This window comes from Miscanthus floridulus, chromosome 12 (genome assembly GCF_019320115.1).
Source record: "Miscanthus floridulus cultivar M001 chromosome 12, ASM1932011v1, whole genome shotgun sequence".
In the NCBI taxonomy this organism is placed as follows: Eukaryota; Viridiplantae; Streptophyta; class Magnoliopsida; order Poales; family Poaceae; genus Miscanthus; species Miscanthus floridulus.
Window position 1 is genome coordinate 6,291,194 of NC_089591.1, and position 72,089 is coordinate 6,363,282.

Sequence of the window (72,089 nt, forward strand, 5' to 3'; positions counted from 1 at the left end):
GTTTTCTGTCCTAGTTGGTGCAGATCTGCTTGTTTGTGTTTTTCAACATTGTTAACCTTTGAATCAGTTCTTGATGTAAATAATAAAGTTGTAGGCAATTTTCTAAGCTTTCTAGAAAGTCTAGGATCACCTTTGTTTGATGCCTATACCTCCAGTTATGGTTGAAACAAGTGGCTATTGTGCTACTGCCCAGAATCTGAGCATGTACCTAAAGTTGTTTGCTTCACTTTGCATTCCTTTGTATGCTTGTTAGTTTTAGCTCATGACCCTACTAGAATTAAATTGATCTACCTGAGGTATCTTTATAAATGTGTTATATAATGTTGGTCAAGCACGTAACTAATAAATGGTCATGTATGCATGTTGCCACAAAATGATCTTGATGCATGTTTTGCTAGAGCTTTAATTATCTTGGTGTCGTTCACTGTAGCCCTAGTTCTTATGCGATGCTAGGCTTAATTAGTTCTTGATTGTTAAATGCTTGTGATAGTTTGACTCGAGTTAACTGGTGTGCCATGCTTGTTATGCTTGCTATCCCTATGCTAGACTTGAGTGTTAGTTAGTTAAATGACTTGCTCTCTAAGTGCATATGTCTTGAGGTATAACCTTATACTTGTATTGAATGCTTTTATATGATGCATCTCATGTTACAATTCTTCGCATTCATGCACTTGCATCTTGCATCTCAATTAGGTATGCTAGATGAACCACGCGGGGAACCGAAGGACATGATGTTGGAGCCAAACCCGAAGATGGTGTTTGGTGGACCTATCCCGAAGATGGAAGGACCCTTGGAGTGCATGCCTAGAGTGGAGATGCCACCAAGACGGTGCAAGCTAATTAAACTAACTTGTGTCGGATCCCAGGCAAGCCCTAGGGCATTCTAAGCCTCCTATGTTTTATAAAAATATCACTTGAGTCCTTTATATTTGATGCATTAGGTTATAAGAGTTGATTTAGAAACCCTTGATGCATAGAACTACCTTATCCAGATATATACACCTTAAAGCATGTGTAGGTCTAGGATCAAATATATACTTAGCCATGCTTAGACCGGTAGAAGTCGGGTGATTTCCTGTCACCTACGAGGTATAGGTGAATACTGGAGCACGGTTGGCTACATTTGTTATCATAGAAAATAACCATAGGATGTTATCTAAGTGGAGACCGGGTGGGATCTTATATGCACATGGTGTGGGTTGGCTATGTTGATCCCGTCTGTGTCGATTAAGGACTGTACTGTTGTTGACGCTTTTATCGAGATTGAACGCATGCCTCTCACTTAGTTGGCCGGATAACTCGTTCCGACCGCGAAGCCGAGTAGCTCAACTCACGCTGTGCCTCCTTCTATTAGAGTGTGCACTTTGGATGGTAGTAAGGATGTGCGGGGAGCCAGACATGAGCCCAAGGGCAGGTTGGGCCTGTACGTCTTGGCAGCTGGTTGTCCCTGGTTGTGCGGCGTTGATCGAACCTGCAAAATGTGGACTTAAGTTGTACCAAAGGTGACCCGATGTGACCCCAATAGGGGAAGTGTGGGTTTGTGTTAGGAATAACTGCCCTGCTGGTTGCAACCGATTCGAATTGTCGTCTCTCCCGGATAGTGAGAAACTCGACTAGTCCTAGCATCATAGTAATTGGACTATGAAATTTGATGGTCATATTGGACATGGGAATGCTACACCGGCTATGGTTATTATTATGATGCTACATAATGATATATCACATGTTTGGCATAGGTTAGATGCTAATCTAGAGATGAATAGCTACAATTAACTTGGAATCAAATTATAAAATGTATTGCTCAACTAGTGGCTTTTTATACAAAATGTTGTCAAGCCAGATCCACTTATAAAGCCTTGTATGATCCTTGGTATCACTTTATTTTTGATTTATGATGGGTAAGTCTAGCTGAGTACATTCGAGTACTAAGAGTTTATCCCACTATGTTGTAGGTGAAGTTCTCGACCTGCTGAAGATGGTGGCTAACCATCGGTGCGCTCAGCGTCTCTATATAGTGTTCTTATGATGAGGACATCACTTCTTCATCACATACAAGTCAAGGAGAGGAGGAGGACCAGTATGGGCGTCCAATTCATCTTTCTCATGGTGGAGGCCCAGTCCAACTGAAGTTGGAGCCCATCTTAGGCTTCAGGACTAGTCTGCCTTAAACTGGTCACCCAAGACGCATCCGGACTCCATTTTCGATGATCCACATATGGTTGGAAAGCTAATTTGATAAGGAAGCCAATCCATGTGGTTTCATGTCAAAAGATCTTCGGAATCAACGGGAATCGTCAAAACAAGTTAGCATCCAGAATCTATCAGGGTGCTGCGACACCGTCTTTTGGTCCGTTGGACCATGTATCGTGTTTGGGCCCATTAGGGGGCTGTCGATGCAGGACCCACAGGATACCCCGCAGGGTAGAAAAAAGATCTAGTCCAGCTAGGATTCTTCCCACATAATCGTAGTAGTAGAACTATTAGGTAATCCTACTAGTAAATCTCATTATAAACCGACTAGGACTCTGGCCTCCTGACTATATAAAGGAGGGCAGGGCTCCTGAGAGAAAAAACAATACACAACACAACGCAACACATTACAATCAATCCAACACAAAGGCTAATGCCGACTGGACGTAAGGTTATTACTCGATCTACGATCGAGGGCCTGAACCAGGATAAATCGACTGTCTCTTGCGTTAACCATCGAGTTCAGCATATGCCGAAGCCCGAACATACTGCCCCGGGTACCCCCATGGCAGGCTATCGGTGGTGAAACATCGACAGCTGGCGCGCCAGGTAGGGGATTTCGGTGACTTTGCTTCCGAGAACTCGATGGACCTCGACAACATGATTTTCTCAATGGGATCAACCTTCATCTTCGGCTCATGGATCTGCGAGGCAGACAACAACGGCAAGCTTCAAAGCCATCTCCTCGAAGATTTAGATCATCTAAAAGAAGTTCCTATTCCAACGACTACAATGGATCAGCTCACCAGAAGATTCACACAGCTCATAGTATCCGAATCAAATCGGATTTCACGACCACTCATATCCGATTCGAATTCAAGCCCCAAAGCGAAGTTTTATCAGAGTGTTTTCCAGAAACCGAGTTCTTTTTTGGCAAGATTCCGGAACATAACCCAAAACAACTCGGATTACCCCTAGAATTCTTTCAAGAAGTCGAGTTCTTCTCCATTTGGGCTCAACAACATGGCAAGATCCTATCAAGGACAGGTCAAAAGATTTTTCAATCCAAGATTCGGGATACCACTGATAGGAGCTCAGGAGGGCCTCGTGCTAACGATAACATCGCGGGACTGTATCATCCACTGGCCGGACTCTGTTCCTGAGGGTAGCGGAACCCAACTAGTCGGCACGACAACAACAGCTATTTTACCTTACCAAGAAGGAGACTCGATCTACGACACCGAGGCATCCACTAAAGTTATCAGCTACTCCGACAGTACGAAAACTAACGCCAATAACAGAATGACTCATGCGCGAGGAGTGTTCATGGTTCGACGACCGCGATCACCATTAAATCCCCCGGAAGCACCTGATGTTAGATCATCAGATGAATCAGAATCCAACATCTCACCCTTTGCCCAAGGCTATGATGGAGAAACAGATAGTCAGAAACAAGCTAGAGAAAGAAAAAACAAGTTGAAGCAAGGGCGCCAACACCGTGCTAGGCAGCGTAGGGAAGCTTGGACCAGATACGAGTCAGAATTGGATGAGTACAACAGAAGAAAATCACAATGAGAAGTCGAAGGGAGACGCACGGTGAATACGCCTTACGATAAGATTCGAGAAGCATTAGAAGAACTCGGAGCAACTTCGCATCCTGGTGAGAAGTATGAACAGCTCCAGGACTTGCTCCGATCGACAATCCCGAGAACACATGAAGAGAAAGCTCGATCAAGACTACCCGCCAGATCAACAACCCACCGGCAAGAAGATCAAAATCAAAGGAAATCCGCCTTCGAAAGACTTGGGCCGGGTGGAAGCCATGACAGAGGAAGTAGGAAGGAACATAATCAAGGCCACAGATTTGAACAACTAAGGAAGACTAGGAGCAGGGTTCCTATCCAGACAACCTCGCAAAATTGTTCCCATCAGAACGATAGTTGGCCAGAGGAAGGCGCCGAATCTGAATTCAAAGAAACCAAGGCTCACGACAGGTTCCCCTGTTTCGCGAACAAGCTCGCTTTGGTGCGATTACCTCACAAATTCAAACCATCTAATCACTCCAAATATGATGGCAAGACCGAACCAAAGCAATGGCTCAGAATATATTCACAATCGATCGAACTAGCCGGAGGAGACGATGATATCAAAGCCCTTTTCTTCCCCATGGCACTAGAGGCCATGCCCCTCCAATGGTTCGATAAACTAAATCTAGGATCTATCAGAAATTGGGAGGATTTGCAGAGTGCTTTTTGTGAGAATTTCGCAGGAATCATTACACACCCAATCACTCATGCAGAACTAAAAGGACTCAAGCAAAAGGGAGGTGAAAGTCTCAGAAACTATTATCGGCGATTCGGCGAACTACGAGCTCAAGTGCATGACATAACCGAACGAGAAGTAATTGAAGCTTTTTCTCATGGAATCATGGCCAGATGGCAATTTCAAGACTTCTGCAAAGAAAATCCGAGAAACAATGAAGAATTCAGATGCACAGTAGAAAAGATGATTACTGCAGAAGAAAAAACATGAGAGGTTCCCGGACAGAAGCAACCAAGACAACCCAGACAGGCAAAATCAACGAAATAGCAGACATCAAGAAAGAAAACGTAGACCAGACAATACTGTGGCAATGGCCGACAAATCAAAGAAATTTCCCAAACCAAGAAGATATGATGACATTGAAAACATACGTTGCCCATTGCACCCTGGTGGGAGGCACACTATCGGAAATTGCTACACTTTCAATGATCGATACGCAAGAAAAGATAGTAAGGAAAACACTAAAGAGGACAATCAGAAGAGAGAAGAAGACAACCACGAGGACAAAGGATTCCAAAAACCTAGGGGAACGGTAGCAGTGATTTTCTCAGGGGCTCCGGATTGCAGAAGCAAACATCAAGAAAAATTAGCACTGCGGACCATTATGACAGCAGAACCGGCTACACCAAGATACCTCAATTGGTCACAGTATCCTATCCAATTCACCAGAGAAGACCAATGGACTAGCGTGGGAAACGCAGGCCATTATCCATTGGTTCTGGATCCGACTATTGCTGGTATGACCGTCAACAAAGTACTAATCGATGGAGGAGCTGGGCTTAACATCATCTTTTCAGAAACTCTAAGGAAAATGGGGCTACAACTCGCCGGGATGATTATGCCAACAAGCACACCTTTTTACAGAATAGTACCCGGCAAAGCAGCCATGCCACTCGGACAAATTACTTTACCTGTTACCTTTGGAACTCCTTCAAACTACCGAACAAAATTTATCAAATTTGAGGTCGCTGATTTCGATTCATCATATCATGCAATCCTCGGACGTCCAGCACTAGCCAAATTCATGGCAATACCACATTACCCGTACTTACTACTTAAGATGCCAGGACCCAATGGTATCCTTTCCCTTCGAAGCAATTTAAAGTGCGCTTTTGACTGCGACGTTCAGGCGATCCAGATCGCAGCTAAAGCGCAAGCCGACAATGGAAGAAAAAAAATAGCCGCAATCGCTATAGAAATAAGCCAAGAAGAATTAGAAATACCGGCTAAAAAGCCCAGCATCATCGCACCGCCAAAAGAAGCCGACGTCAAGCAAATCGACTTAGGCACAGGCGATACCTCCAAGACAGCAACTATCAGTGCTCACCTCTCGGCAAAATAGGAACTCGCGCTCACCAACTTTCTTCGGGACAACAAAGATATCTTCGCTTGGAAGCCAGCCGACATGCTAGGAGTCCCAAGGGAGTTGGCTGAGCACAGAATCGATGTTAACAAAAGCTCCAAACCTGTAAAACAACGGCTACAACGATTCTCACCCGACAAGAAGGCAGCAATTAAAAAGGAAATAACAAAACTAATGGCAGCCGGATTCATCAAGGAGATCCTACATCCAGATTGGCTAGCAAACCCGGTTCTTGTACAGAAGAAAAACACGGACGAGTGGCGTATGTGTGTCGATTACACAGATCTCAACAAACATTGCCCAAAAGATCCGTTCGGGCAACCACGCATTGACCAGATAGTTGACTCGACAGCAGGATCTGCGTTATTATCTTTTCTCGATTGCTATTCAGGATATCACTAGATCGCACTAAAAGAAGAAGACCAGAGCAAGACATCTTTCATCACCCCGTTTGGTGCCTACTGCTACAAGACCATGTCGTTTGGACTAAAGAACGCTAGTGCCACGTACCAAAGAGCTATCCAGACTTGCCTCGGGAATTAAATCGGTGAAAATGTGGAGGCATACGTGGACGATGTGGTGGTAAAAACAAAGAACCCGGACACTCTAATTGAAGATTTAAAGCAAACCTTCGAAAACTTGAAGAAATGGAGATGGAAATTGAACCCAAATAAATGTGTATTTGGAGTTCCCTCAGGACAACTACTCGGATTTTTGGTCAGTCAACGCGGAATCGAAGCCAGCACCAAGCAAATTCGAGCTATAACAGAAATGGGCCCACCTAGGAGTGTCAAAGATGTTCAGAAACTAATAGGATGCATGGCGGCCCTCAACCGTTTCATATCAAGACTCGGCAAAAAAGGGTTACCTTTCTTTAAACTACTAAAGAAAATAGACAAGTTCGAGTGGACAATGGAGGCCGACGAAGCTTTCAAAAAACTTAAAGAATACCTCACTTCATCACCTATCCTGACACCTCCAAAGAAAGATGAAGACATGATGCTATATATCGCGGCAACTCCTACCGTAATCAGCACAGCAATAGTCATAGAAAGAGAAGAACAAGGGCACGTGTATAAAGTGCAGCGTCCAGTATACTACATCAGCGAAGTACTGTCAGAATCCAAAACTCGGTACCCACATGTACAAAAACTACTCTACGCCCTACTCATTACCTCACAGAAACTTCGCCACTATTTCGAAAGCCACAAGATTACCATAGTGACAGATTTTCCACTCGGAGACATCCTACACAATAAAGACGCCACAGGGCGCATATCCAAATGGGCAGTTGAAATTGGAGCTCTTGACATCAATTTCACCCCCATGGAAAGCAATCAAATCTCAAGCCCTCGCCGATTTCGTGGCCGAATGGACAGAGATTCAACAGCCCTTATCAGATACAATCCTCGACCACTGGAAGATGTACTTTGACGGATCACTCAAACTAGGTGGGGCCGGTGCAGGCGTTCTCCTCATTTCTCCAGAAGGAAAACAACTCAAGTATGTCCTTCAGATATTATGGCAAGCTACGAATAACGAAGCAGAATATGAAGCCCTCATCCACGGGCTACGAGTTGCAATTACCCTCGGAATAAAAAGACTACTCGTATACGGTGATTCAGCAGTGGTCATCAACCAAGTCAACAAAGATTGGGACTGCACCAAAGAAAACATGGGTGCTTATTGTGTTGAAATACGGAAACTTGAAAAACACTTCCAAGGATTAGAAATTTTACACGTCCTACGCGATTCCAACATTGCAGCAGATGTCCTTGCCAAGCTCGGATCAGACAGAGCAAAGGTTCCACCCGGCGTATTCATAGAAGAGCTATCAGTTCCCTCTATCAAACAACCCGGTGAAACAACACATGAAATTTAGGCTAAAGGCGTTCAGATCTTAATAATCAACACTTCATGGACCCAAGTTTTCATTGACTATATCAAAGAAAACAAATTACCAGCAGATAAGGTACAATCCACCCAAGTTGCTCGCAGAAGCAAAAACTACGTTCTAGTAGGAGATAAACTTTACAGAAGAGCAGCATCATCAGGAGTACTCCTAAAATGTGTCTCATTTGAAGAAGGTAAAGAGATCCTAGACGAAATACACTCAGGTTGCTGTGGAAATCATGCTGCTTCAAGGACACTAGTTGGCAAAGCATTTCGCACCGGATTCTACTGGCCAACCGCTTTGAAAGATGCAGAAGAGCTTGTCAGAAAATGCAAAAGTTGCCAAATGTTTGCAAGACAAGCCCATGTACCAGCTCAAAATCTTATCTGCATCCCACCCGCTTGGCCTTTTTCCTGCTGGGGGCTAGATCAAGTAGGACCCCTGAAAAAAGCAAAAGGCGGCTTCGAGTACATCTTTGTAGCGATCGACAAGTTCACCAAGTGGATCGAATACAAACCACTCGCAAAATACAGCGCAACCAAAGCAGTCGAGTTCATCCAAGACATTACGCACCGCTTCGGCATGCCCAATCGAATCATCACAGATCTAGGCTCCCCCTTCACAGCTACAAAATTCAAGAGCTGGGCACAAGACTGTGGTTTCAGTATAGACTATGCGTCTGTTGCACATCCAGAGGCCAACGGACAAGTAGAAAGGGCTAATGGACTCATACTAGCTGGATTAAAGCCAAGATTATACGAAGAACTAGTGGACTATGGGTCCAAATGGATTGAAGAATTACCGAAAGTAGTATGGGGACTACGAACTCAAATAAGCAGAGCAACAGGCTACTCACCTTTCTTCCTAGTTTATGGGTCAGAGGCCGTACTACCTGCCGACTTGATCTGGACATCCCCAAAAATAGAGCAATACGATGAAGGAGAAGCGGAACACATAAGAAGATTAGAACTCGACAGCTCAGAAGAAATCAGAATAAACGCTACCCTCCAATCAGCCAGATACCTACAAGGTTTAAGACGGCATTACAACAAGAGCACCCAACCTCGATCACTACAAGTCGGAGACTTAGTACTAAGAAGGATACAAAAGACTGATGGACGACATAAGCTACTCAGTCCATGGGAAGGCCCGTTCATCATCACAAAAGTCACCAGACCAGGCACATACAAGTTAATGACCGAAGATAGAAAAGAAGTCAGCAATACATGGCACATCAGCCAGCTAAGAAGATTCTACGCGTAAAAACAACTCAAGAAGAAACAGATATGCAAGCCACAAGGGACCTACTTTCACAATCAACGAAAGACAATACTCTTCAACAACATATGTATTAGTTTATACTCATGATCAATAAAAGATGATATTCATCCACAGCATGTCTTGTCATGACTTCCAATGAGTTGTTTTTTACGAAACAAAAAGCAAAATGGCTGAAAACATGCCTGAGCATTCCGGGCCGAGAGCAAAATAGCTGAAAAAACGCTTGAGCCCGCCGATGAGGGTAGCTAAAAGCTAACACCCGAAACAAAAAGCAAAATGGCTGAAAACATGCCTGAGCATTCCGGCCGAGAGCAAAATAGCTGAAAAAACGCTTGAGCCCGCCGATAAGGGTAGCTAAAAGCTAACACCCGAAACAAAAAAGCAAAATGGCTGAAAACATGCCTGAGCATTCCGGCCGAGAGCAAAATAGCTGAAAAAACGCTTGAGCCCGCCGATGAGGGTAGCTAAAAGCTAACACCCGAAACAAAAAGCAAAATGGCTAAAAACATGCCTGAGCATTCCGGCCGAGAGCAAAATAGCTGAAAAAACGCTTGAGCCCACCGATGAGGGTAGCTAAAAGCTAACACCCGAAACAAATAGCAAAATGGCTGAAAACATGCCTGAGCATTCCGGCCGAGAGCAAAATAGCTAAAAAACGCTTGAGCCACCGATGAGGGTAGCTAAAAGCTAACACCCGAAACAAAAAGCAAAATGGCTGAAAACATGCCTGAGCATCCCGGCCAAGAGCAAAATAGCTGAAAAAACGCTTGAACTCGCCAATGAGGATAGCTAAAAGCTAACAAAAAGCAAATTGGCTGAGTCAACCGAAATTTCAACTTCAAAAGACCCTCCAGCACTTCGTTTCGAAAAGCAAGAGGCTCGGGGGCTACAACCAGATGGATGCATTTTTTCTTCAGGAAAGCACAAGCGCCACTCAAGAAAGCACTCGGATGCACTTTTTCTTCAGGAAAGCACAAGCGCCACTCAAGAAAGCACTCGGATGCCAAGTCATAGCACGGACAAAGCACTTGACGGATCGCAAAGGAAAGAAGAAAAGAAAAGTACTCGACAAATCAAGGGGCCTCGTCAGAATAACGCACAGAGTTGTCTTATGGAGCAGAGACAAGAACAAGACAAGGTACTCAGCAAGTCAAGTAACTTCAACCGCACCCAGGCAAAGAATACATCGACAAAGATAAAGAATCTTCATTTAAAAAGAAGTGTAATATTACAAGAGGATGCTCAGCCGAGTCAGGCGTTGTCATCAGAAAGGGAAATATCAATATTTAGACTATCTACAACCCTACTGGCTAGATCTTCAACCTCGGGCTCCATCCTTTCAACAGCGTCAAGATATTCTTGGCTTTCAGCTTCTTCTGCTATCTTGGAGAGAGGCACTTCTGGAGCAAGGACCCGGACCTGGGCCAGCACATTCTTGGTACATACTTGGGCACACCTCTTCGTGAACTCTTGGAAACGAGTCAGAATCCGGGGAATGAACTACACCCAAGATTGCCCGTCATCCGCTGGAGTCTGAAGGACATCGGCCACCGAATGAAAAGATTTCCACAAGGCATTCCAATTCTCGGTAGCCGTCGCCAGCTTCCCGGACAAGCCTTCAATGGTTTTTTGGGCCTGCACAAGATCTCTGTCAGCTCCACGCCTAATCAGCCTAGCAAGGGCGAGTTCTTCCTCAGCATGAGTATTTACCTCCTCAGCTCTATTATGACTAGAACGGACAAGGGCCTTCATTTCATCAATACTCTCCGAGAGCTTCTGCTTCTCAACTCGGAGAGCTAGACAGAACACCAAAGAACAAGTCAGCGGAAAAAGAAGTCAAAATACAAGAAGAAACAGGCAGAACCCGTGGCACCTTTGCATTCATTCTTCGCAGACTCCACCGCAGCATCTCTCTGTTTCTCCGTCTCCACTACCCGGGCGCGAAGGGCTTTCTCCTCCTTTTGGTGCAATTGACGCTCCGTCTCCAACTCAACCCGGAGAAGGTCAAGATCGGCTTTCAGAGCGTCCACCTCCGAAGACAACTTCCTCTCATTTTCAGATGAGAAAAAGAAACCAGAATGATCACGAGAAAAAGACTGGGCAAAAAGAAGCAAAGAGAAACAAAGCGTAAGAATAGAAGAAAAAACAAGCATGCAAAAGAGGAACGATAGTAAAACCTACCTGGAGCTTTTCACCAAAAGAAGTCGTGAGGGTCGACAAGCTCCCCCAGGCTGCGGTCAGCTCTGATAACCGATGAGTGGCATCGAACTGTTGCACCACGTCACCGGAAAAGGAGGGGCCGCCGGGGACAAGAGAAGGGGAAGGAGAGGCCGGCTGGGGCGAAGGAGGAACGACCAAAGCGACCTCCAGGGAAGCCGGAGCCAAACCCTCAGAAGAACCCGGCGCGACGGCCACAGTTACCTCCGGAGCGACCAAGTCCGCAACCCCGCCAGGTAGCTCTGAAGCCCCCGCGGCGACTTCATCAACATAATGTTGTGAGTCCCGAGGCTCAGAACTCGTTGGCACGGCGGGAGGCAGAGAAGAAGTCGATGAAGAAATTAGAGAAGACGAAACACTGAAAAGTGATAAAAGGAAGCACCAATAAGAACCAGAAGAAGGAAGATAAAAGCCAAAGAGATAAAGCTAGAATTTACTCACCCGACTACTTTTTTCTTCGCGAAACCAAGAGAAGGCCTCGCAGGGGGAACCACGACGGCAAAGACGTCCCCGCAACCTGGCGACGGGAGCGGGACAGCAGACAATGGAGCTGCGGAAGAAGCCAGGGCTGGAGCCGTGGAAGAAGCCAGAGCTGAAGAAGAAGCTGGGGCTGGGACCGAAGAAGAACTCCGCACCGGAGGAGCGGTACAGCTCGGGACAGAGGCAACCAAAGAACTCGACACCGGAGCTTCAGAAGAAGTCGGCGCGGGAACCTCAGAAGAACTCACACCCGACCTCCGATTACTTCAAAAAGTCCAAGACTAAAATTCAAAACAAAGAGGAGAAATTCAATGCAACAAGAATATGAAAAACAACTCACCGCCGCATGACGAGGGGGACTTCATCATCTTCTTCTTCTTCAGCCAATGAAACCAGAGCACCCGCTGAAAAGGAGATGAAAAGTACTCGGTTCAAGAGAGAAACATGAAAATAAAAGAACAAAGAGTATTAAATGTGCTCACCTAAGAGCATGCTAGCAACAACTGGAGTACCTGAGGGAGCACTTGGTTTGCGAGGCTTCTTGGAGACAGGCAAGCCAGATGAAGACCCGTCCATTCGCCCCCTCTTTGGGACACTACGAGGACCGCAAGGAACTAGACGAGGAACATACTCTTCATATACATCAACAAATCTAAAAGAAACCCCAGGAAGGGCTGTAAAGGTTTCAGACTTACTAATGGTAGAAGTACCAGCTAGACGATCCCCAGTCTCCGCCACGGCAGGGAGAACACCAAGGGGGATCGGATCGACAAAATTCCGCCCAAGCTCCTATGAAAAAAGATAAAACACCAAGACAAAGAAAAGCTAAGCAAGAACGGATGCAGCAAGAGTACATAAAGAACTCAAATAAAAAAGATAGACAACTCACAGCTGGGGGCGGGTTGTTGGCCGAGAACTCAGAGACGGCGGGAGGAATGATGCTCACTCCTTTCAGCATCTTCTGGAGGCGCTCGAGTACCTCCTCACCGGTCAGCTCAAGAGCTGGGACCATGCGTGAAGGATCCTCGGCCCCAGAATACTCAAAGCCGAGATGTTCCCGCTCTTTCAAGGGCTGAACCCGGTGACGAAGAAAGCTTGAGACAATACCAAAGCCGGTCAATCCCTGCTGTTTCAATGTGCTAATCCTATCAAGGAGTGGCTGGATCGCTTGAATCTCAGCAGGGGACTCAAGCTTCTTGTCCCCACAGGACCGGATCCGGAGTGAACAACAAGAGAAGGGATCAAATTGGCAGCGTAAAACCACTCGGCACGCCAATCTTTGATAGAATCAACCAGGTCATAGTCAAAAAACTTAATTTTGAGACCTTGGCGAAACTGAATCCCGCAACCACCGAGGGCACTAGTTTCTTCACGGCGGGGTTGGGGTTTCAGGCGAAAGAAAAAGCGAAAAAGAGATAGAGAAGGAGGGATCCCAAGGAAGGCTTCACAAAGGCGAACAAAAACAGAAAGATGGAGAACAGCATTGGGGGTTAGATGGTTCAGACTAACCCCGAAATAACCAAGAAACTGATGAAGGAAGGCGGAAGCAGGAAGACAGAGTCCAGCGCGGACAAAGGAAACAAAAAGGACAATCTCACCAGGACCCGGAGTCGGAACCCGATGCTCGCCCAGAACTCTCCATTCAGCAATGACTTTGCTTTGGATTAAGCCATCACTAGCGAGCTCGCGCAGCTGGTCTTCACTTGTTGTTGGAGCCGGCCAAACTTTCTGAGCTGCCCTCATGGCCACGAACTCCTGGTTTTCAATCAAAGACAGGGATGACTCCTCGTCCATGAAGGTCGCCTGACTCTTGCTTGCGGTTTTCTTCTTTCCCATGAACTGGCGGAAGCAAAAAAAGGCGCTAAGGGAGATGAAGCTAGAATGATGGTGCTCGGGTGATGGCGACAATGACGGCGGTGGATTTTTGAGAACTAGGGTTTAAAGGCAAGAGCTGGGTAACAAAGGAAAGGAAGATAAAAGGTCTTTAAATAGATTTCTCAGTAATACAAACGGTCCACAAGGCCTGTTAAAGCATAGTGTGGGAACGCAATGGTCCATTTACCGACGCAGCTAAAACGACGGAGGGCACGAATCCTAACAACGGTAAAAACCAACGGGCAGATTTCAAACTTATCCGTCCAACGCCACGGCAGGATTATCGGATCGACACAAGAACGACCCGTCAAACCAAGAAGAAAGAAAGAAGAAAGAAAGGGCTACCTCACAAGGAACAAAAGAACCCGGTTATGTAAGAAAGAACTCGGTAGTCTCATGAACGACAGGGATCACAATAGAAAAGTCAAAGACAACTCAGAAGACAAGATTCGTTACATTACAAGCAACTTCAAAAATAGAAGATTACAAATCTTACAAGACCCAATGAACTCAGCACCATGAAAAGCAAAGTAGCAAAGAGGAACACGGACACGACTAGGCTCTGGAACGACTACGTGTCCCAAATTGCTACTCGAAAGGACAAACCGCCATCAGTTACACTGTTTTCTTCAAAGGACGAACACAGTGCATCCAAGGCGGAAATCGACAGCACGGCAGGGCAACATGGAGCATAGAAGACCGGCAGGCATCTATCTACCCAAGACCGATGTGATGCTGGATATGGTGTTGATCTGCACCAGACGGTCTCAAGACAGGCGACGAGGATCAACCCAGAACTGCCGGATGAAGGAACGAAGCCCACATCACAAGACTTCCTCCAACTACCACCACGTACATCCTGGCACAATGCTGTCGCGGGATCAGCCTACCTCTAATCCCTATCACAAGACTTCCCCCATCTACGACAAGACACACAGAAAGTACAAAACATGCCCGGGGGCTGCTCTACTTCACAAACTACCATGTTCATGACCACCAAGGTTTCAACAGAATATCCAATGAATGAAAACAAGCACTCAGGGACAGTATTTATAGACCAAAGGATCGGCGCACATGGACTAGGAGTACCAACGAAATAGGCCTAACAAAGGACACAGTGAAAAGACAGGACACAATAATGGACGACTCAGGCGAGAGGAAGCGGTACTCGAAGACGGGCATATTCGGAAGAATATACCAGCACAGTACAACCCGTGAACAAAAGGCATTTACACTCAACCACCATCATACAACTACATCTGACAACAGCAAAACTATCAAAGAATACGCCAAAACCACGCATTCGAGTTCTTTCTGAACAAAACAACACGGATATACGCTCGGGGGCTTGGACGGCATCATAGCTTAAACAACACGGGAGCTCGGCCTTAATTTTCACCTATTCCCGGAGGCTCGGAACCAAAGACAAAAGACCAAGAATACAAGAAACTCAAGACTACAACGACGACACATCAAGACTCTTCATCCGACTTCTTTTCTAAAAAGAAGAACTCGGAGAAAGCACGGGGCCTACACTCAGTGAGTGCAATTCTTTGACATAAGCTCGGAGGCTGCTTACCGCAAAACTACTCGGATGATGACGTAATCCAAGTCTCGGGGACTACTTCAGAATACAAAATTTTCAAACAACATAAAGGATCAAGACCCTCCAACTTTTTGTTCCAAATAGCAAGAGGCTCGGGGGCTACACTCGGTGAGTGCACTTTTTCTTCGAAAAAGCGCACGTCACCAATAGGCTTCCTCAACGCAGACCATTTCAAGACATTACGGCAAAAAGAACCCGGAACAAGCCATGTTCGAGCGAGTTCTTTTTGATAAAATTTCAACGAACAATCAGGGCAACTTCAAAACAAGATCCTCCAGCTCCTTGTTCCAAATAGCAAGAGGCTCGGGGGCTACAACCAGATGGATGCACTTTTTCTTCAAAAAGCACTCACCACCCAAAGATCCCAAGAAGCGCTACAAGGTTTCACTTCAGAAAACGCTCGGATGATATTTTGTTCCTACTCAACAAGACCAGAAGGAGCAGAGCGAGATTTTCAGAGCTCAACCATGAAGTGCTCAGGGGCTTGTCGATGCGGGACCCACAGGATACCCCGTAGGGTAGAAAAAAGATCTAGTCCAGCTAGGATTCTTCCCACATAATTGTAGTAGTAGAACTATTAGGTAATCCTACTAGTAAATCTCATTATAAACCGACTAGGACTCTGGCCTCTTGACTATATAAAGGAGGGCAGGGCTCCTGAGAGAAAAACAATACACAACACAACGCAACACATTACAATCAATCCAACGCAAAGGCTAACGCCGACTGGACGTAAGGTTATTACTCGATCTACGATCGAGGGCCTGAACCAGGATAAATCAACTGTCTCTTGCGTTAACCATCGAGTTCAGCATACGCCGAAGCCCGAACATACTGCCCCGGGTACCCCCGTGGCAGGCTATCGGTGGTGAAACATCGACAGGGGCACGTCTAGGGGGGTGACGCCCAAGACTGTATAAATAGTAGCCATCGCTCTCCTTAGGGTTTGGAATTTTGTTTAGTTCTTGATTTCCTTGTGAAACAGACGTCATTTTGCTGCAACTGTCACCGCCAAGGCCGCTTGCTATGAACTAGGGCCCCAGTTCTTGATCTTGTTCACCTGTGGCGATTAGTCCTTTTGAATGAAGACTTGAACTCTTTCTCATTATCATAAGCCTTATATTTATTTGCAATTTCAGATTGTGTTATCTCGTTCTTGCTTGTGTTCTCGATTCGCTTGCAGGAAAGCCTTCTCGGCGAGGTCAATCGCGTTCGCGTGGTTGATAACCAACGGAGCAGTGGTGTAACGGTTGCGGGGGTTTGAATCAGTCTTGGTTCGAAGCCTAGATCATGAATGTTGAGTCTCCACCAATCGACGCTATCATACCTTTTGGAAGATCGGGCCTAGTCTACATCAAGTGGTATTAGAGACCTTATTGCCCATTAGGTATAACTTTGTTTTCCCCTTTATATTGTTACTATTTTTGCATTACCTATAGTCCACAAAAAGCCAAAAAAATATACATCATCACATATTCCCTGTCCTATAGCCTCATTGTGCCATGCAATTTCGTCTCAATTTCACGTTATTGAGTTTGTGCCCTAGGTCAAGTTCTTGTTGCTGGTTTTAGATCGTTTTTAGTCCAGTTTGTGTCTTCCCTTTGTTTTTTATCATAATCCATGAACATCTCCAAGTCTTGTTGAGTTTCCTTTATATTCATCAAACCCTAGTCCACGCCATCTTATTTGTTACACTTGTCTTCACTATTTCCATCAAATCCTCACTGTCGTGAGCAATTTTGCACGCATTGTTCCTATTTTGTCCTCTAATTTGGAGTCTGTTCTTAAAACTTGTCTAGTTTTTGCATACAAACTTGAATTTTGACGTTCCATATATCAAAATCAATTAGAAAAAAATTTCGGGTCTATCCATCCCCTGCTCTATTAGGGTCAAAGATTTTTATTTTGGTCAAAAAGTGGTCACAAGATCCTCTTTTCGTGGTCATAAGGTTTTTGTCGATTTCGAGCACGTCTTCTAGAAATTCCATAGGCCACGTCTTTCACTTGTTTAAGCTCATATTTTCTGTGGTTACTTCTTTTGTGCTCCTAAGTGAAGAAAAAATATTAAAAAAAATAAAAAGAAAAAGTTGAAATTTCTCAAAAAACAACGACAGCCCAAAAAATAGAAAAAAGAGAGGGACAAAAGTGGAACAATATCTAGAGGAGCACATAGAGAGCGTCATTTGAGCTATGTTTGCGTGTACTAATTTCTGCCTTGTTCCTAATCATATTCTTACTATTCACATTACTTGATACATCTGGTACTTGGAACGTGAGTAGGCCAGCAACTAAGACAAGTACTTGGGATACTTATTCAGCTTTGCTATTCAGTTGCGAATTTTGCTATTCCTTGCTACTATATTGTGCCTATCCAAGCTCCATTTTCTTCTAATCAAGTACAGGTTCGCCTTGCAACTGTTACACTCAAGCTACAACGGTATCATAGTCACCGACCGATTGCACCACCTGTTGCTTTAGTAAGAACACTTGTAAGACCGTGATAAGACGCTTAAGAGTTGAGTGCCTTATTTTTCCTTGTCCACAACCTAAGTAGTTGGTAGGGATAATACTATTTGTGTTGTCTTTTCCTTTCTACTAACCATGTCAGGAAAAGCCAGAGGCAGCGGCCAAGGAAATGAGGACGCACCTACAGATTTCAATTACTGTGTTTCTAAGAATGAGCTTCGTACCATTCTTGATGACAAGTTCAATGAGATCCTTCAACAAATCACCAATTTGGCCAAGAGGATTGAAGATGTTGAACAACGACATCCTGAACCACGTCCTGAAGAAGATGATGATGATCTCTCTAAGGTGGACGATGGTGACGCGGAGGCTGAAGCCGAAGCTCAACGACGTGCTGAGGATGCATGTAACCGTAATCGGTTGAACTTTAATCGACGCGGTATGGGAGGTAACAATCAAGGTAATAATGATCCTTTCTCTAAAACCAAGTTTAAGATACCTCCTTTTTTTAGTTCTGCTGATCCTGAAGCATATTTAGATTGGGAGATGGCTGTAGATAAAAAATTTAGCTCCCATCAAGTACTTGAAGAATATAGAGTTAGACTTGCTACTAGTGAGTTTACTAGTTTTGCTCTTTTCTGGTGGAATGATATTTGCAATAATGCTAATGCTCAAATACCTCAAACCTGGACTGTACTTAAACGACGAATGAAATCGAGATTTGTTCCTCCATACTATCAGCGTGATCTACGATTAAAACTGCAATGTTTAAATCAATATAGTAAAACTGTTGAGGAATATTATTATGAGCTTTTAATTGGTCTAGCACGTAGTAACATACAAGATGATGATATGGATAAGTGTTCTAGATTTTTTGGAGGTTTGCGTCGTGAAATACAGAATATTCTTGACTATAAAGAATGGACTAGATTTTCCCAATTATATCATTATACTATTAAAGCTGAAAGGAAAGTACAGGGACGACAACCTAGGCGATCCACGACTCCATCCGTGACTCCATCCATTCCTTCACATCCAACCGAGGTAAGTAAATTTTCTAATGTGCAGACACCACCAGCGCATGTAAAGAAGAGTTCTCCTATCACACCTCCTTCTAGTGGATCTGCTACACCTTCCTCTAGCAGCTCTTCTAAAGTTGTGTGCCACCGTTGCAAGGGCATGGGACATATTGCTAAAGAATGCCCCAGCAAATGCGCATATATTACTACTGATGATGGTGGGTATGCTAGTGCTAGTGATGAAGAGAATGAATTTGCACTTGCAATTGATCTTTATGTAGATAAATTTGCGGATAGTGCAGATGATCCTGATGAGGTAATTAATGGTGTGGCATGCACTGCAGACTACAAATTAATCCTTATTCAGCGTGTTTTAAGTACACAAGTTGAGCCAGTAGACAAGCTACAACACCATAATTTGTTTCAAATGTTCCTCATTGTCAATAATTTCCGTGTTCGTTCTATAATTGATGGAGGGAGCAACAATAACTTGGTCAGTTCTGAGCTTGTCAAGACTCTTGGTTTATCTAACGTGCTCTTCCATATTCATACCATGTTCAGTGGTTCAACAATAGTGGTAAGGTAAAGGTAACACAATCTGCTCGTGTGCATTTTTCTATCGGGTCATACCATGATTATGCTGATTTTGATGTCGTGCCTATGCAAGCTTGTTCACTTTTGTTAGGCTGCCCTTGGCAATATGATAATAATGCTCTACATCATGGTAGGCAAAATAGATATACTTTTATATTTAAGGGAAAGACCATTGCTTTATTTCCTTTAACTCCTGCTGAAATTGTGCAATATGAAAAGGAACTTGCTGAGAAGAAAAAGAAAGGCCATGATAAAGACTTTAGCAAACCAACAAATGAACCATCAAGTAACATGAAAGAAGTTTTATTTGCTCTTAAATCTGTTCTTGCTGATCATGATGAACCTTGTTATGCTTTAACTTGTACATCGCCTATATGTCCACTTGGTCCTGCTTCTAGTGCTATGCCTCTTATTGGTACTAACCTTTTGTAGGAGGAGGATGAATTCCCAGTAGGGAAGCCACCATGGCAGCCGCCTTTGCGAAGGATTGGGCACCAAGATGAACGTCTTTTTCTAGAGCCATCGTTGCTGTCATCCAATGGAGGAGATGATCTACTTCAGTCGAGGATGACTTCAATTCAAGAAAGGGAGGATGATGAGGACATCACTTCTTCATCACATACAAGTCAAGGAGAGGAGGAGGACCAGCATGGGCGTCCAATTCATCTTTCTCATGGTGGAGGCCCAGTCGAACTGAAGTTGGAGCCCATCTCGGGCTCCAGGACTAGTCTGCCTTAAACTGGTCACCCAGGATGCATCCAGACTCCGTTTTCGACAATCCATATATGGTTGGAAATCTAATTTGATAAGGAAGCCAAACAAAGTGGTTTCACATCAAAAGACCTTCGGAATCAACGGGAATCGTCGAAACAAGTCAGCGTCCATAATCTGTCAGGGTGCTGCGACACCGTCTTTTGGTCCGTTGGACCGTGTATCGTGTTTAGGCCCATTAGGGGGCATGTCCAGGGGGGTGACACCCAAGACTCTATAAATAGTAGCCATCGCTCTCCTTAGGGTTTGGGGTTTTGTTTAGTTCTTGATTTCCTCGTGAAACATACGTTGTTTTGCTGCAACTGTCGCCGCCAAGGCCGCTTGCTGTGAACCAGGGCCCCAGTTCTTGATCTTGTTCACCTATGACGATTAGTCCTTTCGAATAAAGACTTTAACTCTTTCTCATTATCATAAGCCTCATATTTATTTGCAATTTCAGATTGTGTTTATCTCATTCTTGCTTGTGTTCTCGATTCGCTTGCAGGAAAGCCTTCTCGGCGAGGTCAATCGCGTTCGCGTGGTTGATAACCAATGGAGCAGTGGTGTAACGGTTGCGGGGGTCTGAATCAGTCTTGGTTTGAAGCCTAGATCATGAACATCGAGTCTCCACCAATCGATGCTATCATACCTTTTGGAAGATCGAGCCTAGTCTACATCATCTTATCTATATGCTTTTGTCGGAGGATGTCACATATGCTAGCAATGTATTTGGAACTTATATTATTGTAATCATTTGAAAGCTATGTTGTTTTCACTAATCGGTTTTGAAACCCAAACTTGTACCATTATTTGTGAACCCATTTGTAATATTATTTCTGCTGCAACTCTGTGTATGTGATGTGTATTTACTTAATCATACGATCTTGGTTGTGATGTTGATTTACCGAGGTCTAGCATCTGGGTCTCTCATCAATGTGTTAAACATCAATGTGTTGATACAACATCAACGGATGCAACATCAACATGACATCCGGGTTTCAAGAAAGTGCCATTGCTATGTGATAATGAGAGTGTAATCAAGCTATCCAATAATCTAGTTCAACATGCAAGAACAAAGCACATTGATGTCCGCCACCATTTTATTAGAAATCATCAACAAAAAGGAGACATTTGCATTGAAAGTATGGGCACCGAAGATCAACTTGCTGACATATTCACCAATCCACTAGATGAGAAGAGGTTTTGCAAGCTAAGGAATGAGTTGAACATATTGGATTTCTCAAATATGTGTTGATGCACCATCACTAATATGACATGCCTCTCCTTCGAGCAATCCAAGGTAAAAGTTGATTGGCATGAATACATTCTTTGTTCAGGATATGTTTAGTGCATCTAGTTATTCCTCATGTTTTATAGGCTCATTCATGAAAATCAAATAAATTTGATGCTATGGTACCACTATTGCTTCTATGCTTGACTTGATCTAGTGGTAGAATATGACATGTTTGTGGGCTTGTGAACCTAGTGTTTAATCTAGAAAATAAGCTATAAGTGTTTAACTCAACATGGTCAAGATAACCCTTGAAACGAGGTGTGAAGAAGCTTGTCCTTGGATCAAACTGAGTTAAATATCTTTAACAAGTGATCTAGATTGAACCAAATTTAGGAAAATAATCCTCACCCCATGGATTGACTTTGATAATCTTAACCTATCTAAAATTTGAACCTTTGTGGTCATTGATGACAAAGGGGGAGAAGTAATTCACAAAGATAGGGGGAGAGTAACAAAGATAAATAAAAGATGACAAAGGGGGAGAAATATGAAAGTAAGGGGATCCAAAATAAAATTTGAGCAGACAAGTAGGGAAGCAAGCTTATAAACTTGATTGATGCATTTGAATGTGCATTTTCATATGTTTGCTTGCATGGCACAAGTGTTAAATTAAAATTTCATGCTTGTGTGGTGTATCCTAGTTGTAGGTTTGAGTGATGAAATGAGAAACTAGTATGCATAGGATAGTTAGATATGCCTTGGTTTTTGTTTTTCAAGTGGTACTAGAGCCTTGCATATAATGTGATCTCACAAGGTATCTAGTGTTTGTGTTTTGCAAGAAATTCCAAGTGGTATCTAACTAGCAATGGTGCTAAAGATGGTATATTTAGTGCACTCTGATTGGTATCATGCTTTAAAGGTCCATCTCTTACACCTTAGCATCATTTGGTAGACATTGCTTTCCCACATTTCCTATCTATACATATGTGCAAGCTTCAATCCAAACTCTTAGCACATATGTAGGGGGAGCAAATGCTATCAATTCGGGTTCATGAAACTTGTCCATATCCTTTACACATGGTAAATATGCTTGGGCAAGCCACATGGATTCAAATGAATTTTAATTCATATATTTGTGAAAGGGTTGAAGGGCGGGCCTGGTGCAAGCGGTAGAGTCTTACCACCTGTGACTGGAAGGTCCCGAGTTTGAGTCGCGGTCTCCTCGCATGGCATAGGTGAGGGTAAGGCTTGCCACTGACACCCTTCCCTAGACCCACACAGAGCGGGAGCTCTCTACACTAGGTACGCCCTTTTATATTTGTGAAAGGGTTGTCAACAATTACCAAAAAGGAGAAGATTGAAAGCTCTAGTTTGGTTTTGGTGAATTGATGAAATCCTAAGTGTTAACCTATTGCTCTAGTAATTATGAGATAGGTGGCACATTCCAAGTGATGGAGCAAATGAAGATCATGATGATGGTGATGGCATGGTGATGATCAAGTGCTCAGACATAGAAAAGAAAAAAAGAGAAAAACAAAAAGTTTAAGGCAAAGGTAAAATTTGATAGGAGCTCTTTGTTTTGGTGATCAAGACACCTAATGGGTGTGATCACATTTAGGATAGATATCCATACTATTAAGAGGGGTGAAACTCGTATAGAAATACGGTTATCAAAGCGTCACTAGATGTTCTAACTCATTGCATATGCATTTAGATTTTAGCGAGTGCTAACACCCTTGAAAATATTTGTGAAAATATGGTAACACGGGTGCACAAGGTGAAACACTTGGTGGTTAGCACATTTGATCAAGGGTGGAGAAGATGGAGAAGAGGTGGTGCTGTTTTTCACTAACCACACTCTAGTCACGTGATGACCGGACTCGGCGTTGGGTGCGTTCGGTCAATTTTGGTGGAGGTGGCGCTCTAGAGCTCGGTCTGGTCCTCGACCGGATGCTGAAAAGTAATTGTGACTGGACGCACAGGGTCTGTGTCTGGTCAGGGATGATGTACGCTGACATGAGCGGTTGTGCAAGCGAGAAGAGGATATGACGTTGTGCGCGTCCGATCGCTCCTGATCAGACGCGTCCAATCGCAATTTTTGTCGCTCGGAGAGCTTACTAGAAATGATTTGACTCCACATTGGTGCGAGTCAGGTCAGGGCAGTGGCGCGTCCGGTCGTGGTTTTGTGAGGGTGCGGGTTCACGTGAATGGATGTCGGGTCACTACGTTCGATCTGTTGCTGGCACGTTCGATCTCAACTTGCACGTTGGGATCGCATGGCCACAGAACACGGAGGCCACGTGGCTTCCATCCAGCGATCGGATGCTGGCTGGGATGTGTCCGGTCGATCTGACCGGTACATCCGGTCGCCCTATGAAGGTAGGCAGCAAGGGGCCAACGGCTCCATTTCGAGGGGACGCCTATTTAAGTCGTGTGGTCGGCTCTTGCTCACTCTCTTTACCATTTCTATTGAGAATACATCCTAGTGAGCATAGTCATCTCTCTCTCACTCATCCTACTTGATTGATTGATCATTTGGTGAGAATTGAGAGCATCCAAGTGCATTGCTTTGAGTGATTGCATCTAGAGGCACTTGGTGATTGTGTTTCGCTGTGGATTTCGCTTGTTACTCTTAGCGGTTGCCGCCACATAGATGGCTTGGTACAGCGAGGATCATCAAGCGAAGGAAGGTGCTTGTCTCCTTCTCCGATCGTTGTGATTGTGAGGGGTTCTTGACCTTTCTCCGGTGGAGAGTCAAAAGGTACTCTAGTAAATTGCTCGTGGCTTATGTGATCCTCATCTTGTGTTGGTTGTGCGGCAGCTGATTGCGGGTTAGACGTGTGATGCCTATTAGTGTGTGAACCTCCAAGTGAGTGAATCGCCACAACGGGGACTAGCTTGCCGGCAAGCAAGTGAACCTCGGTGAAAAATCTTGTGTCATTATTGTCTCCGAGGATTTCATTGGTATTCATTGTGATTGATTGATTATCGCTTGCCACGTCTGTATATCTTCACTACCTCACTCTTGTACTTACATCTCTAGTGTAGCTAAGCTCTTTAGTGTAATTAGTTTTGAGAGCTAGCTTGTGTCTTGTCTAGTGGTTAGTGAGGCTCTTTAGTTAGTCTTTGAGAGATCACTAATTTAGTGGTAGTGACATAGCCTCTTGTGTGTGAAATAGAGATCATAGCAACTAGCATTGTGGATAGGAGGCTTGTATTTTTAGTAGGCTAGTGCAACACTTGTTTCACTGTTTAATTGTCTAACCACTTGGCTTAGTTGTTGTTGTAGAGATTTTTATAGGCTATTCACTCCCCCTCTAGCTATTAGGACCTTTCAGCGTGGCCAGGCTCAGCGTGACTGGGGGGAGGGATATGAAGCGAGCACGAGAGTTAGCGGGGAGGGAGAAACCGTCAAACTAATTTTTAGATGCTTATTTTTGTTGGGCCAACATAAGTGGACAGTGCGAAGAAGAAATTGGGGGGCAACAAAAGTATAGGGCTACTAAAATGTAGCCTGTTGAGTGAATTTTTTTTGCTCTACTACCTAAAAATAGAGAAGGGTCCTGTTTATGTAGCTAGTCTGCTGGAATTGCTCTTTAGATGATACTTTGAGGATGAGGGGAGATAGTCGGGGCCACCTCAAACGATGACGATGATAGTAGATGTGGGGAGCTCTCGGAAGCCATGGAGATGCTAGAGGAGTGAATGAGAAGCAAATAAGGCGATTTCTTTTTTTTTTGCATACGGAATCAATTTATACAATCTTAGCATTGTCTTTCTAAATGCTAGACACTAAACAGTTTGCAACATGACATTTATGTTTTGTACGTTCCTTGGATTGCCAATATATCCTTTGCCTCTAAAACAAATAAAAACACCCTCTAAAATGAAAAATATCACCAGTTTGCAACATTACTTATGTTTTGTACTATATATTGATTAATCAAACAAGTTTTTTTTATAGTTTTGTCACCATTCAAAATAATACTTACTTGTGAACTAAGATAGAAGAAACAATATATTACTCTCACCGTTTTAAATTATAGTTGTCTTTGTCTTAAGTCAATTTTTTCTTACTATGTCTTTGTCTTAAGTTTAACGGTGAGATATAGTACACAAATATCTATAGCATTAAATTCGTTTTATTAAATTTGCCATAAAATACATTTTCAAAGTGCATTTGATTAAACTTGTAGATGTTAATGTATTTAAAAACTTAATAAAAAATAAGGAACTGATTTAGAATAAAAACTAAAGTGAAATATGAATTAGAAAAAGAGTTGCCCCTTTGATGAAAATAAGGAATAACGAAGTTTTTTTTCGAAGAATCACCAATTTTTAGATGTCGTTTCACAATTTTTCAAATCATGAATTTACTTAGTTTGAGGTGATTAAGGCCCCGTTTGGCAGGGCTTCACTTCATTAGTGAAGCCATTTTTTTTTTGGCTTCAGCTCCACGAACAGTTCCACCGGTGGAGCTGAAGCGGTTTTGGTAAACCGTTTGGCAAAATGGCTTTCCTGTGAGAGCATGTTTTTAGAGGCCTAGAGGAGGAGCCGGAAGAAGCCACTTTTTTTTAGCTCCATTCCACCCTAAATTACTGTGAAAATATGTTTTTAGGAGTTTCACCAGTGAAGCTATTTCACTCTATCCTGTTTGGCAGGAAACGACTCCAGCCCTGCCGGAATGCTTCCAGTACTAGTAGCAGCGGGCTAGCGGCCGACCCCCGACCGTTGTTGCTGATGCATCCGTATCCGACGGCTCTCTCACGGCGGCCACATTGCAGAGGCACACAAACAGTCCCGTTGGATTCTCTCTCTCGTCTCCGGCTGCCCCTCCCCCCTCCCCAATCCTCCCCTGCTTCCGACTTCCCTCGCCTCCTCCGCTTCGCCGCCGCCTCCCTCGGTGGGCAGTGGGCACCACCATCTGGAACCCACCCCCGCTGACGGGCATCCCCATTCCCCCCGCCTGCCATCCCGCGGACGCTCCCTCCCTCCATCGACCAAATCGACCGCCGCGGCGCGCCTCTAGTCCCCGTCTCCGTGGATCTCCGGTGAGTCCTCTAGCACCCGCCATCCGTGTAGCGCAGCCATGACCTCGCGTCCCCGTGACAGCGTGCGTGGTGCTCTGGTGAAATCATCTGTGCTCGTGAGCGGGCCCTAAGTCCTCTGTTAGCGATTTCTCTGTGTTGCTATGGGTATGAATGGAGACTGTGTAGATTTGTAGGTTCATAGCCCTTTTGTTGAATTGAATGCAACGAACTTGCTGCATTCGGATTTGGTGACGGACTGTCTCTAACTCTAACCCCCCTCGGGCGTGATAGTTAGGTTCAGAATTGGGAAGCAATAAAAAGAAATGTTTACTCTTGTCTTGTTTATCTTACCATTTGCTGCTGGTGCTGTGGTCAGGAGGCTCTAAAATAAGCACCATCTGTGTATTGCTAGTTTAAATGATGCTGGCCTGTGATGCCATCTTTATGAAATCACTTTAACTTCACTTTTCTGCCTGCTAGGTTCTTAACTGCAGCGCCATTAGTCATTACTAGTCAATAGAAATGGGTGAAATCCCAAGAGTGATTTTTCAGCTTTTGGGAATTCGTTATCTCCTGTAATGCCATTCCATGCGAATATTTGCATTTATTCAAACTTTTACATTGTTTGCATGACTGTGTCCTGCAATCATGGACTGAGTTTTAATGCGTGCGCTCATCTCTGGTTTAAGAAAAGGCAATCAAATTAGTTACATTATGTCTAGATGGCCTCAGCTTTAGGTATGCTGTCACTTAGAGTTTTTTACTATTTTAGCACAATTTTTGGAACAGTTTTAGGTTCACAACAGGGAAGCAATCAACTCTCTTACGTTATTTATCTTGCCGTTTACTGCTAATTCTGTGGTCAGGAGGCTGGCTTGAGATGCCGGTTGAAAGAAATCACTTGAATTCTACTAGAGTCTTTACCGCAGAATCGTTAGTTATTCCTAGAGTAGAAGCACATGGTTGGTTGGTAAGAGCTTAACATAGATTTTTGAGCTTTCTATTACATTGTTTGAACAAATGTTTCCTCAAATCATGGAATGCGTTCTATGGCATGCACTCAGTGTTAGAAAAGAGAATTAGGTTAGTTACATGGTGGGTGAATGGGCTCAGTTTTAAGCATGTGCTCCCTCAATTCTTTAATATATGGCGCTGGTTAGTTCAGAACTGAACTAACCAATGCCAAACATTAAAGAATGGAGGTAATAATCACTAAAAGCTTGCTATTTTTCACACAATTTATGGACCCAGCGTGATAAAAGCAAATGTGCCTGGCCAGCTGTTAAACCACTTTGTGCACCATGTCAATTTTGATTTCACTTTTCAATCATCAGAGTATATTTTGGTTCTTGTGTTTTACTTTGTATCTGATTCGTGTTCTCAATGCAGCATACACATTTAGGTAACAGCTGTTTTGTGTGGATATGAAATGAGACCTGAATGGTTTGAATAAAGAAAACACAGATAGGAGTACCCCGCTGATTGGTTTGCAATTTACAGCGAAGCAAATTCATTTATGCTTGCTGCATTCAAGTTTCAAGAAGATTTGGAAAAAAAAATACTTTGCTATGTTTCTTGTTCTTATATAAGCAAACAATGTCCATGGGAAGGGAGGCTACTTGGATTAGAGTTGTTGTAACCTGTAATAAGGGTAATCATGAAAGGACCCCAAATTTTTTACCACTCATTTTGGCATAATGGCTGTTACGAATCTTGCACAGTTAACTGCTTTAAAATGACAAAGATGGCTATTCATTTCGTATCATTTACTTGTTCGAGCTGGTTTGTTTTTGCTTAATTGAAGCTTTATTCTCCATATTTTTTATGCTAAAACTGCCGGATTAGTAGTTTATTTGGTCTCTTTCTATCAAACTAAAAACAAGCTATATGATCAAAGATAAAAAGGAACATGTTAACTAGATTATTTCTGGATAATTTTGTGTTCTTTTGTTCCCTGGTTGCTCACTAAAAAAAATGGTATTTTAACATATGATTCTTTGCAATTCTTTTGTTTGGAATTTGTAAATTTTGATTAGAATAGCATAGTAGGAAACAGAGTCAGAGGCTGTTTCAAAGGCAGGTGCAGTGGAGGAGGTCTTGAATTGTTCTGTTTTTCATCTTTGCTTTGAAAGTGTTCAACTAAATGCATTGCTAAGAAAATATTACACAAAAAGATGTGTGTAAGAACCTTATTCCATTTATAAGTAGTATGGCTCCTTGTACTACCTCTTTTTTCATTATCTCAATTCACCAATATTTTTTGAGGCCCCTGTCAGTCTTAATGATGGTGATCATCGTGTGCATTGCAGGTTTCATTATGATTAATAAATGTGTGTATTAATATACTAGAGGAGCCAGGCCATCTTGTGTCAAGCAAGTAGCATTATTGGCGAAGAAAACAGCAACAGCTGAGTTGCCAAAGAAAGGCGAAACATTGTAAATATGTCTCAAGGAACTTCTCTGCTGCCAAAAGATAAAGGACCTACCGCAGAACCTGGAAAGGCTATCGGCATCAAACGGCTGCAGACCGATACTCCCTCAGGTCCTGCATATCATAATGTTTATGTACGAAGGAAAGTAGAATCTGAGCATAGTAAAGTGAACCCTTCTCAGGAGTTGAAAGGTAATGGAAAAGACAAAGCAAAAGAGCTGGAGGCATGCCAAGATGTTCAGCATGAGGAGGCCAATAAGCCCCAAGTGGCATCTCCTGTTGCTGAATCTGTAGAACTAGTATCTTCCAAATCTCCTGAAAAACCAAATGCGGAAATTGTGCCGGAGAAAACTGAGCCACCAGTTGCTTCCAGCACTGGCATTCAAGAGGAGGTGAAACAGTCAAGCATAGCATACTGGAATGAGAGATTTAATCGGTTACAGACGTATTTGGAGAACTGTGATAATTCAACCCAGGAGGGTTATTTGCGAAGTAAGAAGTTTTTTTTTAACACCACTATAATTTGTTGGTTTTTCCTCCTCGCAGAATACTGATTCCCTCAATTAATTTCAGAGCTTAGGTCCCTTTCGGCTGCTGGGCGAAACATGCATGCAATTGAGCTGGAGAAAAGGGCTATACATCTCTTAGTGGAGGAAGGTGATAATATTACTGTTATTTTTGCTTCCTTACCATATTGAAGGTTATGTTTGTTTCATTTGTACTGTCCTGTCGGGCAGCATATGTATGCTCTGCCATCTCAATAGCTTTCCCCTGTACTAACCCTTCTCATGTATGTGGTGCCTCATGCATCCCCATCCTATATATATACTTCATGATCTTCATCCATTGAAGTATGTTCGTTTACACTATGTTCCTAGCCTCCCTCCACTTACCGTTTGCTGTTGCCCTGCCTGTCCCTCGAGAAAATTCAGAGTAAGCACAAAGGGTCGCATTGTTGCATTCTTTTGACCCCATATGTATCCAAGATTGAATAATGCCTTGTATCCTGTCTAAGCCATTTGAGCATCTCGTGTCGTGAGGGATTCACTGTCTGTGGTATCTTGCAACCACAAATGGTACTTGTATTTATAGACATCCATGTTTACACTTCATCTGTCACCTAAATAAATAAATAAACAATTAACCGTTATGACTTTGCTAGTTTGGTTTGATATCTTGGCGATATACTGACAGTTTACTTTAGCACAACCTAGTGCATGTTTTCATTATAAAAACGGTATATGTGATTTTGTAGGGAAAGAGCTGCAGCGAATGAAGTCTTTGAATGTTCTGGGGAAGGTTTCCCCAAATGGTCATCGAAGCTGACACGTTTGCACTGTCTCTATAATGAGATGACCGTGTGACAACAAGAGAGCGGTATATGTGATTTTGTAGGGAATCTTTGAATGTTCTGGGGAAGGTTTCCCCAAATGCTCATCGAAGCCGACACCTTTGCACTGTCTCTATAATGAGATGACCGTGTGACAACAAGAGAGCTGTATGTGTAATGCTCAAATACATTGCAGAAGCATGTTCTGCCTGTGTAACACCTTTTTATTTTATTTCCTTTTTATATTTATTTCATTCCGTGCCCTTTTGATGTAAGATTGTTGTAATGCAATGTAATTAGCCGTACAGATAAACCTGCCATGTTTTAATCCTAAACTTGACTATTTTCTGTTTGTTCCTTTGTCATGTGATTGTGGTTTATGTGACTCTAATGCGGTATTGTTCATAGTTTTGCACGCTCGTGGAATATGAAAGGATTATTCATGCTTGATTTCCAACTTTTGGCCCATCGGGATGAGCACCTAATGGGCTGAAATATGGGCTTTTATCTTGCTTTTTTTTGTTGAGATTCAGAGTGGCTTCTTAACTAAAGGCCCATTCAGCTCTAATTCACTCATGCTCATGAAAAAACATCGTTTACATCGGAAATGCTCCTGCGTGGGACGTCCGGATGGTTTTTCATATTGGAAGCTATTTTAATTGGATCTGGCCGCCCATATAGACGGCACAACAGTCTCTACCTGACATATTTCTCTCACACTGCTGCTCGTCTTCCTGACGTGGCCATTTGTGGCTGGTGGCGTCGTGCTCACGCCTTTCTCCTTCGCTGCTGACCACCTTCCATCACTACCTCTTCCTCCCTCGTGCCCAGCCTGCTTGTGCCCGCTAGAAGCAGCAACCGCACAGGCGCTAACTGCCACGTGTGGCCAGGCGCCCAGGAGAGGTGGCCGCCGCTGGCCGAGCCTAGACCAGGCGCAGGTGCAGCTGGCCGATGCTAGGCTACATCACCGTCCTCGACTGCTGGCTTGCCGGAATCGGGCGTTCCTCACTCTGTGTTGCGTCGTATGGAAGAATAAGGGTGAAAAACTTATGTTGAACGAGTATGTTTCAAGTGTTTCAGATGATTTAGAGGTATGGTGCATTGTAATGGCTATACACGTATGTTTCAAGTGTATTCCAAATATTTCATCTGTTCTAGACGTATGTTGAAAGTGTTTTATCTGGATGTTGCAAAAATAGATGGGGATGTTGCACATGTTGTAATGGCTATACACGTATGTTTCAAGTGTATGTTCCAAATATTTCATCTGTTCTAGACGTATGTTGGAAGTATTTTATCTGGATGTTGCAAAAGTAGATCTGGATGTTGCATATACATGCATGTTGCGAAATGTTTCAATACGTATGTTTGCAAGTGTTTATCTGGATGTTGCATATATTTGCAATGGTTTTCAAATGTTTTTAAGCGTTTTCTTTTTTTTTTTATGTCGAAACGGTTGCATCTTTATGTTTCAAAAGTAGATCGGTTGTTGTACATGGGATGCGCGTGGGAAGCGGCTGGCAGTGGGGGCGACGTGAGCGACGTCCAGAGCAGCACGGGCAACGTACGGGGCGGCGCAGACCCACTGTTTGATGTGCTCGCTCGCGAGCCCGACACGCTAAGTGCTCGCTCGCATCCTGTGCGGGTACCATCTCGGCGCTAGGAAAAGTCCGTTTCACGATTGTTTATAATTTGCATGTTTTGTAACGCACGTATAACGTGTTTCCATTTTTATAAAGTGATTCCCTATGGCATAGGATAGTCACAATAATGTGATGATCTTACCTTGCATTATCATACTCTACCAACATGTGCTGTGCCACCACACCGAATAAATTTTCGTGACATAAATAAATAAATTCCAGGTTAGATTTCACGGCAAAGAAAGAACGAGAAGTTTATTTATTTGTTGACCCCATCGTCGCTTTTTTATTCCCACGAGTGCAATGTAGACGGACCCATGAGCTTTCTGTTTTGCCGGCCCATGGGCCGATTTCAGCAAGACACCCACATGGGCAGATGCGAAGACTGAAGAACAATGTTTGATGAGGGTAGTATCCGTTCATTTTCATCGTTGCGGCCATATTCAATTCTTCGTATAGGTCAAGAATGGAGCACTCATGCTAAAGTCCCTGAAAACGGCTACGTACGTATTTTTGTATTTTGCTGCGGTGCACATCACATGTAAATTAAATAAACACTTGGAATGGCGAAATATAATTAATTGCATCGATCACATGGCAGATCATGCATATATTCCCTTTTCTAAAAAAATAAAAAAAATCATGCATGTCAACGAACTGTTGATAGAGAGTGATAGATAACGAACGAAGTGAAAACGATAAGATCTCACTTTTTGTTTCTCGCTGCTTATATATATCTCGTGGAGTCATGCATGGTGATAGCAATACATATTCATCAATTTCTCTTCTTCATGAATCTTTTCCTTGGCATATATATAGCTAGGAGTGTATATGTTTACAACTTGAACTAAATGCAACAATATTTCTTTTCCATAAAAGTGTGCAATTAATGTAGGCTTACACGTGGCTGTGTGCAATTGTAGACACAGGCACGGCATATATATATATATATATATATATATATATATATATATATATATATATATATATATATATATATATATATATATATATATATATAGAGAGAGAGAGAGAGAGAGAGAGAGAGAGAGAGAGAGAGAGAGAGAGAGAGAGACACACACACACACATCCCGTGCTCATCACTATTGATCTGTGCAGCCACACTGCATTGGTGATTTGGTGTAGCTAGCTTAGCTAGGAAGATAAGGCTGTGCATGCACTGCAGACACATGGGCATGCAGATGAGCTGGACAAGGATAGAAACTGGAAACCCGGCCTTGCCACACATACAAAGTTGGATCGAAGTAGCACTCATTCATTCATTTTCATTTGCACTACTTGCTGGAGCAGACAAGCCATTTGAGCTTGACCTTTTTGCTTGTTGCTGCTTGTGTGGTGTGGGGAAGAGATGCTTGTATGGGTGTCATGTAGAGAATGAGTTATTTCTTCTGCGTGCATGTACAATGGTATCTGCAAGGTTAATTGGACATGGTCATTGCACGTGAACGAAGCTGATGGATGATGGTGGATGGCATCGATTGGTTCACTGCAGCCGTTCTTGGATCCGGCTCCCACTACTGAAAAACTGTACTTTGCCGAGTACCTGAGACTTTATCGAGTACTTTTTATCGGGGCGCTCGACAAAGCAATATTTTGCCGAGTGCCGCACTCGGCAAAATAAAGGCACTCGGCAAAGCCTGGCTCTCGGCAAAAGTCCCACTCGGCAAAAGGTGGCCGACCCGTGACGGCGGCCACCTGCCGTCAGATTTTGCCGAGTGTCTAACGGATGACACCCGACAATTTTTTTTTATTTTTAAAAACTTATTTTGCCGAGTGCCAGCCCCAGGCACTCAGCAATTTTTTTTATTTTTTAAAAACATATTTTGCCGAGTGCCAGCCTATGGCACTCGGCAAATTTTTTTATTTTTTAAAACTTATTTTGCCGAGAGCCAGACCAAGGCACTCGGTAATTTTTTTTATTTTTTAAAAACATATTTTGCCGAGTGTAAGCCTTTGGCACTCGGCAATTTTTTTTAAATTTTTTTAAAACTATATTTTGCCGAGTGCCAGCGCCAGGCACTCGGCAAATTTTTTTTTATTTTTGAAAATCAACTTTGCCGAGTGCCCCCTGGGCCAGCACTCGGCAAAGCCCACTTTGCCGAGTGCCCCCAATGGCACTCGGCAAATTTTTTTTTTGATTTTGGGTCCAAATTTTTTTCTGTGGCCTTGTGACAATATTTCAAACTCTATTTTAAAATTTGGGGCAATTTTGACTTTTTTGATATATTTCATTAGTTTATTTCGTTTCGTTGAATTTTTTGGGATATTTCAAATTTAAACTGCAGGTACATGAAATAATGGACTTTGGTCATAAAAAAATTGATACTCATGATATTTAGGGTATGTTTAGGCCGTATCCAGGAACTCACATGAAATCTCGAGCATCTCGTTGACGTAACATGTCGAGGTACTTGCCGAAAATGTGATTTTAAATTATATAAAATGCAAACGAAGTCCAAAAATCACAAAACTTGTCAAGACGTCGTGTTATCGCATGTGGAGGCTGTGGTAAAAAATTGTGAAGGTTTCGAGCAAGTTGTGACGTTGGATGCCAAAATCCCGCCCCTGCATCGCCCGCCCCCCAGCACCCCCAGCCCGGCCGCACTGCCCGGCCGCGCGGCTCCCAGGCGCACGCCACCGCCGTTAGCGCGGCCCACCGCCGCCGTCCGCGCGTGCTGCCACCGTCGGCGCGCGCGGCCGTCCACCCCTGCACGCGCCGGCCCCGCACGCCCCCGTGCTCCCCTGGTCTTGCCGTCGGTTTGGAAGAAGGAGGAGAAAGCAGCAGTAAGAAGAAGAAGGGAGGAGAAGAAGGAAGAAGAAGGAAGAAAAAAGAGGAGAAAGAAAGAGAAGGAAAAGGAAGAATAAGGAGAAGGAAAAAAGAGAAGAAAAAGGAAGGAGGAGGAGGAGAGGAAGGAGGAGGAGAAGGGGAGAGGGGGAGGAAGCCAAGGTGGAGGGGAGGAGGAGGTGCCTCGGCCGTCTTCTCCGCGTGCTCGTCCTGCCGATGCCCCTACCGTCACCGAACCGCCTACGAGCGTGGGCAAGGTTTATCCACCCTTTCTCCGCTCGGCCTTCGTGCCGCTGTGCTTATCGGCCTTCGTGCCGTTTGTGATTGTCGGCCTTCGTGCCGTTGTGATGTCGACCTTCGTGCCGCTGTGCTTATCGGCCTTCATGCCGTTTGTGATTGTCGGCCTTCGTGCCGTTGTTTTTTATAGGTTTTGGAAACCTCCCCGTGTAGGGGAGGTGTTGCCGAAATTTTGAACTTATAGTGTCGTGTTTCTTCTTTTGCAGAGCAGGACCTGTCGGAGGTGACTCGGAGGTCCCCGATCGTCTTCGTCGGCGTCGCGGGTCTACCTACACTGCGTTGCCTCGCCACTGCGTCGACTCGCCACTGCCTCGCTAGCCTGACTTCACCGACACCCTAGGTATAAATCACCTCTTTTTCCGCTTGTCTATCGTCGTAGATCGGTGTAGCCTAGTTAGGCGTCTCCTGTCCGAAAGAGATCTTTGGAGGTATGTAGATCTTTACATATCTGTGAGCGTTTCTATTTCGGATTATCCACATTTTTTGGACAGCCCGCGGATGCGTAGATGGGTTAGTTTCCATGGTCCGCTCTAGTCCGAGACGGTGTTTCGGCATCACCCCCCTGTTGTTCTCTGGATACACAATCTCCCTTGCAGGATGTGTATCGGGAGAACAACAGGGAGGTGCTGCCAAAATTCCATCTCAGATAGGAGCGGAGCATGGAAACTAACCTCATCTACGGATCCGTGGGTGGGATTAGGACCTATCCTCACCTATTAGAGAGTAGGGACACCGCGTAGATGCAATTGATGGTGACTTATATGTGCTGATACGTCTGTTAAAGGATAGAGGACTGTGAGTGGATGTACATGCTCCGGAGAGACGAGCACGATTACGACTTGCTGTTTATAGTCAAGGTCGAAGAATTCTTATAGCATGCATTTGGTGAGAGTGCTGGAGGCCATTCTCTAGTGGTTTGTCCGTGCAGCGGTTGTGACAACAGAAGAAGGAAAGATAGGTTAACCATGAGTAAACATATTGTGAAGTTTGGATTTACTCTGGGCTACCACCGGTGGATCCACCATGGTGAAGCCGATCGTATCAGGGAGGAGGTGGTGAGACCACGGCTCGAGGCTTTTGATGATGATGCCGGGGTAGCAAACATGCTGGATGACACACACCAAGCTCAGTTCACTAAAGGATGTGACAAGGAGGAGATGGAGGCTGCCGCAGATGCCTTCTACCTGATGTTGGACTCAGCATAGAGACCCCTTCATGATCATACTAATGTTTCTCAGCTAGATGCCAATGGTTGCGTAATGGGGTTGAAGGCTGAGTTAAACCTAAGTCGAGAAGGCTTCGACAAGATGGTGGCCGTGTGGAGTGATATGCTACCAAAGACACACATTATGCCGAAGAACTTGTATGAGTCAGAGAAGCTCCTTCCTGCACTTAAGATGCTGTATGACAAGATACATGTGTGTCTGAAGGGGTGCGTCCTATTTAGGAAAGAACACGCAGATGCAAAGTACTGCCCGAAGTGTAAATCCTCTAGGTACGTGGAGGTAGACTCAAGTGATGGCCAGAAGAGGTAGCTTAAGATCCTCATGAGAGTCCTACGACACCTTTCATTCCCGTCGAGGCTCCAACGGCTATTCATGACCGAGGAATCCACGAAACAGATGACATGGCACAAAAATGGCACACGATACAATCCTGAGAAGATGGTACATCCATCCGATGCTGATGCATGGAAGTACTTCAATTTGCGGCATCCTCTCAAAGCAGAGGAGGCTCATAATGTATGTGTCGTGCTGGCAACAGATGGGTTCAATCCATATGGCATGATGGCTGCACCATACACATGTTGGCCCATGTTCGCCATCCCCCTGAATCTCCCCCAGCGTCTCCTTTCAATGACATACCGTGTTCCTATCGTTGATAATCCCTGGACACCCAGGGAGTAATATGGGTGTCTTCATGGAGCCTGTGATAGATGAGTTGATCGATGCTTGGGTCAAAGGGGTGTGGACATACGATCGAGCTATGAAGACTAGCTTCAAAATGCACGTCTGGTACCACTACTCCCTGCACGACTTCCTGGCGTACGGGTTAATGTGCACCTGGTGTGTTCAGGGGAAGTTCCCATGCCCAATATGCAAGGAAGCTGTGAGGTTCATATGGTTGAAGAAGGGTGGCGAGTATTCATCATTCGACAAACATCGTCAATTCCTCCCTCTTGACCATCCATTCAGAGAAGACGTCAAGAGCTTTACGAAAGGTGTCAAAGTGACGGACCCTAGACCACACTTGAGGACTGGGGCGGAGGTTCATGCTTAGATAGATGCTCTCGTGTCCAATGAAGATGGTGGTTTCATGGGATATGGTGAGCAACATATGTGGACTCATAAGTCCGGCTTGACGAGGCTCCCCTATTTCGATGACCTCCTACTACCCCATAACATTGATGTCATGCACACTAAAAAGAATATCGCCGAGGCACTTTGGGCAACGCTCATGGACACTGACAAGTCTAAGGACAACCCTAAGGCTAGAGTGGACCTGGCGACGTTGTGCGATAGGCCAAACCTAAAGATGCGGCCTCCTGCAATAGGAAAGTAGTGGAGAAGGCCTAGGGCCCCCTATGTCTTGAAAATCAATCAAAGGAGGGAAGTACTTTGATGGATCAAGAATTTAATATACCCTGATGGGTATGCAGCGAATCAGAGCAGGGGAGTGAACTTAGAGACTCTGCTAGTCAATGGGATGAAGAGTCATGACTACCACATATGGATTGAGCACATACTTCCGTCGATGGTTCAAGGCTATGTCCCTGAGCATGTCTGGCTAGTGCTGGCAAAGTTGAGCTACTTCTTTCGCCAACTTTGTGCCAAGGAGCTATCTTCGACCGTCATTACAGAATTGGAAACTATGGCACCTGAGTTGGTCTGTGAGCTTGAGAAGATCTTTCCACCTGGCTTCTTCTTGCTGATGCAGCATCTGATTGTGCACCTCTCGACCGAGGCACGGTTGGGGGGGCCTGTGTAGGCCCATTGGTGCTATCCAATCGAGCGATGTCTAAAGACTCTTCACAAGAAATGTACAAATAAAGCCAGAATTGAGGCTTCCATTACAGAGGCAAGCATTCGGGGGGAGGTTGCAAACTTCACAACATCCTACTACAAGCCGAACCTTCCTAGCAAGCATAATCCACCCCCTCATTACAATGCTGGCGAAGTTGAATCGACCCTCAGCCTTTTCAAATGCCAACTAGGCAGCGCAAGTGGATCGACCCCCAAGAGATTGGATCCAGAAGAGTGGCGCAGAATCATGCTATATGTGTTCACCAACCTTGTCGAGGTTGCGCCATTCATTAAGTAAGTTCTCAATGAACCTGTTTCAATACGACGTCACTATTCTGTATCGAACCCCATTGATTCTCTTTGGTACAGGGAATTTGTTCATCAAGAGTGGCATCAATCAAGGGATCCTACCCTGCACGAACATGATACCCTTCTTTTAGAGGGTGCGGGAGCTAGGAGGCCTGATTTCATTTCTTGGTTCAAACAAAAGGTCATACGTTCGTCGATATTCCTTAGTAGCTCGTACGTTCCAATAGTATAACAACGTATCATGCTTGAGCTTGCAGGCACAAACCAATGCATCCATGAGTGACGAGTTGAGACAGGTTGCAAATAGCTTCAAGTTAAGGGTGAAGTCATATACCAGTTATGACATGAATGGATATCGCTTCCACACGTCAAGACACGAGCAGACTCGGCTCGGTTGGAAAACCACCAACAGCCAAGTTTTTACGCTAGGCACTAATGGCGTCGAATACTATGGAATAATTGAGGAGATCTATGAACTTGAATATGAGGGCTGGGTACCTCTTACTCCTATCATATTCAAGTGCCACTGGTTTGATCCTGCATGAATGAGACGGACCCCTCATCTTGGGCTAGTCGAGATTAGGCATGATTCCATCTATAAAGGAAAAGATGTCTATATTGTGGCTCAACAGGCCGTGCAGGTGTATCATACGCCATACGCGTGCCAAGACAAAGACCATCTTAAGGGTTGGTCTATTGTGCACCAGGTATCTTCACATGGTAAACTACCTGTTCCAAACGATGAAGATTACACCTTCGACACAAACACATATGATGGAGAGTTCTATCAAGCAGATGGGCTATAAGGGAGCTTTGAGATAGTCTTACCCGGTGTGACGACCACCATGGAAGTAGACAATGAAACGGTTGATGACGAGGACCCTAGAGATGTAGTGCTAAATCCAAAGGACATTCAAATGCTTGAGTGATTCCATTTAGGCAAAGACAATGAAGAAGACTCAGAACCTTCGAATAGTGTTGCCCATTTGGACAATTTTGACAGTGATGATGAAACCTATGACCCCAATCATGAAGATTATTCCTAAACCATGTAATACTATGTTTTTATTAAATTTTGTTATGTTTATTCATTTTGAACTATTTGACATGTATGTACTAACGCTTGTTGTTCATTCTTTGTACATTGTGGGTGACAGAACAAAGATGGTGGGCAACCATTCACCGAGGCAGGTGCTCTCAGTGTACTAGAGGCTACGCCCTCCTGATGGAGGTGAGGGGATGTCTTCGCCCCCAGCGGCGAGAGCAGGCCCGGGTCGCCCCAGCATGGGGAGGGGGAGGGGGAGGGGCCAGGGTCACCCTAGGAGGGACCCGCCTCCTCCCCTGGCTCTCGACCAGCTGGAGGACCCATCTCCTACCCCGAAGGACCACGTGGTGGCCACGAGCATGACCACAGACACTCCGTCGAGGGACGAGGGGACTCAGCAGACGGAGGATAGTTCCGCTCAGTCGGCTCCCTACCTGCGAGGTCCCACAAGCCTTCCTCCAGTTTCGCTTCCTAACCGATGCCCACTGGTTCGTCTTGTGGGAAGAAGGTAAGTAACTATAGATGTTATCACTAGTACTTCATATGATATGTTGAAAATCAAAAGAGAAACTGATAATTTTTCGTAATCACTTATGTAGGGGCTGGCTAGTTCTGTCGGGTGCTCTTGACCCCCCATGCACCCCCGCTACCGTCCTAGGATGTCTGTGCAGGAAACACTTCCCCGGACTTGTGGACTTGAAAGAGGGGAGGTGGAGCTGGCCTGGTCGTGGGACAGGTACAAGCTCGGCTCGGATGACGAGCAGGACAACAAGTAGGAGCGGGTTTTGGCAGACTTTTGGGTAAGTGTCTCACAACATAGCTCAATACATCTCCTCCATTGCTTAAGTCTTTTATTGAAATAATGAACGGATACATCGTGTTTGTATGTAGAGGTACTTCAAGGCCAAAGAAGGTAGAGAGACCCTGGCGGATCAAACGGCACACAGAGCCTGTAAGAAGTACGTCGGCGACATGATTCACGAGGCGTGACTCTTGGCCCACGTCGACTACTACAGGTCCATCAAGAAAGAGCCCCTCAACAAAACTGGCGCAAGAAAGGTGGCGCTGACCAAGGAGCAGTACCTTCAGGTAGGTGAATAATATTGATTCATTTTGAGATTTAGTAGGTCCAAAATTGATCTTCTTATATGTCAAACACTTGATGATGTGTAGGTGCCGGCCTCGTGGTGCATGTCGCATAGATCGGCATGGTTGAGGATCATGGACAGGTACCTTGACCCAGCGTACATCGCAAAGCATGAGCAAGGCAAGCGGAAGCGGGCACTGAGGACCGCTCCAACTCACCACCAAGGAAGCCACAACCTCCCCGCATTCAAGTGGGCACTTGTACGAGATGTCATTTATCTATTCTAACGCTCAATTTTGCCTGATTTCTAATCATCTTGCCGTCTTTCTTGCAGGAGGTGGCACACCCGGACGTGTCGATATCGGAGTTTGGGGCATGGGCTGTGTCCCACATGGGCCCGGTGAAATCCGGTGTCGTCTTCAACCCGGATGCCCCTACCCAGACTTACTCTGACCCGAGTGTCCACGCTAAGGTCAGAGACAACACGGAGGCAGTTAGGGCGCTCCGTGGCTCAGATCACAATCTGAGCACTGAGCCCCTTGAGACAGAGGTGATCATGAGGCTGGGGCAAGGCACGAAGCATGGGTGGTTATGGATTGCAGACGGTGCTGACTCCTCGAGCTCTGCACCCTCTCTCTCCGACGTGAGGGCACGGAGCACGGCCAGAAGCCTTCCCATACGTGCACGACCTACTCCAACACTGTCGCGGGTCAACGAACTTTAGGTAATTCCGGTTTCACTCGTCGTACATTGAACGTTACACACATTGATCAGATTTGCAATACTGAAACATGTGATTGAAACACTGTAGGCCGAGCTAGCAGAGACAAGGGAGACGCAAGCGCACCTGACCGTAGAGCTAGAGGCCACAAAGAAGCAGATGGCGGACATGTATCATATCATGAAAACCATCGGGCAAGCATCGGGTGTTCAAGTGCAGTTGCCAGCTCCAGCTCTGGTTCGACACTTCACTCCTATGAGTATGAAAGTTTAATGCGTTCGTGCCGTTGGGATTGTCGGCCTTCGTGCCGTTGTGATTTTCGGCCTTTGTGCCATTGGGATTGTCGGCCTTCGTGCCGTTGTGATTGTCGGCCTTCGTGCCATTGTTTCTTGCATGTTGGAAACCTCCCCGTGCAGGAGAGGTGCTGCCGAAATTTTCAATTTTGAGTCTAACACATGCAATCTCTTCTCTTTTGTGCAGCCTCCGTCAGCGGGTTCAAATAATCCCGCTAGCGTGTCACCGGCGGCTCATCACATCAACCCTTCGCCGCAGTCCGGTCCTTCACCGCTGTCCAGGGGGCCACACCAGCAGTCTCCATCGCCGCAGTAGGGATGTTGAACTTTGTGATGTTGAACTTGTAATAATAAACTTGTGATGTTGAACTTTGGTGCATTTGTGATGGATTTTCGATGGATTTATTAAATATGCGTGTGCTTGTGATATATAATGCATGTTGGTGATATAGATGTGATGATTGATGTATATATATATATATATATATATATATATATATATATATATATATATATATATATATATATATATATATATATATATATATTGTCTGTTACAATGGAATGTAAAAAAAAATGCAAGTCTCGGGGTCTTTGCCGAGTGCCATGGGCAAGGCACTCGGCAAAGTTTTTTCAAAAAAAAAAACTTTGCCGAGTGCCTCGCCGCGGCACTCGGCAATGCATTTTTTTTTAAAAATCCAGAAATTCTTTTCCGAGTGCATAAATAGGGACACTCGGCAAAGAAATTATTTAAAAAAAATAAAAAAAACTTTGCCGAGTGCCTGGGCAGGGGGGCACTCGGCAAAGTAATTTTTTTAAAAAACTTTGCCGAGTGCCTGGGCAGGGGCACTCGGCAAAGTACTTTTTAAAAAAAATAAAAAAAAAACTTTGCCGAGTGCCTGGGCTGGGGTGCTCGGCAAAGTAATTTTTTAAAAAAATAAATTTTTTTTGCCAAGTGCTGGGTCGGGCACTCGGCAAAATAACCGTTAACGGCCGGCGCACAACGGCCGAAAATATTTTGCCGAGTGCCGCCCCAAGCACTCGGCAAAATTGTTTTTTATTTTGCCGAGTGCCCCAATAAAATGCACTCGGCAAAGACCCTTTGCCGAGAAAAATTTTGCCGAGCGGACTTTGCCGAGTGCTACACTCGGCAAATCCTTTGCCGAGTGTAAAAACACTCGGCCAAGCCGCGACCTCCAGTAGTGTCCCGGCAACAATACCGATTACCCATCGTTGGATTGAAATCCAACAATAAAAGTCAGTTTAGATATAGAGTTATTACAGTTTGTGGGGTAGTGGTGTGTACACGAAGAATTGGATCCCTAAAAAGGACATGGACAGTGGTCAGTGGGAGATGGGATGCACGACAAAACAGCTCCTTGACTTCTTTTTACTGTGGTCAATAGCATCCATCATTCTTCATCATGGATAAACGTTCTTGGTCATCTTGCTTGTGGACATGCATACATATATAGCATCGTCTTTGCTTCCAAAACGGTCCTCTTCCTTTCGCTGCTTGCTTGCGTGAAATTTTTGTATTTTGGTCCCTTTTGAAAACAATTTTTATAAAAAGACCTACGTCAAAACGTTTTCTAAAAATAGACCATTTTTAGACGTTTTAGGACATGACGCCGAGGTATGAGGGTCGGCGTCGACTGACACGACGCCGAGGTATTGCCACGTCACGGACGACCGGGGTCGTCGGCGACACGGTGGCGCGTGGGGTCCGAGACGTCGGCGTCGTGTCATCCAACGCCAAGGGCCCAACCTCGGCGCGCAGTCCAGCCGCGCCGAGCTATTGGCACCATCCGGCGCGCGGCCCAGGCGGCCCAACAACGCACGGTGGCCCAGTAGCTCGACGCGGGGTCACTTAACGCCGAGCCACAGACCTCGGCGCGGCCCGACTCAACGCCGAGGTCTGGTCCCTTGAGGCCGCGTCGAGGCCCCCTTCTTCTTCCTCCCTCCATTCTGAAGACCGCCGGCCCCCAAATCCCCCATGGCCCCCACGAAACTCTAACCCCCAAATGCGACTCTAGGTGCCCGGATCTTGTCTCCCAAAGCTTTCTTGAGGTAATGGTCTCTCCCCTCCTTCAATCTATCCGCGTAGATATGCTTGCATTGTCCCTAATCATGTGGAATCATGGGTGTATGGTGTTTTGGTATATTTGTGTTTGCATTTGCAAAATGTATGGCTTAGGATGATTGAGTGCATTGTTGTTTAACTGTTTTATGTGCTGAACATGTTAGGTTAGTTTGGTTTCTAGTTATTTTGGTCATTAGGGTTCTTTGTTTATTGTAGGTGTCATTAGGGTTAGTTATTTGTTGGTCATTAGGGTTAGTATGTATTTTATTTATTTGTTCGTCATTACATTTCAATTTTTTATGACCAAGGCGTTTTGCCAAGGTACCCCTCTTTCCCCTCTTTCATTTCATCCATTTAGATTCGGTTGTTTTTGAACTTGGCATTATAGGTTTGGTTCATGTTCATGTCATTCGTGCAATGTATGGTGGTTCAAATGATTGAATGACCTAAATGTATGGTTGTTGTTGTTGTTGTATATGTTATTGTTTATAATCATTGAGTTAAATTTTGTGTTTGTTGGGATTCAAATTTGCTTAGGGTTTGTAATGAAAAGCTTATTTGGGAGGTATGGTGATTTAGTGTTAGTAGCTTTACATTCGTTGCAAGGTACTATGGATTGATTTTTTTTCTACGTAATGTTAGGATGCCAAGGCGTGGTAAAGCTCGTATTCCAAGGTAATCCCAATGTTTATTCATTATTTGTGCAACAAATAGAAAACCCTAGGTTTAGGTTTGGTTCTCTGTTAATATGACTAAATTCTTTCAATTGTAGCTATGGTCGCCAGAGGGCAAATCCCTACGACCTAAAGCCTGTCCCTGAAGGTGTTCCTTGACCAATGTGCTTTTATGGTGATCCTTGCAAGGTAGACATCTCTAAAGATGAGGAAACATATAGACAGAGGTACTGGATGTATCCCAATTATGCATAGGAACCTACAAAGCAACAGCGCCGTGCATCGTTTGTGAGGAATTTTTATTGTGTGTTAATTAATTTTCTTGTGATATTAAGTATTGCTTATTTATTTGTTTTGTAACAATTTTTTTCTTGCAGACCGTTCCACCACTGTGTGACTTTGAGCAGTGGATTGACACTAAGATCAAGGAGTCGGACAAGCAGCAGCTAGAAGGCCTAAAGGAGTGGGATGCGGAGGTTAAGGAGAGGTTTGAGCAGAGACGTAGACAGGAGGCTATAGAAAAGGAGCATAAGGAAGAGCAGGAAAGGAGGCGTGTTGCTGTGTACAGGGCGGAGAGGGAGAAGAAGCTTGAGCGTGTGCGCCGAGCGAAGGCAGCGATGGAGGAGAATCCCGATGCCCAAAGGAAGGGAAAGTGGCCTCGTTGCACTTAGTAGATATTTGGTTTATTCACGAGCGATGTCATGTAGCCCTGGACTTTATTTACTATGTTGTAATGCACTCTGCTTTTATTTCAGATGAACTTATTCCCTAGACTTTTTTTATTATGTTGTAATGCACTATGCTTTTATTTTAGATGGTCTTATGCCCTATACTTCGTTAACTATCCTAAGACTGTAGTGCTACTATTTGTATCACTGAAAAGGCTACTTGTGCTGTTGTAGTCACTGAAAGGGCTACAAGTACTGTTGCAGTCAATGAAAAGTCTATTTGAAAACTCACTGAAAAGCCTAGATTCGTTTACTGTTGTATCCGTATATGTAGTGAATTAATATCAGAGTGATGTACTGCATTTAGATGAAGTGACAAAACATAGGTGTAGCCTTTTCAGATGAAATGACCGGTCATGGTTGTAGGCTTTTCAGATGAAGCATCTAGCCTTTGCAGATTCAATAAATGAGTACGCACACAAGTTTTTTGTCAAGTAGCATTCATGGTGAACCTGCCTTCATCTCTATATATAGTGGTCCATGTCTTGCTCCACATCCACACAATTTGTTTTCTGATTTAGTTTTAGGAAATGTCGAGCGGAGGTTCCTCAAGTGGAAAGGGTTTCGGTGGAGGGAGAGGAAAGGGGGTGAGGAAGGGACCTCCGATTGTGTGAGAGGGTTCTCTGGGTCCTGATTCTTTTGAAGAACCAATAGAGGAATTTCCTTTGGAGAGAAAGAGTGACTTCATCCGTGAGAGACCTCTTAGATCATACGACAAGCGCATTGAAGATTGGCCAAAATGCCGCCATGGTTTGGATTGCGTTGTGCAGATGTACAACGACTGTGACGGTGGAGGCCGTCGTTTCTTCAGATGCTCGCGAGGATTTGTATTTCCTTTGAACTCTCTCCTTTTTTAGATTTGCATTTGGTTTCTAGTAGTACTTATTGGTAGATGGGTTTTCAGGATTCAAGCTGTCTAGATAACTGTGGCTTCACTAGATGGGTCGACCCTCCTCCTATCTATCCCCATCAACAGTACATCACATATCTATAGGGACACATCTTTGACCTAGAGTATGGCCCTAGAAGTGGTAACAGGGACAAGTCGGACGACGACAATAGCAATGATGCAGAGGAGGCACTATGCAATAATCCGTACTACGAGTGCCCGTACCATAAGAAGGACGGGCCTCCTTCTCCACCGCCACCGCCACCGCCACCACCACTGCCTCCGTCAACTGGAGGATACTATGGGGAAGGTGCAACTCAGTTCAATATGTGGGAGCATTATTAGGACCAACCTTTGTTAGTCAATCCGAATGTGGAATGCTTGTATGAGTTGTTCTTTTCAATCTCCTAAGGCATGCTAGGTTTAGTTTGCAACATGCCATTGTTAGTTTTCATGTGAGTGTGTACCCTTTGCAATGTCTGTATCACTTGTTTCTTTCAATCCCCTAAGGCATGCTAGGTTTAGTTTGTGACATGCCATTGTTAGTTTTGATGTGAGTGTAATCGTTGTGCATTCGCTATTTCATAAATTGTAGTTTACCTACCTCTAAGTTTCATGTACTATGGTTGATTCCCAAACTGAAAAAAAGATTTGACTCTCTAAAAATATGGGATTGAAATCGAACCAACATTCGGTTTTTCCCGCAGGAACAAACATAAATATAGCATGTCTACTCTTATTAGTATAACTCGTGTTATTAGAAGAGGAATCGTTGAGAAAGATTTTTCATTTCAATCATGCAAATAGGATTGCAACCTATACCAAAGGTTTACAAGACCTCTGTCTTTAATACTTTATCCTTTCTATTTTATGATTCATAGGCTCTGCGTCAAGTCGGACAACGCCGAGATACAAGACCAAGGCGTTGATTCAGACCACGCTGACCCTAGGGTTTGGCCCGACCATTTACGTGTTGGGCTGAGGCTCGGCGTTGAGTCGGCCCACGCCAACCCTAGGGTTTGGCTCGGCCGTTTGCGAGTTGGGCTGAGGCTCGGCGTCGAGTCGGCCCATACCAACCCTAGGGTTTGGCTCGGCCATTTGCAGGCTAAGGCTCGGTGTCGAGTCGGCCCACGCCAACCCTAGGGATCACAATGGCCGGCACTAGGTTTGGGCTGAACCTCGGCGCTTAGTCGGCCCACGCCGAGGTTAAATGGCTCAATGTCAATTTACGGCACGCCGAGGTTGGGCACCTCAACGCTTTGAGGCAAAGGAATCCAGTATGCACCAGTGGTCGGCGTCAAATGACTAAACGCCGAGGTGCCCACCCTCGGCGTTTGTTCAATTGACGCCGAGATCCTGGGTTCACCAAAATATATCATCTCTTCTTTGATTTGCTTCACTATTGCCCACTACTCTAATCAGCCGACGATGACCTTGTGCCAACAACAGACCTAAGCTCGCTAGCTCCCCAACTCTCCTAAGCCGCTTCATCCCATTTGCGTGCTTGCCATGTTGCCATGTCACCGTGGATCCAACAGAGGTTGATCATAACATGGAGGATGGGGATGATGACACCCCTTCTTTCTTGTGAGTTGCGGCGGAGGCCCTCTCTTGATAGCTAGAAACATGAAACATGGCGATGTTTCACATTTGGGGAATATCGTTATGAGGACAATCACATTTTCATTTCAGAAATAAAGTATAGCTTATCTTAAATTAAATATCGTGGTGGATATGCCGAGCTTGGGGTTCACCAAAAAACATAATACACAGAATACATAGAATTTCACATAACAAATGACCACACCGACATACACATTCATTCAACATCCATACATACATAAGGTCCAACACATTCAACATCCAACATAGTCCAACACATTCAACATCCAACATAGTCCATACATATGCTTCATCAATCAACCAACATAGTCCAAACATAGTACAAGGTCCATACATAGTGCATTACATAAGGTCCAATGCATACATAGTCCATGCACAAAATATAGCATATGAAGTCTTTGGATCTTTTATCGCTCCTTGTACCTTAACGTGGACGGCGAGCGTAACGCTTTCCCCTCCCAAACGGATAGGTACCTAGAGTGTACCTATCCACTGGTCTGAGCATCCTCTGTGGACGTCCATAGTACTCTCCCTGTCCTTCATCATCTTCATCATCATAATGATCATGTCCTTGACCACCCTCTGCACTAGTTGCTGCACCATGTGAAGAAGAAGTCCTGCCACCATGTGCACCATGTGAAGATGAAGTCCCTCCAACATGTGTAGTAGAAGGTCCAGCACCAAGCTGTTGTGGGACTGCCACATCTAGGGAACGTCTACATCCAAGGCGTGTAGCTACCTTTCGGAGGTGATACATGGCACGCTACATTTTGAAAGCACTATTAGTAAGTGGGGTTGGTCACAAAACTATATAAAGATGTAACATCAACTGAATGAGAGGAGACTACCTGAATGTGCTGTCATAACATGGAGGCCTCATCAGGATCGCCCATAGGAATCATCAATGCCCTTCCTTGCTCGGCCACTTTCCTCATTATCTCCGTGCTCTATGCAACAAAAACAAGAATTTAAGTCTCCATGACAGTAAAGACCTCAGAGATGGAAATAGTTGTATCACTTATAGCTCTAGCAAACGTAGGGGCAATCTCAACTTGCCTGCCTTCTCGGGTAGCTTGGTCATATGGGTTATTGCCCTCATCCTCGCTCGCAATGTCAGCAATGTCTTGCTCCGTCCAAGCGGGCCTCAATTGAAGCCTTGTTCGTTGACCAAACCAAACAAGGTAATCATCGAATGCCTTGTCACGATGGACGGCGTGGATGCCCATGTTGTTCTGCTCCATCAACATTCACTCATTAATGTAGCACTGGTGCTCTAGCTACCAGTTGGTGATCTTCTTATTTTTTTGTCTACTGAACCTGCAAATTTTACACCATAGCGGCAATATGAAGGCATACTCAATGATTCATTCATGTGAAATGAATAAAATATTGCATGTTACATACTTGTGGAGCTGCCAACCGGTGGAGAAATCATCGGGCGGAGAAGGCTACAGCCTACCAAACTGCCGTGCTACACAGTGAGGGAGATGGTACTCCACTGCATAGAAACAAATAAGGGGGTCCTCATCGTCCAGACGTCCTTGTCTTCCATGCACAAGGAGCTCAAGTTGAGATCCGTGACTTGCCTCCGCCGATATGGGCACCATTGAACCTGTACACAACGTCGTCATCAACTAGTCGACGCTTAATTTGTGCACATATCCTCGATTAGGCCAAAAGGGCGGGAAACTTACATGCTGTGGCAAAAGGGTGTCCAGCTCATTGGTGAAGCCAATGTACGCGTGGCGTGACACTGGTAAGTTCCGTGGGCTCGCTCATAGAGGTGTTCCACGGTAGGGGCGACAACTGCGTCTCCTTGAGAAAACCAAGGTTGTAGGGGATCAAGCTGATGCGGTCTCCCAACTGGAAGCCTCTCCCACATCCAAATCTACAAAAAAGAGTGGAAACTTGAATGTTAATCACTTTTGTTAAGAAAAAACATTGAATTGTAGTGGAAACTTGTACAACTTTGCTTTATTACCTGCAACTGTGTGATGCACCCTGACATTGTAGCGTACGCGCCTCTAGGACGGCGGCATGCCTCGCAAAGCTGATAGTACAGGAAGGCAAGTATAGCCGAGCCCCAACTCCTATTGCTGGCATCCTCCCAGTTCCCAAGGCATGGGATGTACATCCAGGACGCCGTGTCTCCAGTGCCTTCAGGGAAGAGAACCGTACCAAACATGTGCAGGACGTAGGCCCGACAGTAGTATGTCACGGTCTGGGCGTCTACGTTGGGTGGACACTCCCAAAACTGCTGACGAAGCCACCTTAGGGACACCCCACTGCTGCGCCGTTTCTTGCCAGCCTCAACTGCCGCTAGGGGCTGTCCCAAGAAGTGCTCAACCCGCTGCTGCCATCCTTCAGACTCCGTGTCTCCTGTCATTGGGAATCCTCAGATTTTGACTCCAAGGATCATGGCAACATCCTCGAGAGTGACCGTCATCTCCCCGCATGGTAGGTGAAAGTTGTGTGTCTCCGGACGCCACCGATCTATCAACGCCGTCAGCGCCGCTGGGTTGAAAGGCGGCGTGCCTCGACGACAAACACAAGCAACGGTAGCAAGGTTCGCCAGCTTTAGGAGGGGCGTGTACCTCTCGTCGTAGACCATGGTTGTAGAGGCCTCATGTGTCATTGGCCTCAGCACATTCAAAACCTGCAAAAAAAAGACAAGCATGAAAAAGTATTAGTTCATGTCACTTTATAAAGAGCATGGACTATAGAGCAAAAGATGAACAATGCACTGTTTCATACAAATTATTGAATATACCTCTCCGTTCTTGATCCTCCGAGCCCGGTGGTGCTCATCGAACCTTGGATCAAGAAGGGGGAACCGATCCATCCTGCAACATAAGCAATGCCAAAGCATTAGTATAAGTTAAAGCATGTGTATGTGGTACGAAGTAACATAAAAATAAAAAAAAACAAAAGTAAACCAATGTACTATTACACAAAGCAATTCAAGTAGCTAGCTTGGTGGATACCTGTTGTCTAAGTAGTTCAGGACATTTTCTCTTATTGTGGCCCGGCTTATGGCAACCAGAGCAACGGCTCTTTTGGGTGTCCTCTACAAAATGTCTCCCAACCTTACTCGTGGTTGATCTACCTTTCGTGGCTCGGTCCATGTCCATCCTGAACCGCTTCCGCCGCCTAGGTCCTCTACTCTTCCAGAGTAAACCAAGATCAGCCACATACTTGGGGCCATCATAAGTAGGCCATTGACTCTCGTCAAGAAATGGCTTGAACTGAGGATTCCAGGTGCTCATTAGTTTCCTCAAAGAGAACTCCGTGGCCATACGGGGAGGGACCTCAGCGTCAACACGTCTAAGGCGACAGGCTGTAATCATGTGGGAGCAAGGCCTATGGTATATGATCGGTTTTCCACACATACACTTGTTCTCATTGATCACTACTTTATGTTTTCGAGCACCCCGGTCTTCACCACCAATGTTAGTTCCGCCACCCTCTAGAATCTCATATCCATGGTTGATCGGATCGAAACATGAACCCTTCTGTCATTTAGACTTTTTCTTTGAGAAAGCTAGTTCCTGAGATGCTAAAAGTGGCCAAGCTTTGCCTGCTGTCCATAGAGACCTCGCATGCTTCTTCCTCGAAACGAACCAAGAATTCAACTTGTAGAAGGTGAATGAGGCAATAGCAGTCACAGGCAGACCACGACAACCTCTTAGAAGGCTATTGAACATCTCTGCCATGTTACTAGTCATGAAGCCCCATCTCCAACCACCGGTGTCATATGCAAGTGACCACTTATCCTTCGACACCATCAACTCGCTCAAGAATTGCCTGCCATCAACATTTGTGGCTAACTTCAGGGCATCTAACTTATCTTTGAATAATTGAACCTCTTGCTGCCTGCAAACCTCCTCAAATAATTTGAAGTTGTCCTTTGTGTGACCACGCCTTATAAGATTCTGAGCAAGGTGTCTGGTGCACCACCGGTGATGTATTTGGCCGTAACCAGGAATCTCTTGTTCTACGGCATTCAGAATGCTAGCATGTCTATCGGATATCACACAAACATCACATCCCAGACCAATTACCACTTGTCTTACTAGCCTGAGAAACCAACACCAACTATCCGTGTCCTCCTTCCGAACAATCGCAAAGGCCAATGGCACAAGCTGGTCTTCTGCATCTATCCCAATACAAATAAGCATTATGCCTTTAAATTTCCCTGTAAGAAAGGTCCCGTCAATTAAGACGACGGGCCTGCAATGCTTGAATGCTTCGATGCTCTGCCCGAACGCCCAAAACGCCCTTCCAAATACCTGGCTACCATTCCTTGTTTCACCCTCCTTAGGTAAATACTCGAAGTGCATCTCAGGATTTGCAGCCCTCATTGCGTTCAACATTACAGGGAGGCGCTCATAAGCTTCTTCCCAATTTCCAAATATTATTTCCAGTGCACGCTGCTTTGCCCTCCATGCTTTCCCATACTTGACATAGTAATTGTACCGTTGGAAGATGATCTCAACCAACGCAGACACCATAATGGTTGGCATATGCTTCACCACGGGGCATAACTGCCTTGCAATGAACCTAGAATTGAGCTGCAGATGGTTCTCTTCTGCCTCAGCAGTGGCACAAACATGTGGTTGCTTCACTGAGGTAATCTTCCATTTGCCTGCCTTTGTCTTCCTAGCACATACTCTCCAACCACACTGTTGTTCTTCACAAGCAACAGTGTACCTCTTCTCCTTGAATGAATTGATGACCCTAAAAGGTCGGTTGTGTACAATGGAGTACTCTTGCAACCATGATTTCAACTCATCCATGGTAGCAAACAATATGCCCTTCCGTATGATGAGGCAACCGCTAACATCAGGCACAGTTGTATCACTTGGCCCACCATCAGCTACTGCCCTATGACCATGGCTAAGGTCCTTGAAATCACCAACTAGTGGATCTCTCCAAGGCAAGACCCTAGACAATATCTCTATTTCCCTAAAATTGAGACGACCAACAGGGTGATCGTCATCAGAGTCTTCGGCTATCTCCTCTACGAAGGATTCATCATCTCCAGCTATCTCCATGTCAAAATGGTTCGTAGCCCTAGCATCACCAAAGTCTTCTTCACCACTAAGATCATCTTCGTCGCTAAGCTCATCCTCAATAGAAAAGTCTCCGCTAGCGTCGTCCAAACCTTCTTCTGCATCACCAATTACATAATCATCATCTTCTTCATCACTATCATGATTGCCCTCACCATCGGCAACCGGATTCTCTTCCTCATCTCCACTGTAGCCTAGTTGTGTGACAAGTATTTCTTCTTCAGACAAAGAACCATAACCTATGTGAGCGGAGGAAGATGGCCATGCTTCGAAGTTATCATTTCCTAAACCGGACTCCTTACTTACTACTAAATCCAAAGATCACACTTCTGAGGCCAATACAACTGCCTTGTAATCATTCCATTCAGTCTCGCTTGTAATTTTGAGCAACCGCTTGATCCGAGGACCCTTCGATGACCCAACATCTATGACACCTTCAAACTGAACATGCACGTCTCCTTCATTCCAGCCTAACTTAACCTTCACTCGCTTCACTAACTGGGTCAAAGATGGTGTTTCAGAAAAAATCAACAACTCCTCACACATGTCCAGAAATTCCAAACTATCATCTCTTGTCCTAACAATACGGCCTCCATGATGCAACCTCACTAATTTATCCATCTACAACCATCACACAACAAGTAGTGTCACATATCAATATATCATGCGAGTTTCAATCCAATAAGTAGAAACTAAAATATATCATTTCATCTTTTTCAACCCCAACAACATAATCATTTCTAGTCATAAAAATTTGAAATGTAATGACGAACAAATAAATAAAATACATACTAACCCTAATGACCAACAAATAACTAACCTTAATGACACCTACAATAAACAAAGAACCCTAATGACCAAAATAACTAGAAACCAAACTAACCTAACATGTTCAGCACATAAAACAGTTAAACAACAATGCACTCAATCATCCTAAGCCATACATTTTGCAAATGCAAACACAAATATACCAAAACACCATACACCCATGATTCCACATGATTAGGGACAATGTAAGCACATCTACGCGGATAGAATGGAGGAGGGGAGGGACCATTACCTTGAGGAAGCTTCGGGAGCCAAGATCGTGGCACCTAGGGTCGATTTTGGAGCCTAGGGTTTGGTGGCAGCGTGGGGGAGAAGAGAAAGAGAGGAGGCCGGCGGTCTTCAGAATGGAGGGAGGAAGAAGAAGGGGGCCTCGGCGCGGCCTCAAGGGACCAGACCTCGGCGTTGAGTCGGGCCGCGCCGAGGTCTGTGGCTCGGCATTAAGTGACCCCGCGCCGAGCTACTGGGCCACCGTGCGTTGTTGGGCCGCCTGGGCCGCGCGCCGGATGGTGCCAATAGCTCGGCGCGGCTGGACTGTGCGCCGAGGTTGGGCCCTTGGCGTTGGATGACACGACGCCGACGTCTCGGACCCCACGCGCCAACGTGTCGCCGACGACCCCGGTCGTCCGTGACGTGGCAATACATCGGCGTCGTGTCAGTCGACGCCGACCCCCATACCTCGGCGTCATGTCCTAAGACGCCTAAAAATGGTCTATTTTTAGAAAACGTTTTGACGTAGGTCTTTTGTAAAAATTGTTTTCAAAAGGGATCAAAATACAAAAATTTCACCTTGCTTGCTATCTACATTCTGCGTTGTGGCTTCACCTCTAAGGTAAATAAAAAAAGTTCACTGCTTTGCATGCATCCTCCTTGTGTGGTATAGTATATGCAATAATTGATCATGTCATGTCGCCTCCAAAGTTTACTTGCCAGTAGGCTTATATATATCTGTAACAAGGAGTTTTCCTAATACCTATCCAGCTATCCTAGCCAACACCAGCAGGCAGGCAGGCACATGCCTTGTGTTACAGTCCTGCTGATTCACTGGTTACAGCATTAGCTCATGTTAGTCACTGCCTGCATGGTGCTTACGTCGTCCTTAGATCCACAAAAGGGAAAAGGGAAAAGAGAAAAGGACCGATCAATGCAACAATCTGCCATGGTAAAATGTCAACTCATGGGGCCCGGGGACCGGACGAAGAAATAAGTCAAAAGGTTTACATAAAGCTGACATGACCTGCAATTTATCAGCAGGAACATGTACAGTCGGCCGGGCACGCGGCACGTCACCAGCAACACCGAACGGCTGCTCGATCATGCATGGAGATGGAGGACCGGCAGGCACCGACCAAGTAGTAGATGCTAGCTACAGGGAAAGGCAGTTGCATGCATGCAATTGCAAGAGATGGAGGAGCTACCTAAAGGCTAGCTAGCTGAGGAACAACCAACAATCTGCGCCGCGACGATCGCCGGGCTGATTGAACGTCCGCTGCCTGCATTTCATTTCATGCGTAATGCAGTTGTTGCGGTTACACCGGTAGTTTCACTGTTTCAGCACAAAGAGGTTCGATCTACGACAGATGGTAGATTGGAGTGTGTAATAAGTTCAGTGCTAGATATTAGGTTTAGTCCCACATCGGTAATTGATTGTGGAGGATCACAACATATAAGGCGGGGGCGCTCATCTATTAGACTAGTCTTTTGGGTTTAGTTAGGCCCAAGGTCTAGGTACGTTGTGGTCTCCAGTGGACCTGGGCCTGAGGGGTGCTGGCTCGCAGGTATAGCAAGCTGGGCTGGATTCCGCTGCGCACTCTAATACTAGACCTATCCCTTTCAAGCTAATTCGTAAACTCAAATGCCCTTGAGACAGTAAAATTTTTCTAAGGTGAGCAATCCACGAACAAGCAAATCCTGATGTGCATGCTCAAAAGCATTCTAAATGTGGTCGTCTAGTTGTTGTATCGTTCTGCTTAGTCCGAGCTTTCTTCTTTTTAATATAATCGACATCTTTCCTGTCTGGTTCATTTAAAAAAAACGTTCTAAACATTTCGTCTGAAATAATCCTTTTGAGCATGCATGTTTGGGTGTACATGTGACCTCTATTTTGCACGATCTATCGAAGATGCATTTCTCCAACTTTGCAATGCCCTAGCTACCTGCAGTTTCTGTGCTGCTACTTTGCCCACAATTATTCAGACAGCAGTGCCATGCATGTGTGATTGATCATCGTGTCGCCTCCTACATATTTACTCTAGCACAAAAGGGGCTTTCTGTTTCATAGCTCGGCAGACACGGCAGCCATATATGGCTAGCTATGAGTGATCTGATGGCTACGGTGTGGATACTGTAGGCCTGTCGTAGCATTATTCTTAGAAAGTGAAAAGAAAAGCATATTTACCATCTGGCAGGGCCACTGTCAACTCGATTCTAGGGACAAAATACTAGTGAGAAAGAAAAGGTTACTATATACTAGCTTCGAAAAAAAAGGTTGATAGTTGAAATGACGTGATTATATACTCGCTTTCTAGAAAGAATGCAATTACAAAAAAAAAATACTGTTCAGTCAAATTCTATATAATATTACTATATACTACCTCGGTCCTAAAAGAAATGCAACTATGGGTTACGTGCCATGAAAAGTGGTTCACATTTGATCAAGTTTTTAATGAATAATATTCATAATTATGTTTTTTAATTAATTTATTATAAAAATATATTTCATAATTAATCTGGTGGTATTTATTTGATATTATAAACATGAATACTTTTTTTATCTATAATTGGTCAAACTTAAGGTGCTAAAACGTGACACCGGGCTAGAATTACATTCTTTTGGGGACGAAGGTAGTATATAATTAGATTCGTTATGAAAAAAATTCATAGTATACATAAGTTATAAATATATTTGATTCTATTTTCTACATAAATTTAGACAAAAGGTTTACTATAAAAAATATTTGATGTTATTTTCTATAAAATTTAGGTAGTTTAACTCAGACCGAACCTAAAATATTTTATACTACTTTCTACAAACTTTCTTAAGTTTACCCAAGCTTATACGTACAAAAGTATCAATATTTATGTTTCCATATGTATTTGCTATAAAATATATTTTATATAAGCCGCATGATATAAGAATTGACCAAATATATATAAAAATACTAATGTTTATGATACTTAATAAATATCAACCAAGGGAAATTATTTTCTACTATCAGGGAGTAGTTACCACTACGTCAGATTTGACATCACTGCCGGCCTCATCACTGCCGGATTTGTGACAGTCGACAGTAATGTATCTTCACTGCCGGTTATGAGCTTGAAAATAAAAAAATAATTGGGGCTGGGCTAAAACCGGCAGTGAAGGACCACATCACTGTCGGTTTGTGGCTTGCACCGGCAGTGTTTTGGCGGCCACTCATCACTGCCGGTTTAAGCCAAGAGCCGACAGTGATTGGGCTCTATCACTGTCGGTTCTAGCCAAGAACCAACGGTGATAAACCTACAACACAAAAGGCTACAGCCGTCCTCTCCTTCCTCCTCTCTTCCATCCCGAGAACAGAGGCACGCGTTTGGGCCCTTTCCTCCATTGTTGCGGCTGCTCTTCACCATGAAGCTAGCGCTTGGATGTTGAAGAATCGCTTGATCTTTTTGCTTTAAGGTTAGTAACAAACATCCACTCCTTCGATTTTGTTACTTAATTAGCTTCGTTTTGATGGCTACATTACTTAATTCTCATTCTAGTTCTTTCTCCATTCTAGAGAGCACTTTTCCAATTGGACATTTGTGCAAGGCTCAAATTATGGTGAATCCATCATAAGAGCCGATGAAATACACAATGAAGATTTAAGAAAGATACAGAAGTACGTCAAAGACAACCCCGAATTAACCATGGAAGAGATCGTGAACATCTATTATGATGTACAAGGGACGAGAACACCGGCAATGAAGTATGAAAGGGACAATCTTTTGGTTTTTGATGACGAGTATAAAAATTTGACAACATATATGCGCCAGTTGCAAGAATATTACATGGCTCAAGCAACAGAGATGGAGGACTTTGGTTTTGAGGTTATTATCCGTTCGCCACATGTTTTTCATTATCCTAAAGAAGAGAAGTTCGATGTCGAGTGAGAGTGCTTGTTCCAGCTATACCAAAAATGGTCTCTCGATTCACAAATGTTGACGCTATGGACTATGTAAGTACCCTACACGCACGATATTATAATTAACTACTCTCTCGAGACACAAATTGTTAACTTTTGACTAATTCCCATGATTTTATGTAGGTGTATAGCAAAATTTTGCATTCTAAAAAGCAAATGAGATAACATAGGCTTCTTAGACCCCTTGCAAGTCAATGAGAAGACATGTTTAGGCCTCCATGGATGTGACGTGGAAGACTTGAAAGAGAGATTGATTGTTGTTTTCGATGAATTCAAGATGAAAAACAAAACCCACATACTTCTAGCCTACAACTACGAGTATGTGTTCTCGGCTTTTAATTTTATGCTTCTTTTTTCATTAAGATTATTGGATAATTAGGATTCTGTGATTGCAGCAACCATTTTATCTTCATTTGTGTCAATCTTGCTAAAAATCTGATCGAGGTGTGGGACTCGAAGAAAAAACTATTTCATCATCTGAATGCATTGGTGGCAGTGCTGAATTAGTAAGCGATCCTAATAACATATTATTTTCTAGTCACACTGAAAGGATCAAGATGCCTAGAAAAGTGTTTTTATTAAACTAACGCACAACGGACTTGCAACCTATGTTCCAAACTTACTCTAGCATGACAATTCTATGAATATAAAGACAAGTATTGAATTGCTCAAAGAAAATGCTCAAAGTAAATAGAGAGAGAGGAACGCAGTGATGTTTTACCGAGGTATCGGAAAATCACCACTCCCCACTAGTCCTCGTTAGAGCACCCGCGCAAGGGTGTAGCTCCCCCTTGATCTGCGCAAGGATCAAGTGCTCTCTATGGGTTGATTCTTCGATACTCCGTCGCGGCGAATCACCCAAAACCGCTCACAACTTGAGTTGGGTCACCCACAAGCTCCACCGGGTGATCACCAAGCTCCCAATCACCACCAAGCTATCTAGGTGATGGCGATCACCAAGAGTAACAAGCACGAACTCTCACTTGACCACACGAAGCCTAATGAGAACGGTGGATGCACACTTTGCTACTCTTGATTCACTAATGAGGCTACTCTCTTGGATTCTCAAATCTCAATCACCTCACTAGGACCTTGCTCTTCTTGACACTCACAAACGTGTTTCTCAGCTGTTGGAATGAGCAAAAGTAACTCCACACATGAGTGGAGCTTCTATTTATAAGGCAGCCTGAAAAATGAGCCGTTATGAGCTTCTATGGGGTGACCGGACGCTCTGGTCATGTTGACCGGATGCTCCGGTCAGTTCAACCTGCACACCAGTGTTTAAGTGTTGACCGGACGCTGTCATGGTCCGATCACCACTGACCGGACGTGTCCGGTCGCATTAAACCCTCACTAGAACCTTACTGTATTCGACCGGACGCTGAACCCCTAGGGTCTAGTTAGTACTGACCGGACGTGTCCAGTCATAGAATTCCTTCTCTAGAACCTTATTGGAGTTGACCAGACGCTGCCTCTCAGCATCCGGTCACTTGACCTCTCAGCGTCCGGTCAAACCAGACACAATCACCTTGGTCAAATGAACTGACCGGACCCTGAGCCAGCGTCCGGTCACACCGGAGCCAGCGTCCGGCCAGTATTTGACCCTCCATTCAATTCCAACTCTCGATCATATGTGAATGAAGTTTGCTCCATTGGATCTTAGGCAAATGTAGGAGCTACCTAGCGCTAGTTTTAACAAGTGTGCACCACACCTAACTCACTAGACTCACCTAGGTCAAGCTACCCGTCCATACCCCCCTTAATAGTATGGCCAAAGGAAAAACAAAGTCCAAAACTACTCTAAGTGTCTCTCCAACTCTAATCGACACTTAGAACTAGTCATCCTTAACCTTGTCGTCCATCCTTTGAAAACCAAAATGATTTCCATCGTAGGGGTATGACCACCTCGATTGCCCAATCGTTCTCCATTACCATGACCTAACTTAATTGCCTCTGCAAGACACATGTTAGTCATAGTAATCTTGTATTGTCATTAATCACCAAAATCCAACTAGGGGCCTAGATGCTTTTAATCTCCCCCTTTTTGGTGATTGATGACAATACCACCTCGAGTATGTGAAAGAGTGAGGTTTTTGACGGGCTTGTTTCATATAAGCTTTTGTCATTAAGAACAAAAGAGTTAAGCAAGCTTATATGACCCAAGCCAACACAATGTACTCAAAGGATATGAATTAAGCAAGAGTACAAGTAATAAAGCTCATTTGCATCGGAGTATAAACGCGCAAGCAAAGGCAAATGAGCATAACACAAATGATATGACATATAAAGGAATTCAAAGTAGAGAGCACACATGTCATATATCACTATCACATAGATATAATAGTATGCATGAAAGTAAACACACGAATGCATAATAGTAATAGTGTATCACACAAATAAGACTCCAAATGTATATAATAGACTAGTAGCTAACTAGGCTCCCCCTAAACATTGCTCCCCCTAAGTCTACATACTCGAACCCTCTCCCCCTTTGGCGTCAAACACCAAAACCTAAGGGTTGGTCGATAGAGCTGCAGCGGACGAGCCGGGCGCTGAGGTACGAGGGGCAAGCTGGAACTGGGCGCCATCATCATCTGACCCTGAGCTCTGTACTGACTGACCCTCTGTGGCTAGAAGCGTCGCTAAAGTGGTCTAGGTCTGAGCTGGGGCAGGTGCTGCCTGTGATGCTGCTGGTACGTCTGTCGTAGGATATGAAGATGCGACAGAAGATGGGAGCCTCTGAGTAGTCATGACGACTGGAGCTGCTATAGGACTGGCGGCATGCATATGTGGTGGTGTAGGCATGCCTGTCAACTCGCTGAAAGATGCTCCAAGACTCCTGGATACTGATGTGTCAGGCACAAATAGCGAGGGTGACTGATCCGGTGTGAAGCCCGTCTGATATGGTGTGAAACGTGGGGCTAACACTAGCAAAGATAACCACTGGGACACTTGTACTATGGGTGAAGCAAACGGAGCTAGAGGCTGTCCCTGACTCTGAAGCCCACTGGGCTGTACTATTGGAGTCGTCGTAGTGGTGGTAGGCTGAGCAAGCTAGGGTGAAAGCTGTGGCTATGGGGCCCCAAGTGCCGTTACTACATGCTACATAAATCCCATAAGCTGCTGCTGCATAAGTAACTACTACTGATGCATCTGCTGCTGCTGGAGGACCTACTGCTATCGCTGGAACTCGTCCTGATGAGGGTCTCCTGAGCCTATCGTGCCTGATCCTGCTGCATCCGCTCAAGAATAGCAATCAAAGCTAGGTCGGTCTGCAGTGCAGGTGGAGCTGAGCTGGAACTGCTGGCCTCTGCATCATGTCTGTGTGGTGGCATCTGAGGAATAGGTAGGTAGTCATCATCCAAACTATCACTAGACTCGGTCCTCTCCTCCTGAGCCTCTAGTTGCTCCTCCTCAGTAGCAGCTATGCCTCTAATAATCTCGTCCTACTGAGCTGCGGACTCTGGTACATCTGGACGATGGCTAGGCTGAGTGGGTGCCTATGGAGTGCTGTGCCTAATCCTCTATGCCATGTTATAAGCTGGAAACTCTATGGTGGCACCTCTATACTCTGCAACCATCTCTGGTGTCCTAACATGCACAACCTTAAGAATAAGGAATGTGATCCAATGTGCATATGGAAGCTGCCTACGACCCTTGAAGCCCTTAGCTATAGTATCCTCCATCTCTGATAGAAGGATGTCCCAAATATCGAACATGGTCTGCTGCATCAGGGCATTGAGGAGCCAAAGCTAGAGGCGAGTCAAGCCCTCTCTATATCCCAACCTAGGAAGTAGTGTCCTCCTGATGATAGCCTCTAGCACTCGAGCTATAGGAGTAAGGTCACTGGGGTTCCTCCTCGATCCCTCACCAAAGGGCTCCTTGAAGCAATGGCGCACAAGATCTGTAGGGGGCACCAAACCACCATGAGGACTCCTAGGAGGCTCCTGCTGTCCATAACATACCTCATGTAACCTGATAGGCTGCTCCTGTAGCCTCAGTATCTCCCTGGCCCTCTAACTCATTATCCTATAGTCTCTGCCTCTGAATGCAAAGTGTATAAAGTTATGATGCGGGTCAACATAGAGTGACGCATAGAACTATCGAACCCAAGATGGTACATACAATCCTGTCCAGCTAATCAGATCTGTCAGCCCCGATAAATATGATAAGTAGGGGCAGATATGCTCTCCGGCTGCTGCCACAATAGCCTCAATACTATAGACTCTCTGAGATCGAAAGACTGCCCCACTGTTCAGATATGCATTGTAGAAGTCTTCCTGGAGCGGTGTATAGAAACCCTCTGCTGCTCTCTCATCCCTCCTCGGAGGAAACCACACCTCAAACTCTACAAACCTTAGCTATCGGACTTGCTTGGCCGTGGCGGCCCTCAAGTCAAGGTGGATCACTGGAGGTGAACCCTGTGGTCTGGGTGGTGGGCATGATCCCCTGCGCTGTGTAGCTGGCCTTGGTGGGACTGGAACACTGGTATGACCAAAGCGGTGTAGCTGTGGCTAGGGTGCCTGCTCGGTCTCCTTGGCCTGCTGGCCCTTCTCACCCTGCTAAGGCTGCTGTGACTACTGTCCCACCTGTGTCTCCTGAGCTGGCTAAGGCTCTACTAGTGGGGGCTGTTGCTGTGACTCCTCCTGAGGATGAGGATCCACAACGGGAAGACATCATCCCACCATCATGACTGTCCTAGCTAGACTACCATGAAGACGCTCAATGCGCTCAAGTCTGCCCTACGCGTATGGTGCTAGATGATCTGCTATGACAACTCCACTATGGGAACCTCCTCTCTCGGCATGCTCTGCGGCCTCAGCAACTACAGCTGCTCTGGCTGTCTCTGCATTAGGGTACTTCCTCTTCTTTGATGCAACCTGCTTTGTCGCCTTGCCTTTAGGTCTTGCAGGCTAGCGAGGCGGGGGCCTCCGATCACCATCTCCTGGACCACCACCAATGTTCTTGGTGTGAGCCATCTGATCTGACAAGAGAAACTGCCGCTGACAAGATCAACTGTCCACTGACACTTTTGAGGCTTGGCCTCGATCCGTACTCGCGAGCTTGGCTCTGAGTTGACTGACAACAATACCTGTCACCTCAACGACACCGACTCGCTGCACGATGGAATAGATAGATATACAAATAAATACAATATATCTAATAGATGCGAAACCCTATGAGTGTAAGCAATTTACATGTGAAATAGAAGCGAGTGACTTGCTACCTGACGAACCGACGATCCGAGAAGAGAAGAGAAGAGATGTCACGCGGGGAACCTTTGGAACCAGCTAGGGTTAGGGTTGAGCGGTGAATTGACAGCCCGACATGAAGCAAAGGGTGAGAATCGCACTACGGCTGTGAATCGGCGATGTGGACTGACGGCGGCGCTGGGGCACCGGGACTTGGATCGGCGGTGCTGTGGACAGGGCGTTGGCAGCGCGGGAGCAGTCGGCGGCGTGCGCACGGGCGGGCTGCAGCATGCATGTGGGCTAGCAGTGGCGCTGGCACGGCGAGCTGGCACGGGGCAATGCTATGCGGGCGCGGCGGTGGTGGAGCTGGCGCGACAGTGCTGGCATGGAGGAGCTGCGGCGGCATCGGCGCGGGGAAGCAGGCTAGGGCAAAGGCGGATGCGGTGCTAGGTACGGCCAAATTGATTATAAAGGGATCCCAGCGAGATAGAATAGGAAACAAAAACAGAGATCAAAGTCCGCACGATTGCTACTGACCGGACGCTCTGGTGGTAGCGACCGGACGCTACCACCCAGCATCCGGTCGATTCCAGAGAGGTCTAATTCCTCTAGAATCACGACCGAATGCGTCCGGTGGTCCATGACCGAACGTAGCCAGAGTCCGGTTAGTTGCCTTCAACGCCATGTAGATTGACCGGACGCTGGAACCCTTCCTGACCGGACGCACAAACGCAGAGTTTGGTCACTCCTTCAGCTTCTGTTCACCTCCTGTGAACTGACCGGACGCTGGACTGTAGAGTCTGGTGCAGCGTCCGATCACTCTTTTCCAGCAAATCTTCAATGTTCCTCCATGCTGCCTGTTCCCAATCAAGTCCCAACATGAATAAGATCCAAATAAACACCAATTGGGACTGATGTGAGTGACCTCTCTCAAACCCTCATATTTTTCAAAATATTTTGCCTTAGGCTATAATTCTTTTTAAGAAAATAGGCAATAAGAGGGCAAATGGAACAAAACGACAAAACAACATCCATGCATATGCAATACTTGTAAGTAAATCTAGTTGCTTGTCAAGTTTGATCCAAGGTTGAGCTTCTTCACACGCTTTTCGGCGGTTATCTTAACCATGTTAGACAAGCCCTATATGCATTACCAAAAATTAAACATGTTGTATATTATAATGAATGCAAGGGACAACACAAGCTCAATTTTTAGTGAAGTTACTAAAATCAAGTACATTGAGCTCATTCCGCAATCTACAAAATGTAGCCTCATCTAGCGGTTTAGTGAAGATATCCTCTAATTGATCTTCGGTTCTTATACCTTCTAGTGATATATCATTTTTAGCAACATGATCTCTTAGAAAGTGATGGCAGATATCTATGTGCTTGGTGCGAGAGTGTTGAACCGGATTATTTGCAAGTTTTACCTCACTTTCATTATCACACAAAAGAGGTACCTTTTCTAGAACTACACCATAGTCTAGCAAAGTTTGTTTCATGTATAATATTTGTGCACAACAAGCACCCACGATAATGTATTCTTCTTCGGCGGTAGACAAAGCCACACTATTTTTTTTCTTGGAGGACCAAGACACAAGTGATCTACCAAGCAAATGGCACCCTTCAGATGTGCTTTTTCTATCAACTTTGCAACCAGCATAATCCGAATCGGAATAGTCAACTAATTCAAATATAGCTCCTTTGGGATACCAAAGGCCAATGCTTGGTGTGAGCTTAAGGTACCTAAGGATTCTTTTTACGGCAACTAAATGTGTTTCCTTAGGACTAGCTTGAAATCTAGCATACATACACACACTAAACATGATGTCGGGCCTAGATGCGGTCAAATATAACAAGCTACCAATCATGGAATGGTAGACAGTTTGATCAACCGGGTTACCTCCCTCATCTAGGTCGAGATGTCCATTGGTAGGCATTGGTGTCTTGATTGGCTTACATTCATCCATCTTGAATCTCTTGAGAAGATCTTTTGTGTATTTCTCTTGAGAGATAAAGATGCCTTCTTTCATTTGCTTGACTTGAAAACCAAGAAAGAATGTAAGCTCACCTATCATGGACATCTCAAACTCCTTCGACATCAATTCACCAAATTATTTGCATGAGTCTTCATTTGATGATCCAAAGATGATATCATCAACATATACTTGACAAATGAAGATATGCCCATCAAGCTTCTTGGTGAATAGTGTGGTGTCGACCTTCCCAATGGTGAAGCCCTTCTTAATGAGGAAATCCCGAAGGCGCTCATACCAAGCTCTTGGGGCTTGCTTAAGCCCATATAGTGCCTTGGACAACCTATAAACATGATTAGGATATCTAGGGTCTTCAAACCTAGGAGGTTGATCAACATAGACTAGTTCATTAATAAAGCCATTTAAAAATGCACTTTTCATATCCATTTGATATAGTTTCATTTCATGATGTGATGCATATGCAAGTAGGATATGGATGGCTTCTAATCTTGCAACCGGTGCAAAGGTCTCTCCAAAATCCAAACCTTCAACTTGGGAGAACCCCCTTGTAACTAGTCTTGCCTTATTCCTCACAACAATACCTTGATCATCTTGCTTGTTGCGGAACACCCACTTTGTTCCAATGACTCTTGCACCTTTTGGTCGCTCTTCAAGAGTCCAAACTTCATTGTGAGTGAAGTTGTTCAACTTTTCATGCATGGCATTGATCCAATCCGGATCTTTAAGAGCTTCTTCTACCTTGGTAGACTCATACCAAGAGACAAAAGAGTGATGAGCAATAAATGAAGTAAGTTTTTGAGATCGAGTCATTACACCCTTTGATGGACTCCCTATGATGAGATCTTCTAGATGATCTTGTAGGATAGGTGTATTTCTTCTATTGACCACTTGAGGAGGAGGTTGTGGAGCATCAACATCTTATGCTTGTACCACCATTTGCTCATGGGAGATATAAGTATCTTCATTTTCTACACTCCCATCTTTTTCACCATCTTGTGGCACACTTGATGAAGAAGGTTGATCAATAACTTGTACATCATCTTCATCATCTTTTGGCTTGATGTCTCCCACTAGAATATTCTTCATAGCCTCCCTCAATGGTTCATCACCTATATCATCAAGATTCTCATGTGCTCCTTGGGAGCCATTAGATTCATCAAATTCCACATCATATGTTTCTTCAACCAAGCCGGTGGCATGATTAAATACTCTATATGCTTTGGACTTTGATGAGTAACCAACAAGAAAACCAATATCACAACATCTTTAGAACTTCCCTAAGTGTTGTCGCTTCTTGTAGATGTAGCATTTGCAACCAAACATCCTAAAGAAGGAGACGTCCGGCTTCTTCCCATTGAGTAACTCATAAGGTGTCTTGCCAAGGAACTTTTGAAGGAATAGGCGGTTTGATGCATAGCATGCGGTGTTGATTGCTTTCGCCCATAGAGCTTCGGGGGTGTTGTACTGATCTAGCATTGTCCTTGCAAGAGTGATCAAAGTCTAGTTCTTCCTCTCAACTACACCATTTTGTTGAGGAGTATAAGTTGCGGAGACTTTATGCTTGATCCCAACTTCATCACAATAAGCTTCAATGTTTGTGTTGTCAAATTCTTTTCCATTGTCACTTCTTATCTTCTTGAGCTTCACTTCAAATTCATTTTGAGCTCTCTTGGCAAACTTCTTGAAGCAAGATGCAACTTCAGATTTGTCATGAAGAAAGAATACCCATGTATACCTTGAATAGTCATCAACGATCACAAGACAATAAAAATTTCCTCCCAAACTCTTGTATGTTATTGGTCCAAATAAATCCATGTGAAGGAGTTCTAGCAATCTTGTGGTTGATATGAAAGCTTTGGTTGGATGAGTATTTGCAACTTGCTTGCCGGCTTGACATGCACTATAAAGCTTGTCCTTCTCAAACTTCACATCCTTCAACTCTCTCACCAAATCATTCTTCATTAGCTTCTTGAGTGAACTCATACCAACATGAGCAAGTCTTCTATGCCATAGCCACCCAAGTGTTGTTTTGGTGAATAGGCAAGTCTTCAAATTTGCATCTTAGGAGGTGAAGTCCACTAGATATAAGTTGTTGTATCTAAATCCATTGAATATCACTTGATTATCATCTTCCTTGGATACAACAACCTTCTTCTCGGTGAACAAGCATTGGAAGCCAAGATCACACAATTGTCCAATGGATGGCATGTTGAAGCTCAATGAAGCAACATATAGCACATTGGAGATGGAATGATCATTTGATATTGCCACTTTGCCCAATCCTTTAACCATGCCCTTTGAGTTATCTCCAAATGTTATTTTATCTTATCCATCTACCTCTTCATCTAGTGAGGTGAACATACGAGGATCACCGGTTATATGTTGAGTGCAACCACTATCAATAACCCAATGACTTCCACGAGTCTTGTAGTTCACCTACACACAAGAGATTCAAGCTTTAGGAACCCAAACTTGTTGAGGGCCCTTCACCTTCTCAACAAGTGACTTAGCCGCCCAAATCCTCTTAGGCCTATTCTTGTTAGGGGGTCCTAAGAACATGACTTTCATCTTTCCACTAGAATCCTTTCTAAGCATGTAGTGAGCATTGAAAGCAAAGGGTCTAGCATGCTTGGGCAAGGGTTGTGGTGGTGGAGTTTGGCACTCATGAGCAAAGTGGTCTTCTTGTCCATACTCAAAACATCTCTTTGGCTTTGGCTTCGGCTTTGATTGTTGTTGTTGAACTTGAGCCTTCTTCTTCTCTACACTTGCCACATATCCAATGCCACTTCTATCCATCTTCATGATGGTGTTCATGAGTAGCTCACTTTGGAGATGCTTGCCTCTTGCAAACTTGCTCAATCCAACCTTGAGATGCCCTTTCTCCATCTTGAGCTTCTTGTTCTCTTCCTTGAGAACATCATTGTTCTTCTCTTCCTTGAGCTTCTTGTTTTCTTCTTTGAGCTTCTCATTCTCAAGGATCAACTCTTCATCATGATCAAGAGTTTCTAGCACAATGGCGTTGTGGCTTTTGATCTCTTCAAGATCTTTCTTGAGCTTCTCATTATCACTCTTGAGCTTAACATACTCATCATAGTCATTGCACTCAACCACTTGCTTGACTTTGCCACTAGATCCTTGCTCAATGCTCTCATCAATTAAATCATCACATGATGTAGCTATATCAATCTTAGCAACATGGTTAGTAGCATCATGTGGCTCATTTGGTAAAAATTGTTGAGCAATAACAAGAGTATCATAATTGATCTTTAGAGTTGTATATTCATCTTTTAGCTTGTTGTGGCTAGTGATGAGCTCATTGTGCACCCACTCAAGTTTATCATGTTTATCTTTAAGCTCTTAGAAGATTTGAGCTCCTTGAGTTTGGATGATATAACATCATTTGTTTCTCTAAGCTCATCATTAGTCTTTTCCAATGTATCACATTTTGCTAAGAGTGAATCATTTTTAGCATCAAGCTTTTCATTTTTAGCTCTACTCTTTCTAATGATCTTAGTGTATTTTCTTAGTATTTTGACAAGATCATCATATGAAGGTGAATCATCATCATCGCTATCGCTATCACCATCACTAGCTTGCTCATCATCACTACTATCATCATTATTAGTTACCTTGCATTCACCCTTGGCCATAAGGCATAGGTGTGTAGAGGATGATGGCAATGGTGGCGGTGAAGATGGAAGATCAATAGCAATGGTGGCCACCTTCTCATTATCACTATCATCATCGGATGATCCAATAGATGAATCAATGTCCGTGAGCCAATCACCGACGATGTAGGCCTTTCCACTCTTCTTCTTGTAGAAGTCCCTCTTTTTGCCATCTCTCATCTTGTATGGCTTGTTCTTTTTCTTCCCATCTTCATCTTCATTGCTTGAGTCATCTTTCTTGCCCTTGTTCTTGTTCTTGAACTTGTCTTTCTTGGGCTTTGTGCATCGATGGGCTAGATGGCCAAGTTCTCCACAATTGTAGCAATCCATCTACGAGATTGGCTTTCTTCTTGAGCTTGTGAAGAACTTCTTCTTCTTGCCATCGAACTTGATGCCACTCTTGTTGAGCTTCTTTAGCATCTTGGCGGTCTTCTTCACCATGAGAGCAAGACTCTCATCATCATCTTCTTCATCACTTGAGCTCTCATACTCAAGTCTTGCTTTGCCCTTATCTTGGCTAGCTTTGAATGCTAAGTCCTTCTCTTTCTTCTTGGTAGAGGATGAGCCATCTTGTGGCGTGATGTGCATGTAAATCTCATGAGCATTGATCTTTCCTAAGATTTGTGTCAGTGTAGCGGTGGAAAGATCACCTTGATGTAGCATGGTCACAATATGCCCATATTTGTCAATGGCGAGGACACTCAAGATCTTTCTCACAACATCGGATGGTGACATTTGAGTAAGTCCAAGCCCATTGACTTCCTCTACAAGAACATTTAAACATGAATACATCTCATTAGCACTTTCTTTGGGAAGCATCTCAAATGAATTTAGCTTTTTAATTACAAGATGATAGCATTCCTCACGCTCACTCTTGGTTCCCTTATGGAGCGCACAAATGTCCGACCATAGTGCATGGGCGTCTTTGTGGTTCCTTACACGGTTGAACACATCTTTGCAAAGGCCTCTAAAGATGGTGTTGCGAGCCTTTGCATTCCACTTTTCATAATTAACCTCATCGCCTTGTAAGTTAGTAGCATCCCGAGGTTTTGGGAAGCCTTGTGAGGCGGCTCTAAGTATACCAACGTCTAGAGCTTCTAAGTACGCCTCCATGCGGATTTTCCAATATGGAAACTCATCTCTCTCAAAGATAGGAGGAGGTCTATCCTCGTGAGACATCTTGCTTAAAGCGATTAAGCTTAAAACATGAGCACGAGGCTCTGATACCAATTGAAAGGATCAAGATGCCCAAGAGGGGGGGGGGTGAATTGGGCTAATTCTAAATTTTCTTGCAATAATTAAATCCTACGGTTAGCCCAATTAACCCCTTGTGCCTAGAAAAGTGTTTCTATTAAACTAACGCACAATGGACTTGCAACCTATGTTCCAAACTTACTATAGCATGACAATTCTATGAATGTAAAGAAAAGTATTGAATTGCTCAAAGTAAATGCTCAAAGTAAATAGAGAGAGAGAGGAACACGGCGATGTTTTGCTGAGGTATCGGAGAGTCGCCCCTCCCCACTAGTCCTCGTTGGAGCACCCACGCAAGGGTGTAGCTCCCCCTTGATCCGCGCAAGGATCAAGTGCTCTCTATGGGTTGATTCTTTGACACTCCGTCGCGGCGAATCACCCAAAACCGCTCACAACTTGAGTTGGGTCACCCACAAGCTCCGCCGGGTGATCACCAAGCTCCCAATCACTACCAAGCCATCTAGGTGATGGCAATCACCAAGAGTAACAAGAACGAACTCTCACTTGACCACGCGAAGCCTAATGAGAATGGTGGATGCACACTTTGCTACTCTTGATTCACTAATGAGTCTACTCTCTTGGATTCTCAAATCTCAATTACCTCACTAAGACCTTGCTCTTCTTGGCACTCACAAACGTGTTTCTCAGCTGTTGGAATGAGCAAAAGTAACTCCACACACGAGTGGGGCTTCTATTTATAAGGCAGCCTAAAAAACAAACCGTTATGAGCTTCTGCGGGGTGACCGGGCGCTCCGGTCAGTTCAACCCGCACACCAGTGTTTAATTGTTGACCGAACGCTGTCAGGGTCCGATCACCACTGACCGGACACGTCCGGTCACATTAAACCCTCACTGGAACCTTACTGTACTCGACCAGACGCTGAACCCCCAGGGTCCAGTCAGTACTGACCGGATACGTCCGGTCACAGAATTCCTTCTCTAGAACCTTACTGAAGTCGACCGGACGCTAGACCTCAGTGTCCGGTCACTTGCCCTCTCTAGTGTTTGGTCGCACTGAACGCAATCTGCTTGATCAAATGAACTGACTGGACCCTGCGGCTAGCGTCCGGTCGCACCGGAGCCAGCGTCCGGTCAGCATTTGACCCTCCATTCACTTCCAACTCTCGAGCATATGTGAATGAAGTTTGCTCCATCGGATCTTAGGCATATGTAGGAGCTACCTAGTGCTAGTTTTAACAAGTGTGCACCACACCTAACTCATTAGACTCACCTTGGTCAAGCTACCCGTCCATACACCCCTTAATAGTACAGCCAAAGGAAAAACAAAGTCCAAAACTACTCTAAGTGTCTCTCCAACTCCAATCGACACTTAGAACTAGTCATCCTTAACCTTGTCGTCCATCCTTTGAAAACTGAAACAATTTCCATCGTAGGGGTATGACCACCTCGATTGCCCAATCAATCTCCATTACCATGACCTAACTTAATTGCCTCTGCAAAACACACGTTAGTCATAGTAATCTTATATTGTCATTAATCACCGAAATCCAACTAGGGGCCTAGATGCTTTCACACACATACCACTTTCTAATGTTTCACCTTTTTATGTTGCACAGTGTCCGAAGAAGACATATCGGTGGAACGCGGGTCCCATTCAAGGTTGAAGAAATGGAGGGGAAGTACCTAAAACAGCTGGCGAGAAACAATGAATGCGGGTTTTATGTAATGTGGGCAATGCTTCGCTACGTCGGCGAAAAATTAGAAGAAGCAAATAAGTTGGTGTGTATAATCCCCATTTCATTTATGTCTGTTAATAATTCAACAAAATGATTTACTGATTCCTCTTTGGATATCATCTTTTTTGAATGACAGCGCAAGAAATATAACCACGAAAGGCTGTTAGACATGGAGATCGTCACACTGCAATCGATGCTGGTAAAATTCATCTTAGCCGAGGTATTTGAAAAAGATGGAGTATTTTCCATCACACAATCCGTGAAGTTCAAGGACTAGTATGGCCCAGAGCGGCTCGCTAGATTATTGTAAGAAGTATGAGAAGCATGCTTCATCTTATCGAATAATTTCTTTTTTATTTTGAGGGATCGAGTTCTTGATAAGAACATTTGAACTGTAACCGTAACATTTGTAATGTTTAATATTGATGGACATGTCGTCTACATAGCGTATATAAAGCAAAACCCGATTCCATGAAAAAATATAAATTAAAATAAATTATAAAACAATAAAAAATGAATGGGCCATCATTGTCGGTTAGCAACAAACCAGCAGTGTTGTTGTAACCTTCACTACCAGTTAGAAATAAACCGACAGTGTTGGCCAACATGGCACTACCGGCTTGATCCACAAACCAGCAGTGTTAGCTTATCCCATCACTACCGGTTCTTTTCACAAACCGGCAGTGCTCGTTATGACAACACTGTCGGTTAAAACACAAACTGATAGTGTTTGATAGAACTAAACTCTACCGGGTGGTCTAATGAACTGGCAGTGTTGGTGGACCGGAGCTCTGCCGGTTCTATAAAGAACCGGCAGTGAAGTTGAAGAACACTACCGGTTTGTAGGAACCGACAGTGATAGCTGACCCTCATCACTACCGGTATGGTTGTGCCGGTTCAAAATCTGGCAATGAT

At 44.5% G+C, this 72,089-nt stretch overlaps 1 protein-coding gene and 1 long non-coding RNA gene across 2 annotated transcripts; one reads left to right on the forward strand and one right to left on the reverse strand.

Annotated features, from left to right (window-relative positions):
* The first annotated feature begins 26,079 nt into the window (after positions 1–26,079).
* Positions 26,080–30,425, forward strand: LOC136496763 (uncharacterized). The gene is made up of 4 exons (XM_066492526.1): positions 26,080–26,342; positions 28,631–29,244; positions 29,326–29,409; positions 30,008–30,425. The coding sequence occupies exons 2-4, from the start codon at positions 28,764–28,766 to the stop codon at positions 30,076–30,078; spliced, it is 636 nt and encodes a 211-aa protein (XP_066348623.1). The 5' UTR covers positions 26,080–26,342; positions 28,631–28,763; the 3' UTR covers positions 30,079–30,425.
* A 19,495-nt stretch (positions 30,426–49,920) lies between these two features.
* LOC136496622 (uncharacterized) lies at positions 49,921–50,530 on the reverse strand. Its single transcript, XR_010769091.1, has 3 exons — positions 50,288–50,530; positions 50,074–50,146; positions 49,921–49,959 (listed from the first exon to the last, which is right to left on the reverse strand). It is a non-coding gene; the product is annotated as an uncharacterized lncRNA (long non-coding RNA).
* Between the last annotated feature and the right edge of the window lie 21,559 nt (positions 50,531–72,089).

Excerpts from the sequence above, each read along its gene's own strand:
- LOC136496763 (XM_066492526.1), top strand. The coding sequence starts at position 28,764 with ATGTCTCAAGGAACTTCTCTGCTGCCAAAAGATAAAGGACCTACCGCA. Across the intron at positions 29,245-29,325 it reads CCAGGAGGGTTATTTGCGAA|AGCTTAGGTCCCTTTCGGCT; the intron begins GTAAGAAGTTTT and ends AATTAATTTCAG. Across the intron at positions 29,410-30,007 it reads ACATCTCTTAGTGGAGGAAG|GGAAAGAGCTGCAGCGAATG; the intron begins GTGATAATATTA and ends GTGATTTTGTAG.